This window comes from Phascolarctos cinereus, unplaced genomic scaffold, assembly GCF_003287225.1.
Source record: "Phascolarctos cinereus isolate Bilbo 61053 unplaced genomic scaffold, phaCin_HiC Scaffold_4;HRSCAF=312, whole genome shotgun sequence".
In the NCBI taxonomy this organism is placed as follows: Eukaryota; Metazoa; Chordata; class Mammalia; order Diprotodontia; family Phascolarctidae; genus Phascolarctos; species Phascolarctos cinereus.
Window position 1 is genome coordinate 50,700,380 of NW_027555847.1, and position 72,089 is coordinate 50,772,468.

Here is a 72,089-nt window from a genome sequence, read left to right on the forward strand (position 1 = left end):
ATCAGGAAGATCTGAGTTCAGATCTAGCCTCAGACACTTACAAGCTGTATGAACCTTGGCGAGTCATTTTACTTGTTTGCTTCAGCTTCTTCAACTGTAAAATGGGGGTAGCAATAGCATCTATCTCCCAGGATTGTCGACATGATCAAATGAGATAATATTTGTAGAAAGTGCTTATCACAGCGCCTGGCACATAGTAGGTGCTATATAAATGTTTATTCTTTCCCTCAAGCTGTGTGTCTGTATCCTCTATACCATGCTGCCCCTCAGATGTTAATGTACACTTACTCAGATGATCACTACCACAATAAAGATAAAGAGACAGTATGCTATGGTTGAGAGTGTGTTGGCTTTGGAGTTATGAGGCCCTGGATTCAATTCCTGCCCCTGATCCATACTGGCTGTTGGACCTTGGTAAGTCATTTACCTTTCAGTGACATCAGGAAACTCTCTAAGCCTATACATTGTAGGATAGTTGTATGTCTACATGAGTGGAAAGGGTGTCTTCATGGATAAAATGTTGGGTCTACATTACTATTGCTGGTTCTGTTGTTGCTGCTACTACTGCTACTACTACTACTACCACTATTACTACTACTATTATTGCTACCACTAATACTACTACTGCTACTACCACCACCACCACCACTAATACTACTACTACTAACTGCTACTACTATTGCTACTGCTACTACTACTACTACTACTACTACTACTACTACTACTACTACTACTACTACTATATACATGGATAAATTGGGATCTGCCTTCTGTCTTATTTAATCAACCATATTTTAACCTCTAGACGTGCTGCCCAGATCTTTCAATCCTCACATAACAGAAAGTAATGCCCTTTTGGAAAGGGAAAATTCAACTGGGCAAAATAAGACATGTAGCGAATAGCGATCTTCTAATAATTCCCTACATTTGTCATGTTCTGCTCAGCTCTTGTATATCATAACTAGGATGGACCATCTATTATGATGCTCTGTGAGCTCTGATTTCCAGGGACATGGATTTTCCATAGGAATTAGTGGTATGCATCAGCTCTTCATCAGAGTCAGGCACCTGTGGCAACAAAGGGCTGTGAAAGGGGTGAAGTGGAACATACAAATGAGCTCTTGCATAGACAGTTTAAATTCTAGAATAAATTTTTATTTTTTTTTCCTTCTTCCCAGAACAACATGCTGAGATAGTAATACAAATTTGAAGACTATTTAGCATTCCTACCTCAGGCCATCATTTTCAGCATGGCTTTGCGCTTAAAAAGACCAGGGCTCCCTGTTTCCCTATAAAAACATAATTAACATTCTCCACAGGGTGAGTTGTGCATATTACTTGCAGATTGATGCTTTCTGTCTTGTTAGCCTGCACACTTGGTTTGCAATAATACACCTACCGATGTTTTAAAAAGAAGAATGAACTCATGAACTAGTTGCAGCAGGCTGTCTTTCACCCTGTTATTTACCACTTTTTCTTTCTTTTTTTTTCATTCAGCTTATTTTCCCCCTGCCACACTCAGGAGTTCCAATACCATACTTCTCCAAGGCCTGGAAGATAGGGGAGCCTTTCAAGGTTTGATTCCTCAATTCATGAAGGTACAGCAGAGAAAATCTATCCATGGCAGAATTGATGAAGTCATACTGTTACTACCTGGCTCCATTCCCACCCAACACAATATAAATTCTTTCGAGCTCAAAAAGATCTGGAATGAGGCAGCTAGGTAGCACAGTGGATAGAGCACCAGCCCTGAAGTCAAGAGGACCTGAGTGCAAATCTGCCTCAGACACATAACACTGACTAGCTGTGTGACTCTGGTCACTTAACCCCAATTGCCTCACCAAAAAAAAAAAAATCTGGGAAAACTGATGATGAAATAAGCCTTCGTTTCTTGTTGGAAAGGTGGTGGCCTGTAAGTTGGTAATGTGACAGGCATTATGAGAAATGGCTGCTATGTTTATTTTTTCCCTATCATTTCTGTGTATATGACTCATAGATCTCTATATCTAGTCCAGTCTCTCCCTTGAGCTTCAGCCCCTCATCACCATCTGCCTCTTGTCTATTTTAAACTCTTCAGGGATATCAGAAACTCAATATGTCTAAAAGAGAATCTATTTGTAGCCTCTTTTTCTCCACTCCATGCAACCCACCCTTCACCCGAACTTCTTTATTTCTGTCAAAGACCCTACTGTTATTTCAGTCGTTTATTCTAACTATGACATTGTCTTCAACTCTTTGCAATTCATTCAAAGTACATATTCATTCAGTCACCAAATCTTGCAGTTTCTTCTTTCAAAATATCTCTCACTCGCCCTTTCTAACTACTGACACATCCATTTTAGTTCAGATTCTCATCATCTCTCACCTATATTATTGCAAGATTCCTAATTAGTGTCCCTGCCTTCTTTCCTCACTCCAATCTGTCCTCCACATAACTGCCTGTGATTTTCCTTAAGCTTAGACCTAACCATATCACTCTTCCAAACTCTCCAAAGCTCCTAGCTATCCATTGAAAACAAGACCTGGAAACTTCCCTGGGTATGACAGGAGGTCTTTTTGGAGAAACTGAGAAAGTTGGTCATGGCCTCTTGGGGCCTCTTGGGGTCATATAAAACCATTAAACTAGTTGGAACTGAGATATTTCAAATATCCAGCAGCAGAGAGGAGAGTTACCCCAAGAAGGAATCAGATCAAGGGAGCAGAACACTGCATCTTCAGCCATGCTTTTGTCTCTGCCCTTCAAGAAAGTGGAGGAGCTTTGGAGAATTTGGAGGGTTCTGGAATTCTCATTGGGATCTTATCAGTGTGCTTAGACTAGCTGATGGCAGTGGCTGAATCAGGAATCAAGGCAGATTGCATTTGATGAGGAAAGCAGATTCAAGAGTCTATGATGTGACTAATGTGGAAATATGCTTAATATGATTTGTACATGTATAGCCTATATCAGATTGCATGCTGTCTTGGGGAGAGGGGAGGGAAGGTAGAAAAAAAAATTTGGAACTCAAAAATTTTATAAAAGTGAATGTTGAAAACTATCTTTACATGTAATTGGGAAGGAATAAAATACTATTAAGGGAAGGGGAATAAATACACATTAATAATACCACATGACAGCCTGAAAAGTTGAAATAAAATTTCTGCAATGGCAGATTGCTATAGTCACTTAAAGATGACCTGAAATTTAAAAAAAAAAAATCTGTGATGGAGGCCAGAAGAAAAGCTACCCAACACCTAAGGGTAAAATTGTGGTGAATACAGCAAAAATATTTCCGGGGGGGCAGCTAGGTGGCTCAGTGGATAAAGCACTGGCCCTGAAGTTAGGAGGACCTGAGTTCTAATCTGGCCTCAGACCAAACCCTTGACACTTACTAGCTTTGTGACCCTGGGCAAGTCACTGAATCCCAATTACCTAAAATAGACAAATAAATAAATAAATAAATGTTTCCAGGAACTATATTACTCCTTTGACACATATTCTCTACTCTTAATCCCACTTTCCTTGGACTCTGTGTACTTGTGGAAGAATGTTTCAGACTTTTCAAAAGATGATTTGTAGTGATTGCTCTGAGCCTTAGTAAATACCCCTTTCCAAAAACCACTTATTCTGTCTGACTAGTTGATATTGACTATTAATCAATGAAGGAAGCATACCAGTGGGGGCTCATGAGATATAGAATTAAAAATATACCTCTCCTAGAGACCTTAGAGGGTATAACATCTATGCTGCTTTTACAAGCTTACTTGTCAATGTAAGCGGGAGCTGTAATTCAGACCCCCATAATTTATATGAACTACAAAAGACTTTTTAAAAGAAGAATCTAGACATAGAGAGGACAGTACCAAATTCTACAGGTCTCTGACGTTTTCCTCTCTTCCTTCCTCACTACTGTGGCAGATGAATGATGAAATGACTGAGGAAACAAAGGCTTGAGCTTCTGAGCATATTAATTTATTAAGCAATTCATGCCAATTGCACAACAAATCTGGACCAGACATCCCCAGCTTAGGACTGGACCCAAATATAGGATGAGGGGCACAGATTTTATGCATTAAAATAATTAATCAAATAAGACCAATTCATTAAAAGGAAACAATTAACCAGGATATAAAATTAAGTTATCTGATTTCTAATTAAAGAAATGATTAGGAGCTTTCCAAGTTGGGAGGGGGGGAGTAAACAGATGCAATTCCATGAAATCAGAAAAAGAGGTATAACACTCCCTCCAAGTACTTGTGCTCAAAGGAACATAAAAACAATAACTGATTGATTGGTATGGGGCCAGTTTTCAGATAATACAAATGGATAGCTTGAGATGTTAACTGAGAGAAAACTCCTTGCATCAATCTTCAGATCTGACAGGGTTTCTGGTCAGCATAACCTAGGTCCCCAGTTAAGGGTCTCTAGACAGCAGGTAGGGGTAGTCCAGCTTCCCAGCCACAGAGGGCTAGATTCAAACATTGTAATAATGTTTTCTAACAATTCCCACAATTGAATAAAGTTTTCTCACAGGACAGAAATTGGACTAGACCCATAATTGAATAGGAAGGGAATAGAACTAGCTCCAGAATTGAGTCACAAGATGAAGTCAGTGTGGTTCACTCAATTCCCACTACCACTTGCTGTTCCAATTTCCTTAATTCCCTCACTACCCTCTTCCTTAGTGTGTAAATAAGCTTTGCTCATACCAGTGTGTGCTAGTATCACACTTGGCCTTGGATAATGGACTAGTCACCAGGTAGACTCATAAACCAAAATAATAAGCTAATAATGTGGAAATTAGAAATTGAAATTTTTTAGGTCAGAGCTGAAAAGAAATAAAGTATCTGAGCAGCTGGGGTGAAAGTATAGTTATCAGAGGTCACAAAGATGCAGGTGCAAATTCTGAGTTCCAAACATTCAAAAAAGCCTAGTCAAGTTGCCAGCAATTAGAGCTCTGCATTGCAAAATTGATTCTCTGTCAAGCTCTGTCTCATAAGAGAAAACAGTGCAGTAGATGAAAGAGGATTCCAGCAAGAGGGGACAGTTGGGTTTATTGCATGGTAGGGCCCTTCCAGTTGTCTCCAGCGATTATAGAAGAGCACCTATTTACATCAACTCTTCACAGTTAGCAAAGAAACACAACTTCCTTTCTACTGCTTTTTAATAATCTTTCTATCTCTTATGTGTTGAGCTACCTAAAGTCAGGAACCATGTCATTTTTCATATTTGCATTTCACAGAGGAAGTGCTTAATAAATATTTGCTGCAAAAATAGCATAAGAATAATAAATGCTAAGGACAAATATCTGAAGAAAAATAAATGAAAGTGAATGAACAAAAAATTCTCATGTTGGCTTAGAAGGAATAAATAAAATAGTCTTATGAGCTGTTTTTCTGGGCTTAATATACATACTTTCCCTTCATGAACTTGACAGTCCAACCAAATCAACCTTTCTGTTGCCCATGTACATTTCATCTCTTACCTCAGATAATCCCCCATGGCCTGAAGGTAGATTGGCATTTTCGGGTTTAGGGTTTTGTTTTCGTTTTGTTTGTTTTTTTTTATTTCATTTCATTTTATTTTGAGATTGGATTTTTATTTTATTTTATTTTATTTTGCCCTTGACTGAAAATACAGTATCAACTCACCTGCCAAGCCGCAATGCTGTTTGGTTCAGAAGCTTTCACAAGCTCTGTATTTCCAGCCTGAGTTAGTTCACCCCTCTTTAGGCAGCCTGGTGGCCCAGCCCTCCCATATACCATCATATTAGTGGCAGACTCAGTGTGAACACCTAATCAACCAGCATTGCCCCTAATGCAACTCAGAACCTCTGAACTCAATTGATCCACCAGCCTTAGTCTCCCCCAATAGCAAAGATTGCTGGTATGAGCCACCATGCCTGATTAATGCATTCCTTTTCCACCTCCCCTTCCTGGACTGGCTAGTGTTCTTCAAAACTCAGTTTGGTTTGTGGTGGCAAAGTACTAGAAAGTGAGGGCATGCCCATCAATTGGGGAATGGCTAAAGAAGTTGTCCTATATTATTGTGATGGAATATTACTGTACTATAAGAAATAATGAGCTGGTTGACTTTAGGAAAACGTGGGAAGACTTGGATGAAATAATGAAGAGTGAAATGAGCAGAACCAAGAGAAAGTTGTGTACAGTGACACCAATATTTTTGGAAGAACTCTGTTGACTAAGTGATTTTGAATATTATAAATACTCAAATCAACTACAAAACATAAATGAAGGAAGATATCTACTTCCAGACTAAGAACTGATGACTAGAAGCAAATATAGTGTGTTTTACTTTTGTATGTATACATATCTGCATCAAATGTTGGCCTTCTGTAGCACAGGTTGGGAAGGGAGGAAGAAAAAATAAAATAAAAAGTGCATAGCAGAGAACAAAAGAAAACAGAAGAAAACACAAAAAGCAGGGCAGTTTTGAAAATGATGTGTAGCATTTATTACACAGTTTTTAGAATAATGAACTGTGAAATGGATATTGAATCCTCTTTTTGTGTTGAGCTATGTACGTAGAAATGATTTTTTTCTCTTTCTTTTTAAGTTCAAAATGCATATTTTTTAAAGAAAAAAGACATCTAGGAAGAGAAAAAAACTCAGTTAAGTCAACAGTTCCTACCTGATCTCTCCAGGTACTAGTACTTCTGCTGCCAAAATTAACATTTACTCATTTTACATACATTTTGCATGTGCTTTGCACATACATGCCATCTCTCCTGTTCGAATCTAAACTCTTTGAGAGCACTGACTATTTCATTTTTCTCTCTGTATCCCCAGCACTTAGAATAGTGCCTGACACCTAATAAGCACTTAATATATGTCTGCTGATTGATTGATTACAATACTTCAATGCAATAAAATAATTTACATTTAAATAGTTACTAAGTCAAAAAGAAAATAAATTATGATGAATCAAAGTTAAAACTGCCCATTTTAATTTTTGCTTTTAATAAAGGTTTTATTTTTGCTTTTATTCTTGCCAGTTTAGTTATTCATCAATAACACTATTCAAGACACTTTGTTTCCTAACTCTAGGTATTACTGGCTGTTCCTTATACCTGTAATGCTCTCCTTCCTTACCTCTGACTCCTAGCTTCCCTGGCTTCTTTTTAGTCCCAGCAAAAATCTTACTGTCAACATGAAGCCTTTCCTATTCCCACTTAATGTGACTTCTTTCCCCAGTGATTATTTCAATTTATTCTGTATCTAGCTTCTTTTGTACTTATTTGTTTGCATGCTGTCTCTACCATTAGACAATGAGCTCCTTGAGAACAGGGACTATTTCTTGCCTTTCTTTGTATCCCCAGTGCTTATCACAACACCTGGCAGACAGTAGGTACTAAATAAATATTTATTGACTGACTAATTTTTTTAAGTAAAGTTTGTTGAATTGATTTTAATTATATGCCCCCCCATGAGGGATTACAGGAAAAAATAGGAAATGATCTACTCAAGGACTTTAAAATTTCAATTGGTGGGGGAAAGTAACATATAAAACAACAGTGAACAATACAAAATAATATAAGAAAGTTATTATTTTAGTGATTGAGATTACATGCATTATAGAAGTTCAGAGGAGGAGATCTGCAAAAGTTATAGTGAATAAGTAAACTTTCATAGAAAAGATGAGATGATTTCATTCTTGTTTTTGTTTTTTTTTTTTGCTCTTTTAGGCAATTGGAGTTAAGTGACTTGCCCAGGGTCACACAGCTAGTTAAGTGTCAAGTATTTGGTCTGAGGCTGGATTTGAACTCAGGTCCTCCTGACTTCAGGGCCGGTGCTTTATCCACTGAGCCACCTAGCTGCCCCCATGATTTCATTCTTAATGACAGAATTTTTCTCTCTCTAAACTCAGAGAATCAAGCATGACCTTTTTTTTTTCAGTTTGCACCTCTGATTTCTTCCACGTATGGATTTCTGGGTATTGGAATTTCCTTCTTGGGTGTAGATGAGCAATACTTTTATAGATTATAGCCGCAGAACACTGACAGATTCAGTTCATGGTTGCACATCCAGAGCATATCAGAAACAGAACCTGAAATCAGGTATTCCTGATTCCATGACTGTTAAGGCTGCATCAACTCGATCACATTGTTTTTCAAGACATATTTAACCTAAAAGGAACATAATTTGTCTCACTGATGAAAAGAGGACAACAATATTAATATTTCATCATCACTACTCACTCTGAAGGAATTAATCGAATCACCCAGATCTTGTGCCCTTTACTCAGTGATGAGCATTCTCACACCTGATCATGTTTTCATACCCCAATGACCCATCGTCCAAAACGCACTCTATGCCCCTACCACTTGATTCCTCATTCTTGCCTCCTCAAGCCTTCCACCCAAAGCTCCATCCCAACTCTACCCCAGCCTTTCCATCGTGCTCTCTGAAATGATGTTCCATTGGCAAGAAATTTTCCTACATCGTACATCTACTCTCCTCCCACTCCGTCCATCTACAAACTCTCATTGAAACCTGGCTTTCCCCTGATGATACAGCTGCCCTGACCATCCTTTCCAGTACTGGCTGCATCTTCACCTGTCTTCTTTAGCTCACTGGAAAGGCAAGGGAGTTGGCATACACCTTGCTCCACATTGCCACTCCCATGTTCTCCCCTTTCTTCCATCACTTAGTAACCTCTCTTCCTTTGAGGTTCATGCTATTAATATCTGCCACCCAATAAAAGTCCTGGTAGCTGTTGACTACAGAACCCCCAGATCAATCCTATTCCTTCTTCATTAAGTGTGATACCTGATTTATAATTTTTTCTCTCTCCCACAACTCCTGCCTTCATACCAGAGGGTTTCAACATGTATATTGATTCTCCTTAAAATACCTTAACCACTGAATTCCTCACCCTTCTCACCTCCCATGAGCTCTTACCTCAGCCATACACAAAGATAGTCATACCCTTGCTTTCCATTATTCAAAAATGTGCCATCTCAGTGTTGAAGAATACTTAAATCCCTTTATCTGACAGTAATTTAATGGCTTTTCACTTCTCCTTCTACTTTCCCTTATATAACCTAATCTATATCAGCACCATGACCTCTAATCCCTTTATCCTACCAGAGGATTAATCCTTTGATATCTACCATACCATCTCTCCTGCACTAGCAACTGTCTCCTTTTCTCTTCATCTTGACTCCTTCATAAATCAATTCAATTCTATGCTGTCCTCCGGTCTTCAACCCCTACTCTCCTTATTACCACCAATTGTATCCAGCCAAACTTAGGCCTTGGATCACTCCCACCATTCATTCCCTTTGCATCTACATACATTCCGCTGCACAAAAGTGGAAATAATCATGCAATCATTCTGACCGGATCCATTACAAATTCATGTTACATAACCTCAACTGAACCCTCACTACTGCTAAGAAATCCTACTATACTTTCCTTATTAACTTACTGTCTCATGTTCTCAGCCACTCTTTTAAAGCTTTTTATGCCTCCTTGAACTTCCCACAGCTCTCTCCCTCCACCAACACACACACTTTCAGGCGAGAAACTTGCCTTATATTTTATGGGGGAAAAAATAAAGACTAAGTGGTGTGGATTACAATGACTGAAGAAACAAAAGATCAGGCTTCTGACTATAATGACTTATTAAGCAATGCATGCCAATTGCAGGACAAATTGGGACCTGGCCTTCTCAGCTTAACACTGGATACTGAATACAGGGGGGGAAAAGAGTTTTATGCATCAAAAGATAACAATAAGCAGGATACAAAATAGGATGCATAATTAAGTAATCTGATTTCTAATTGGAGGAAAGAGGAACTTTCCAAGTTGGGAGGAGACTGAACAAGTGAAATTCCTTGAAATCAGAAAAAAAAAGTGTCCCACTCCCCCAGGAGTCTTTATCGAAGAAATGAGGAAACCATAACTGGTCAACCAGTATGGCTTCACTTTTCAGATAAGACATATGGGTTGGTTGAGACTTATAATTTCAAGGAAATTCCTTACATCAATCTTTAGATATGACTGGGTTTCTGGTTAATATAACCTACGTCCTTAGTTAAGGGTCTCTAAGCAACAGGTCGAGGTGATCCAGCTTCCCAGCTCCACAGGGCTAGATTCACACAATGCAATAAAGTGTTCTCACAATTACCACAATTTAAAAAAAAGTTTTCTCACAAGGCAGAAATTGGACTAGATCCATAACTGAATAGAAGGGGAACTGAGCTAGATCCAGAGTTGATTTACAAGATGGAGCCACTAAATTCCCACAATTCCCTCAACTATTTATTGTAAGCTCCTTCTTTTCCCCTCTTCCTCATCTCCTATCAGGCAGATGTCTTCTATCTATTTTTCCTCCTTAACCCTTGTTGCACATGAAGAAATGATCTTCATCCTTACTAAGGTTAATCTCTCTACTTGTTCAAGTAAACCCATTCCATTCCATCTCATCCAATATGTTGCTCTCTCATCATTCCCACACTTCCACTTGTTCAATCTTTTCATCTCTACTGGCTCATTTCCTAGTGCCTACAAACATGCCTATAGCTCTACTAGCCAGAAAATAAAAATCCTCACTTGATCCTTCCATCACTGTTATAGAACTATTGCTCTGTATCTCTTCAATCCTTTGTAGCTATCCTACTCAAAAGGACCATCTACAATAGGTGTAACCACTTTCTCTCCACTAGCTCTCTTCTTAACCCTTTACATTCTGACTTCTTACCTTATTCCACCAAAACTGCTCTCTCCAAAATTACTAATAATCTCTTAATTGTTAAATCCAATGGTCTTCTCTCAATCCTAATTCTCCTTGACCTCCTGTGGCCTTTATACTGTGGCTCACTCTCTGCTCTTTGGTAATCTCTTCTGTCTAGATTTTTGGGACAACATTCTCTCCAGATTTTCTTTCTTTGTCTTTTTTGCTGAATCCTCCTCCAGATCACATCCTTTATCTCTAAGTATCCCTCCAGGTTCCATCAGGGACCTCTTCATTTATCCCTCTATACTGCTTTACTTGGTGATCTCAACAGCTCCCCTGGATTTAATTACCATCTCTATGCAAATGATTCTCAAATCTACCTTTCTTTCCCCATTCTCTTTTGACTTCAAGTCCCACATCTCCAACTGCCTTTCAGACATCTTGAACTGGATGCCCAGTTCAACTCAATATTTCCAAAACAAAACTTATTATCTTTCCCCCTAAACCCTACCTGTTTTACTATATTCTCTATTATTGTAGAAGGCATCACCGTCTTCCTGATCCCTGAGGCTCACAACCTAGGAGTCATCCTGGATTCCTCACTATTTCTCACACACACACACACACCACCCCCATATACAAGCTGTTGTCAAGCCCTGCTGATTTCACCTTTGTAACATCTTTCAAATTCACCACCTTCTCTATTCCAACACTGCCACCATTCTAGTACAGGCCTTCACCACTTCATGTCTGGACTATTCCAACAGCCTGCTGGTTGGTTGGCTTCGCTCAAGTCTCTCCCCACTTCAATCTATGTGGGGCCATCTTCAGTCATCCTGATCTATATCTGGCCACTGGACCCAGATGGCTCTGGAGGAGACGGTGAGCCTGGTGACTTTGCAAGGCCCTCTTTCACTTAAGTTCAATTCACTTGCAAGTCATGTCATCACCTTCCTGATAGTTCTCTTCAAGAACAAAGGACAAACTACAACAACAAAATGACTCTAATCCATGCTCCATTCAGCCACTAAAGTGACTTTTCTAAAGTGCAGATCCAATCAAGTCACCCCTCCCTACTCAAGAAACTTGAGAGGCTTCTTATTGCCTCCAGAAACAAATACAAAATGCTCTGTTTGACATTCAAAGCCCTAGTCCCTTCTTACCTTTCCACTCTTCTTATATCTTCTTATATCTTACTCGCCAACATAGAGTCTTCAATCTAGTAACACTGGCTTCCTGGCTGTCTGAGGAAAAAGACACTCCATCTCTCAACTTCAGGCATTCTTTGGCTGACCCTCACATCTGAAACATTCTCCCTCCTCTACTCTGACCTTCCTGGATTCTTTAATTTCAAACTAAAATTTTACCTTCTCCAGGAACCCTTCCTTAATCTCTCTTAATTTCAGTGCTTTCTTGCTTTTAATTAATTCCTATTTAGCTTTTACATAGCTTTCTTTGTATTTGTTTGTTTGCTTGTTGTCTCCCCCATTAGATTATCATCTCCTTGATGGTAGGTACTGTCTTTTGCCTCTCTTTGTATCTCCAACTCTTAGCACAGTGCCTGGGACATAGGGGGCACTTAATAAATGTTTACTGATAGATTAATAGATAGATACCCATTATTCTTAGAAGTTCAGCATAGCCTCATGAAGAAATAAAAGGAAGAGAAAAATGTGGTCTCTAATTATCATTACCTTTGTACTCTATTACTATTTTGTATTGTAATACTGCTGTATTAGTTTTGTTGCTTCAGTGGCTAGTATTGGATTTAGATTCAGGAATATCTGAGTTTAGATTCTGCCTCAGATCCATACTAGCTGTATGATCTTAGGCAAGTCACTTAATCCCTCTCAGCCTTAGATGTGCATAATTTGTAAGATGTATATAATAATAGCATCTACCTCACAGGATTGGTGCCAGGATCAAATGAGATAACATATGACCAGTGCTTTGAAAATCTAAAGCTATTTTTCTTATTAATGGTAAGACATCATTATGTGATTTTGTTTGCCTGTTTCCTTCCTCTTTAGTAGCAAAATACTGTATCACCAGCATCAATTTGTGAAAAGCACATCTACCCTAATGATATCAAGGATGGTACTGGGAAAATAGAATCACAAGACCTCACAATAAGAAGAGAACTCAGAAGCCAACTATTCCACTCCACTCTTGAGCAGTAATTCAATTTATATCATTCCTAACAAGTGGTCATCTAATCTTTTCTCAAAGACATCCCGTAAGAAGGAACGCATCACCTGCCAAGGGAGACTGGTCCAATTATTGCCCAATATTCTGTTTTAAAATCCAGAAAAATAAAAAAACACCAGTGGAATGTCAGTAAAACAAAGTGCCTGAAATCTACACAACAAAGAAAGTCACATTATTAAGAAACACATGCTATGTCTTTACCACATACAACCAGTGGTTATATACAAATCAACTTCAAAGAATTCATTTGTACTATAATGCATTTGGTCAAATCCCTTCAGGCAGTTCCATAATGTCAGTTTTCTATATTCCTGCTATGTAACAGAAATTATTGGCTCCATAAAAATGTAATGGCTGTATGATTTTAGTTAAAACTCAATTTACATTCTGCTTTTCAGTTCAATATTCTAGTTGATTGGGGCCCTTTGGGAATGACTTTCATCCCATATTACTGAGGCTCATTAAACAAAACCAGGAATTGTGCAAAATGGTTATACTTGCGCTTTATGTGTGTCTTAAACATTATTTACCTTTCTTTCCTACTGCATATCATCTAAAATATAATGGAAAGTGGGCAGAAGGAAGGTACATGAATATTTTGACAAGAGGTTTATTTTTTTAAAATATTTCAGAAATGAACTAGCTTAGTTTCTTGGAAGTAGTGACCAAGCCAGCGTCACAACACATTCCCAAATCACCTGAGTGCCATGTTTGAATTGATAGATTCAGAACGTGATAAGCATTCACTGAGGAAAGGCCTAACCAGGAAATGTGAAGGAGGACAAACAATTAGTCACTGAGTTCTCCAGGGTGGAAAAGCTAGAATTTAAGGTTGACCCTCTATGTCTAATTCCTTTATTTCTTTTTCAACCTGTTTGCCCTGGAATAAAGTAGAAAATTTACTTCTCTCCAAGGAAGAGAAATGAATTGGCCTCTTTTCAGGTGATATTGTTCACAAAAGGGTCATTCTAAAAGATAAACTTTACTCATCTGTGAAGTGATAACAATAATACTTACACTAGCCTCCTCCAGAACTGTTTTGAGGAAACAACTGCATTAGCTCAAAGAACAATATGAATGGTTGCTATTATGATTGTTCCTCTATTGCTTCATTATTCTACTTCTACTAATGATGATGCTATTATAGCACTTCAAGGAACTACACGAAATGCTTTACAAATGTTATCTCATTTGATGCTCACAAGAACCCCTGGGAGGTAGATGCTAATATCATTCCTATTTTACAGATGAGGAAACTAAGGCAAACAGAGGTTAAGTGAATTGTCCAGGGTCACATAACTGGAAAGTGTATGAGGCCAGATTCGAACTCATGTCTTCTTGACTCCAGGCCTACAGTGTTAGCCATTGTACCACCTAGCTGCTCCTAAAGCTAACCTTAAAGTTGTCATCTGATGCCTCAGCCCTGCATGGAGGTGGCCCTGAATTCTTGACACTAGCATGGTTTGGTGGGATAAAATAGTAGATCTAGAGGGAAAGAACTGAGTTCAAACCCCATCTGTCATTTACTGTTTGACTTTAGACAATTCGTTTAATCAGTCTGAATCTCAGTGATCTCATCCATGAAATGAAAGGGTTGAATTAAACAGCCTCTAAGGTCCCTGGCAGCTTTAAATCTCTAACTCCATGGGAAGGCTCAATAAACCTGCGGATAACTTTCTTCTGAGGACCTACCTAACTAACCTAGAGAGGCCTACTACTAGCTTGGCCACAAAGGGACAAACATTTATGCTGCAATCACTTCTGATGGCCATCTACTAATTCAAAGAGTGGTTGAGATCTGCATTGGTAGATGGAGTTACTACACTGAAAGAATCACAAAGTTTTCAAAATTTCCATTGTTGTTATTCTTGCTACTTTAGTCTTCTTATCTCTTCAATAAATTCAGATAGAAATGGTCCTGGGACAAGTCATTAACCTGTAATTGTTCTTTAAATTTATTTTCCTATGAATTGCGGCACAAATGAATAAAACAACATGTCTTATTTGATATTTTTTACACTTCAATAAAATCTATTCTCTGCAATATGACTTAAAGCATCCTCCAGGAAGAGACAGACAAATAGGCATGATATGCACTTGAGCCTGTTCCCATGTGATTTTGATTTCCTTTCTTAATCAGTCAGTTAGCACACATATTCAAAACTCACTATATCCCAGGCACTGTGCTAAGTGCTAGCACTACAAAGAAAGGAACAAATATGGTCCCTGACTTCAAGAAGCCCATATTCTACTAGGGGAGAAAACATACAAAAAATTGTTCATATGAGATATATACAGTATAATGAAAGTTAATCTTACATAGAAGGCACTAGCAGTGAGGAGGACTAAGAAAGTCACCTTAGACAAAGCTCCAACTCTATGTTTTGAAAGCTTTTCATTTCACATAGTTTAGAGATTAAAAGTATGTGTTATGGCAGCATCTGTTGAAAAAAAAACTTTGTTCTTGAATTTTGGAAATGTGTGTTATGTCCCATTGATTGTGAGAAACAGCAAATATATATATACACACATATATAATATATATACATATATGTATATATATTACATACATACAGATATATGTATATATGTTATATATACATATATGTATATATTATATACATATATGTGTATATATACATATATATGTGTATATTATATATACATGTATATGTGTATATATACATACACACACATATGTATGTATATATGTCATATGTATATATACAAATATATCCTTTTTATTTTTTTTTTAGTTCTCCACACCATTTTGAGTCTATATTGGTTGTATGGAGATTTGTCATCTGTCAGTCCATGAAAGATAATAAGTTGCTGAAGAATAATTGGTGGCGAGACTTCTTAATTTTAAATATCAGTAGTAGTAGTAGTAGTAGTCATCATCATCGTCATCATCGTAGTCATAGTCATAACAGTAGTAGTAGTAATTTATCCATATGCCATATGCATGCAAGGGAACTCCCCTATCCAATTAACTTCAGGATTACTAAATTCCTGCTATGCACTAATACTTGGCAGTGGTAATAAAAAGTCAAAAAAAAAGAAACAGTTCCTGAATTCAAGGAACTTATATCCTCCTGGAGAGAAAGTATATGTAAGCAAATAAGCAAATGCAAAATGTACACAAAATAAATGTAAAATAGTTTTTAAGAGCAGTGAGAACATTAGCGACGAGGCATATCAGGAAAGATTTCATATACGTGATGACATCTCACTTGTGCTTTTTTAAGTTATCAGCATTTTTATTCAAAGTTTTGAGTTCCAATTCTATCCCTTCTTCCCTCCCCCTTACTGCTCCCTCCCTGAGCTAGTAAGCAATCAGATATAGGCTACACATGTGGAATTGTGTAAAACATTTCCATATTAATCATTTTATGCAAGAACACTCAAATAAAAGAAAAAAAGAATGAAAAACAGCATGTATCAATCAATATCGTTATTTCTCTAGAGGTAGACTGTATGCTTCATCATTAATCCTTTGGGATTGTCTTAGATCATTGTATTGCTGAAAAAAGATAAGTTATTCATGGTTCTTCATCGAATAATATTGTTTTCACTGTGTACAATATTCTGGTTCTGTTCACTTTGCTGTTCATCAGTTCATGTAAGCTTTTCAAGTTTTTTTTTTTCTGAAATTAGCCTGCCTGTCATTTCTTACAACATGATAATATTCCATTATGATAACATACTGTAGCTTGTTTAGCCATTCCCCAAGATTATCACCATTCACAGCACCACTTCAAATATTTGCAATGCCTATACCATACAGTTCCAAAACCTGGTAATCTGATTGCCCAGCAAGCAACAGATTAGCAACATACAATTAGGAGATGATAGGCGTAGAGAAGAAAGTATGAAGTGAGAAGGAACAGCTTAATAACAGATAGAAAAAGGAATCCATAAAAAAATAGACATATGAACTCAAAGGGCACAAAAATGAAGATCATTTAGTGTAAGGGTATATAATCTTACACATATCTGTAATCCCATGGACATCTCAGTGTTAACTACCATTACAATCATTGGTATCTATAATTATAACACTGAATCATGAATAAATTAGTTTTAGCTTACTCTCTTTAATAAGTCAGGGAAATAAATATTGAAGAAAGAAAAAACTAAAAGTTTAAGATTTATCTAATATACTACATGAAATTATTTTCCTTTTAAAGAATATGTATTAATTTTAATTTATAGAATAAAACAAATATTTCTATAGCATAGTACAATAAAAATATGATTGCACATGAAACTGCAAAGTTACTATGTGTAACTTCCTATTCCTTTTAAATATACAATAAAGTTATCATGTAATTTTTTTTTCATTCTTCCCTCCCCACTCCCTGCCCTAGAAATGGCTACCATTAGACACACACACACACACACACACACACACACACATATGTATGTATGTATAAGTATGTAAAATTTTTCTACACATATTTTATTTATCAGTTCTTTCTCTGGATGCAGATAGTGTTTTTCTTCATATATCCTTCATAGTTAATTTAGGTATTTATAAATAGTACAAGGCCAGTTTGTCATTAGAGGTGATTCAACAAACAATAAATATTTTAAAATCACCTGCTAGGTATCAAATGCTGTACTAGGTGCTGGGGACACAAAGGAAAATATGAAATCATCCTGCCCTCAAGAAGCTTACATTCTGCTGATGGAGAAGTAGATTACTTAACTATCATGATATACTGTAGCAGGAAGAGACTTCCTTCCCCCAGTAGAAAGTAAGAACTTTGAAGTCAGGACACTTTGTTTTGTTTTGTTTTGATCTTTGCATCTTCAGATTATAGCATATGGTGGGTGTTTAATACATGCTTCTTGAACTGAATTTGATTGGATGAATAACATTTAATTCTGATCCAAAGAGTGCTTCTTTAACGGTTACTTGAGTCAAAGTAAGGAGCTTACAAATATGGTTCATGTTTCACAAAATGTCTTCATCAGTCTGCTCACTAAAACCATCAATACTCCTTCCAGACTTGACATCAAACAGATGAAAGGTAACATTCTTCTTATTCTTGAGTGAAAAGTTTTATTTGGAAAGTGCCAGACATTTTGACATTTAACATCCTTTCCTCAAATTTGAAAGTTTTTTTTTCTTTTTCCACTGAAGTAGAAGAATAGCCTGCCAACTGGTGAAGTTGAGGCATTTATCTCTAACTCGCATATACGACTTCATAAAAAATACAGACTAGTGCCCTTGATGGTATTTTATCCAATTTTTATTCATCTTCTTAAAACCCCCATGACTAAAGATGATGTATCTTCCTATCCATTTTTTTCTTTATAAAGAATGACTTGAGTGGCATATTCTCCATTATCCAGCATGAACAGAGAATTGGTAATAGAGAAGGGATTGGATGACACAATGTGTAAGGTCCCTTTTAGCTCTATAGCTATGAGCTGTTAATAACTGAAAATACATACTTAAAACAATACCGTTAAATTTTTTTGATGATTCAGAAGGCATTTTAATATTTTGTAGTGAGTCATCCTTATGATGGCAGAATTTGAACTAGTCATCTATTGAAATACTGAGGACATTTACTGATAGCTATTCTTCTCTCTTCCTCACTCTTCATCATTAAAATATCTTCTCTTGCTATATTCTCTAGTTTCAATTAAATAGGTAGCCCTTCTTGTAAAAACCCTTGATCCCATCTCATCCTGTTTTCTTAATTCCTAAAAGATTGTACCCATTAACATCAGTATTCTCTCTCTTATCTTCATATTCTCCCTGATTACTGGTTCCTTCCCTGTTTCCTACCAATATGCCTATGTTTCCTCCATCTTAAAAACAAATAACCTTCATTCAATCCTGCCATGCCTCCTACTGATTGTCCTACATCTCTCCTCTCCTTGTCAGGTGAACTCTTTGAGAAAACCATTTACTACAGTATCTTCTTATCTCCTTCTAAACTCTCTGCAATCTGGTGTCTGACCTCAATCAACTGAAAATGTCCTCTGAAAATTAACTAATAATTTCTAAATTGCCAAATCTATTGGTTTTTTCTCAATCTTTGTTCACCTTGACCTCTCTCCACCATTTGACACTCAGTCACCTCCTCCTGGATATTACATCCTCTCTAGAGTTTCATGATGATGCTCTCTCCTGGTTCTCCTACTCATCCTACTGCTCCTCAGGATCCTTTATTGATTCTTTATCCATGTCAAGATTACTGTTGTCCAGAAAGTCTCTGACCTGGACCTTCTTCTCTTCCCCTTGCACACTATCTAGTCTAATGAGTTCATCAGCTCCCACGGGTTCAATTTTCATTTCTATGCAATTGCTTTATATGTTCCTAGATAGACAGATATAGATACACACATGTGTATATGTATACATGAGTGTATATGTGTGCACACACATATACATATATACATACACAGGTGTGTGTATGTAGGTAGGTAGGTAGGTAGGTATATCCTTAACCTCTCTCTTGTGTTCTAGTCTTGCATCACCAATTGCCTCTCGGACATCTCAGACTACACATCTTATAATCGTTTTAAGTTCAACATGTCACAAACAGAACTCATTATCTTTCTTCTAAAACCCTTCCTTCTTTTTAACTTCCCTATTACTATTTAGGCCCCATCATTCTCCCATTCACCCAGGATCACTGTTTCAATAACATCTTTGACCCCTTCTTCTTAATCACCCTGTATATCCAATCCATTGTCATGGTGTGTCATCTGTAATTCTCTCATACATGTTCCTTTCTTTCCACTTATACTACAAGAACTCTAGTTCAAGCCCTCATTACCTGATGCTTGAACTATTGCAACAGTCTGCCATTAGACTATGAGCTCCTTAACAATATGACTTCATTATCGCCTTTCCTTTGTCTGTAATATTTAGCACAATATCTGGAAATTGGTAAGTCCTTAATAAATGCATGTTGACTGCATCAAATATCTTCCTTATCCATTCAATTCTGTACTCAGCTGCCAAAATAATTTTTCTGAAGTATAGGTTGTATGATGTCATCACCCCTCTCTGCTGCCAAGTTTGCTCCAAGGTTACCTCCATGATCAAATACAAACTCTTTTACTTAGCATTTAAAGTTCTTTATAACTTATTTAAAGCTCTTTATGACCTTTAACTTATTTCCTTCCTACCTTTCCATTCTTCTTAGACTTTACTGTTCCCTTTGTTCTTACCTTTGCCAAGCCTTCTATGATACAGCAATATTAGCCTATTTGCAGTTCCTTACATGATACTCCATCCCTGAACTCTGTCCATTTGCATTGGCTCTGCCCCATGTCTAGAATACTCTGGCCCCCATTTTCACATCTCAGATTCCCTCACTTACTTTAAACTTCACCTTGGGTTCTGCCTTCTTCAGGAGGTCTTTTCTGGTTTTCCCAGTTGCTAGTACCTTCCCTTATCCACCCATCTACTCTCTATATATCTATATCTTACATGTACCCAGTTATTTAAATGTTGTCTTTCCCCATTAGATTGTAAGTTCCTTGAGTGCAAGGATATATTTTACCTTCCTTTGTATCCCTAGTGCTTTACACAGTTCTTCACACATAGTAAGCCTTTAAGTAATTCTTGTTGACCAACTAACTCACTCTCTAGGCTTCAGTTTCCTTACTTGTAAAATGAGAGAATGTGTATGCTTAAAGCTATAAACCTTAACCTATGAATCACATGACATTCCTTATGCAAAATAGTAGACAATTTCTCTAAACACTAATTTTCAACCATGCCCCCACCTTCTCTTCACCAAGGTTGGTCTTCACCTGTCCCACCTGTCACTATATGCCAGATGTCTACCAGTTTCCTTGAGCCACTAAGTAACTCCAGAGAATTAGAAACAAGCAATCACCTCCCCAAGTTCTCTGTAGTGGTGAGAATTATGGAGGAGCTTTTCAAAGCAAACAATACCTTCTAATACATCAGCCAATCAAACAAGTATCTATTAAGTTCCTACTAGGTGCCCAGCACCAAGGCATGTATTGGAGATACAGCAATTAAATTAAGCTGAACCTGCCCTCAAGGAGCTTACATTCTATCAAAGGAAACAACATGTACCCATATAGACATATGCAAAATATATTTAAAATAAATACATGATGTTTAGGAGCTAGGCACTAGCAGTTGGAATGATCAAGAATGGCCTTATTTAGTGGGTGGAGCTTGGGCAGAACGTCGAAAAGAATGAAGGATTCTAAGAGGAGAAGTTAAGGAATGAGGTATTCCAGATGTGGAAGATATTTTAAATGCTAAGTGTGAGGAAGGTCACATCCCAAAACCAGTATCTGAATCTCCTGACATCCTACACACAGTAGATCCTCAGTAAATGATTGCTCAATGGTAAAAAAAAAAATTGAGTGAACATATATACAGGTGTGGGTAAAGGTTACCTCAAGGAGAGAAATGAAAGGAGATGATGAGAGACTCAAATCTTTGTTGAAAATGCAAAGCATTTTATAAGTTCTGAAAATATATAAACTAAAACCTGTCATTCATGCCACATGGAAGAATCTTTTGTACCACATATATCCAAATCTATTGCTCCTTTTTTTCCCACCAACTGTGAAATTAGTATTTGACAAAACCCCTGTTGGAGAAATATTATTTGTGAGAAACCTCATTTCTTGTAAAAATTATGAAGTTTGTAGGCATCAAGGAGCATTATCCTTTTTTTTTTTCCACAGGATACATGACATTGAAATCTTGGTAGAAAGGGAGCAACAGAAAGAATGATCATTTAACAAATATGTACTATATTGCATACACTGTGCTATGAAGTCAGAATGTAAATAAAAAAGTGGGCCAGCTTCTACCTTCAAAAAGCCTAAATTATAATAGGAAAAAGATAGCAGGAATAAGGGAATGGTGGCCAGGGAAGGATGCCTTTTTTTTTTCTAGAGAGTCAGAGCTCATAGTTGATATGACCTCTTCCAGAAACAATAGTAGTAGTGATAGGACTACTTTGCCTTGAACAGAATGTGGAAAACCGGGAGTAAGAGAGGGTCATCAATGACAGCAGGGCAAGATGGTCCAGTTAGATGCTTAGATGAGATGTGAAGTATAGGCTGTGCTGTTTCCAGCAGAGAATGAGGAAAAGGTGGATACATTTGGATGTCTCATCTTCCCAGAGGCCTCAGAACCTGAAGGGCCTTAATTTACATTGATATATTCTATTTCCTTTTCTCTGGATTATATGATTACAGAATTGGAACTTAAAACAACCTTAAACATCCATCTAGTCCCACCCTATCAATTCAAATAGGATTTGAATCCAAGTCCTTTGACTCCCAAACCTGCGTTCTCTCCACTTGTAGCCTCTACTTTGAGTCACGAAGCCCAGGCTTGAATCTTGCTAGCATCTCTTCCAAGACCATGAGTAAGACACTTGATCTCTCTTATTCCATTTCTTCAGCTATAAAGTGGGGTCTAAGTACATTTACCATTGTAAAGGGTTGGGTTGGGGGTCAAATACAGCTAGGATTTTCTGGAAATCAGAAGTAAGGAATAAAGTCCTGAGTGACCTCCCAGGAAAGTCTAGTCTAATGGTAACAGAGAAGTTAACTTATCCATCAATCAGCCATGTTGCATTTAGAAGTGAACTTGGTGAAGAGAATGCTATGTACAAACTACTTTCAATTCAAAACCATTCTCCCTGGAGACCAAAGTGGTATAGGGAAAAGTATGATCTGCAGGTGTGTGTGTAGGAGGTGGTGGGGTTGGTGTTTGTGTTTCTGTTCTTGATATAATCAAAGTAAATATTCCTTTGTGATAATTGATATTAATTGTCTAAATTGAAGTGATATGCTAACTGGCATGAGGAAAGCACACTAGAATGGGAGCTTGAGCCAATAGAATTATAGAAAACCACTCCAACATCCCTCAGGGGTGCCCCTAGAACACTGAGGAGTAGATGTAGCCATTCTTAATCTGAAGAGGGATTTCATAGTTTCACTACATCAATCCATCTCATATGGCAGCAGTGAGGAGGGCATCACATTTTCTTGTTATTGCTTCAGTCACGTTCAACTCTCTGAGGCCCTATTTGGGGTTTTGTAACACAGATACTGGAGTGGTTTGCCATATCCTTGTTTAATTCATTTTAGAGATGAGGAATTGAGACAAATAGGATTAAGTGACTTAACCAGGATCACACAGCTAGTAAATGTCTTAGTCTAGATTTGAACTCAGATCTTCATGACTCTAGGCCCAGCACTCTATCCACTAACTACCTAGCCGCCCTTGAAGCACAATAGAAATGTGAGCAAGTCTTGTACTTATATGAGTATCTTAATGTATCTATACATCTCATGACTCCCTGATATTATAAGAAGATGATATAAATTCTTTGACTCCTTCAGCGGACTATGAGGAGTCTGAGACTGGAGGGCCTCCATTCTCACCTGCCAGCTCAACTGCAATAAGGCTCTCTACTATAATTTCACCTGGGGGTTGGGGAGACCTGCTTCCAAAGCTATGACTAGCAGTTATTAAACATGGGGCATCACCAAGAACAGAGGGGACAAGCAGCACAAACCATGCCCTCAGAGCAATGTTTTAAGCTAGGAAGCTGCTAGACTGGGCTAGAGGGGAGGGAAACAAGATGAAACCAGTCTGTGGAGAATTTCACCTAGTAACTTCCTATTTTTTTTTGTATTTATTTAGCATTTTATTCTCCCAAGTTACATGTAAAAACAATTTTTAATACTTGTTTTAAAACTTTGAGTTCCAAATTCTCTCTCTTCCTCCCTCCCCATCCTGCCTCATGGAGAAGGCAAGCAATTCAATATAGGTTATACATGTGTAGTCATGCAAAACATATCTGTAAGAATCACATTTTAAAAGAAAACACACAAAAAAAACTTTAGAAAAATAAAGTAAAAAGTATGCTTCAATCTGCATTAAGACATCATCATTTCTTTTTCTGGGAATGCATAGCATTTTTCCTCATAAGTTCTTCAGAGTTGTCTTGGATCATTGTATTTGAGAATAGATAAGTCATTCACAGCTGATCATCTTACAATATTGCTGTGACTTTGTACACAGTACATTTCACTTTGCATCAGCCCATGCATGTCTTTCCAGGTTTTTCTCAGAGCATCCTGCTCATCATTTATTAGAGTACAATAGTATTCCATCGTAATCACATGCCACAACTTGTTCAGCCATTCTTCAATTGAAGGACACCACTTCAATTTCTAATTTTGTACCCCCAGAAAATAGGTACTATAAATACTTTTCTACATATAGGTCTTTTTTTCTTTTTTTGTTTTTTTTTCTCTTTAGGGATACAGACCCAGTAGTGGTATTGCCAAGTCAAAGGGTATGCATGATTTTATAACCCTTTTTTGCATAGTTCCAAATTGCTCTACAGAGTGGTTGAATCAGTACAAAACTCCACCAACAATGCATTAATATCTCATTTTTCCCACATCCCCTCCAACATTTGCATTTATTTTTTTTCTATTCTATTAGACAATCTAATAGGCATCTCACAATTGTTTTAATTTGCATTTCTCCCATCAATAGTGAGTTAGAATTTTTTATATGGCTATAGATAGTTTTGACTACTTCATCTGAAAGCTGATTGTATCTTTTGATCATTTATTGATTGGGGAATGGCTTTTATTTTTATAAACTTGATTCAGTTCAGTTCTCTATATGTTTGAGACTTTTATCAGAAGCGATTGATTTCATTTTTTTCACAGTTACTATTATTAACTGTATTTCCCTCCATCCTATTCCCCCATCCCCCTTTCTTCTTCCTTTTTTTTTTTGTTAGCTCATGTCATATTTACTTTAGTGATGACCAGTAGTGGTATTCTTACATTGTGGTGAACGTTTGTTAGAAATTCTAAGATTTTGAGAAAGATCATCTGATCCTTACAGCCCTGTGAGATCTCAGTGGGGATTTGAAGCCTTCATATTATGATGTCACTCTCTCACAGAATCTCCAAAGCTGTGAAATACCTACTCCTTGTTGTCATATAAAGCATTGCTAACAGAAACTAACATCCTTGCTATTGGAATGCACCTGTCTAAAAATCCAGCTGTGACCTGCAGGTATTAGGTTGCATCATATGTGAGGAACCTTTGAGTTACCTGGAGATATTTTATTAAATGTGTATTACTCCCCATGCCCTCTAGTTCAATTTATCTTCACCTTGATCAGCTCAGTTGTTGATTCTTCTTCATTTGGTTTATTGGAGGTTAACACCAGGAGCACTCTCAGTCACTTGAAGATGTTATTAAAAGCAGCACAAGACAATGGCCATTTCTGCAAGTCAGCTAGGTGATGGGATTTGGGTTTTAACATTTAGATTTTAGGTCAATCACTAACATCATAGCTCTTTAGGTTTTAGGCCTCAAGGCCCAATGTCTCAGACTCTCTCAGACCTTCATCCCATCTAAGAAAATGAAAATAACAAAAAAGAGGGGATAGAGCAGAGGAAAAAAACAACCCTGACTTTTCTACATTTTCCCCTGACATCTATGCAATGGCTTTGTGAGTAAAGACTGCAGATGGAGCAGCCTATGTGACTCACATTGCCTCAGCTTAGGAAGAGGGAGCCAAGGTGGGCTTCTCCTCATGAGATACAGGGATGGATCAACCATTGGTTTGAATCCATATTAGAGTGGATCTTGGGAGCAGAGAAGGTCATCATGCCATCAGTAGACAGGGAGCAGAAAATGGAGGCATGATCCACATTGGAAGGTAGACGGCATCTATGAAGGAACTCATGGGAAATATAATCGTGGTCATCCTGTCTTTCACTGTGCTTCCTATGAATTTCCACAAAGTCATCTACTACCTTCACAATCAAGTCTTCAGGAGAGAAGCATTTTACATCCAGGAAGACAATAAACTTGTCTCTGTTGGATCTTTCCTCAGAAATGCCTGATTCTAACACAGTTTGAAAGAGTGACTGCCAGTAATAAGGGCTGATGGTGGAAGAGAGGAAAGGCAGTAGGTCATATTCAAAAAGGCCTTCTCCAAAAAACTGGTCAAACAAGTGACTTGGATGTAAGGATCCAAGAGCACATTTGAACCAGGAGTGCTGGTTAGTTATGTCAATGTCCAGAGAAATCCAAAGAATTTCAATGTTGGGCTTATTTTGTTTTCCAAGAATGGTCCTCAACCAACCTGCAAGCAATTATTTTCACTCATTCCTCTGAGGTGGGAAAATTGGAACATTTCTTTGTTTACCATTGCCACTTCCAGGTTCTCCCTCTACCATCATCACTCAGTAACCTCTTCTCCTTTGAGGTTCACTCAGGGCCGTACCAGTAACAACAACTAAGTCTTGTGTGAAGCTGATAGGTGGCAAGGAAGACAACAAAATATGTAAAAAACAAAAGGAAAGCCACCCCCTTTTATTCTGTTCTCTCTCCCTTCACCCTGTCCCTCCTCAAGAGTATTTTGCTTCTGACCATCCCCTCCCCCAATCTGCCCTCCCTGTTATCACCACTACCACCCTTCTTATCTCCTTCCCCTTCTACTTTCCTTTAGGGTAAGATAGAGTTCTATACCTAATTGTGTGTGTATGTTATTTCCTCTTTGAGCCACTTCTGATGAGAGTAAGGTTACTCACTTCCCCTCACTGCCAGCTCTTCCCATCCACTATAAATCTTCTTGCCTCTTTTATGCCTCTCCCTTTCTCTTTTTCCCAGTACATTCCTCTCTCACTCTTAATTTTTAGATATCTTCCTTTCATATTCACCTCACACCTGTGTCCTCTGTCTGTATATACTCCTTCTAACTACCCTAATAATGAGAAAGTTCTTATCAGTTATGAGTATCATCTTCTCATGTAGGAATGTAAACAGCTTAACCTTATTAAGTCCTTTGTGATTTTCCTTTCCTGTTTACCTTTTCAAGCTTCTCTTGAGTCTTGTATTTGAAAGTCAATTTTTCTATTCAGCTCTAGTCTTTTCTTCAAGAATGCTTGAAAGTCTTCCATATCACTGAATGTTTATTTTTTTTCCCTTGAAGGATTATACTCAGCTTTGTTGAGTAGGTGATTCTCAGTTGTAATCCTAGCTCCTTTACCCTTAGGAATATCAAATTCCAAGCCCTTTGATACTTTAAGACAGAAGCTGCTGAATCTTGTGTTGTCCTGACTGTGGTTCCACATTACTTGAATTGTTTCTTTCTGCCTGCTTGCAATATTTTCTCCTTGACCTGTGACTCTGGAATTTGGCTATAATATTCCTGGCAGTTTTCATTTTGGGATCTCTTTCAGGAGGTAATAGGTTGATTCGTTCAATTTCTAGTTTACTCTCTGGTTCTACAATATCAGGGCAGATTTCATTGGTAATTTCTTGAAAGATGATGGTCTAGCCTCTTTGTCTGGTCATGGCTTTCAGGAAGTCCAAAAATTTTTAAATTATCGTTCCTGGGTCTATTTTCCAGGTCAGTTGTTTTTCAAATGAGATTTTTTTCGTTCTTTTGGTTTTGTTTTATTGCTTCTGGGTTTCTCATAAAGTCATTAGCTTCCATTTGCTCCATTCTAATTTTTAAGGAATTATTTTCTTCAGTGAGATTTTGGACCTCTTCCACTTGACCAATTCTGCTTTTTAAGGCATCCTCCTCATTGGCTTTTTGGACCTCTTTTACGTTTTGGCCTAGTCTGCTTTCTTCAGTATTTTTTGTGTCTCCTTGACCAAGCTGTTGACTCTTTTCTTATAATTTTCTTGTATCACTCTCATTTCTCTTCAAAATTTTTCTTCTACCTCTCTTACTTGATTTTCAAAATCTTTTTTGAGCTCTCCCATGGTCTGAGACCAATTCTTATTTTTCTTGGAAGCTTTGGATGTAGGAGCTTTGACTTTGCTATCTTCTGAGTGTGTGTTTTGTTCTTTCTTGTCACCAAAATAACTTTCTGTAGTCAGAGTTGTTTTTTTTTTCTGTTGTTTGCTCATTTTTCCAGCCTATTACTTGACTTTTAACTGTTTGTTAAAGTAGGGCTCTGCTTCCAGAGTACACTGTCTCAAGCTTCAGGGGTTTTGTACAGCAACTTCTAGTAACCGATACATTTTCAGTTCTTCCAGGGTGGTATGATCCAGGGATAGGTGTTTACTGTTTTCCTGGCCTGTGCTCTGGTCTGTGAGTGATCACAAGCACTCTTTTCTGCCCTAGAACTGTGAGGAGGGTCTCCCCTCCATTGTGGCTGAAAGCTCTGCTGTGCTAGTTCTCCTCCTCACCCTAGGACTCACACCCAGGACTGTGACCTGGATCTGAGAATGGGCAAAGTCCTTCCTCAGTGCTACCAAAAAGACCCCTGTAATCTGACCAGTTATTTCACCCTCTTGCCATCTGCGGGCTGATAGTTCCAAAAGTAGCCACTTCTGCTACCTCTGCAGATGCTGATTCAGTCGCTCCCAAGGCCTGCTTCTGGTTTCTGGGGGCAGGGACTGTGCTGGTGGGTTCTGTGCTGGATTACGCTCCACTGTCACCCAACAGACTTTTCCTGCTGACCTTCTAAGTAGTCTTTAGTGTCTGTGGGCTGAGAGGTCTGGAAATTGTCACTGCTGCTAGTGATTCAGTCACCCCAAGACCTGCTCTGGGTTTTCTGGGGCTGGGGATTCCCTGGTGCAGCCTGGGCTGGACTGTGTTCCTCTCTTACCCTGATATAACAGACTTTTCCTACCAGCCTTCTAAGTTGTCTTGGGCTGGAATTTTGTTTCAATCCATCTTTTTGTGGGTTCCACTGCTCTAGAATTTATTTAGAGTCATTTTTCTGTGTGTGTGTGTGTGTGTGTGTGTGTGTGTGTGTGAGGCATTTGGGGTTAAGTGACTTGCCCAGAATCACACACCTAGGGAGCATTATGTGTCTGAGGCCAGATTTGAACTCAGGTCCTCCTGACTCCAGGGCTGGTGCTCTATCTACTTTGCCACCTAGCTGCCCCTAGAGTCATTTTTAAAAAGGTATTTATTTGGAGGGGTTTGGGGGAGAGCTCAGATGAGTCCCTGCCTTTACCCTGCCATCTTGGCTCTACCTGTGTAACTTTCTATTTTACCTCATTTTGTTTTTTGCTAACTGGGTTACTTTGTTGTTTCTATACTACTAAAGGGTTTCAAATGGTTTCAGTAAGGCCTAAAGTTCAGCTGTATGAGACAAAGCCCTGGCTTTAACATTTTAGATATTCTTCAGCTTGTCCTCTTTCTCTACTCCTTCTTTTCTCCCCTTATTAAGGGCCTGGCTCCTGATATGTTAAGTGAAAAGATGAAAAGCCCATCGAAAATTCAGTGCAATTTACATTTTTAAGTAACAGGTACTTCCACTTGAGTAGGATATGGAGATGAACCAAAGTTTCATCTCAAATTAATTTAATTAGTTCAAGAGCATCTTTGTAAAGAGGAGCTAATCAGCACAGTCAATATACAAAAATTGAAAATAACCACACACACATCCTTCTTTAAGGGATTTCCTCCTTTCACACTTGTGTAGGGTTTTTTTATGGTTCTGTTTTTGGCTTTTTAAAGTAGACATTGCCATATGGTTCCTCACTTAGTATTCTATTTGTGGCCACTGCTCGTGACTTAATCCAAGATGTTACAGAAGGAAAGGGAAGATTAGATTTTGTATTTTCTATAGAATAGGAAAGCCTTTACACTTTAACCAAAAGGGTGGTATGTGAGGCTGCAGAATTCATTCTAGTAATATGGCAGGTGGGTTATGCCACTACGTCTAGGGCATCATGCTACAACTTGGGAAAACAATTTGTGAACTGATACTGTACCGTAATTTTACTTTTGAGCTGATTGTGTTGAACATTATGAATTTGAATGTTTGATCTTTGAGATTACTAGCAATAGAAATGTTATTGAACATTGTTCCTATCCCTTGATTTGATAATATTAACCTGAAAAATCAATCAATCATTAAATAAATATTTATTAAGCCTATTAAGCCTATGATTTGCAACTGGGTAGTCAATTCAAAACACCTCAAATCAAAGAATCACAGAATCTCAGAGGTGAAAGGCACTTCAGAAGGCATCTCTATCCATGAATAATGAGAAAAAAAGTCATTAAACTCTTCATGTTCTTTGATTCACCAATCCTTCAGCAGAGGGTATATACTCCTAGGATGTTAAGAACAGAAATAAAGACTTCATATATACCCAAATATTCATATTAGCCTTATATACAGAAACAAACAAAAAAAGTAGAAACAAAGGAAGCGTCCATGGATAGTAAAAGAGCTAAACAAATTATAGTATACAAATGTAATAGAATATTTTTGCACCTTAAGAATTGACAAATGGAAGGAAATCAGAGAAACATAGGAAGTTTTGTAGGAACTGATCTAAAGTAAAGAAAGTAGAGCCAGGGAACAAAATATGTGAGGACAACAGTAATGTAAATTTAAAAAAAAAAAACACCTACACTAAAGCTTCTGAATTTAGGCTGAAGAGCTAGCCAATTTTGGCTCTAGGGAAAAGATGATAAAAACAAATCACCACCTTCTTGATAAAGAGATATCAGATCACAGGTATAGAATATTACAGGATCACAGGTATAGAACATAGCACCAAAGTTGGCCACTGCATTGTTTGTTTTTTATTTTTTTTATGACAACAACAACAATGATGATGATGATGATATGTGACATTTATTTTGTGCTTTAGTTACATATATTTTCTAATCAGGTTAATTTGTTTTTTGTTATAAGGGAGGAGTTATATGTGAAACCATAACTTTTTAAAAAAATTTTTGTTTGTTTTAACATTAGAGACTGTACATATACCCTCGTTTGTAGGGAGAGGGGGAGTGAGAGAGACATTGGGTTACTAGATACAGGAGAAATAGAAAAACCTGAGCATCAATCAGTCACTCAATCATAATTCATTTATTAGGGGTTTGCTGTGTGTCAGGTACTTTGCTAGGTCCTGGGGATAAAAGGACAAAATAAATTTAATAATGCATATATTTTTTTCAAGAAGTTTATTTTCTTTCAAGAGAAACAAATAAACATATGAACAGATATAAAATAAATACAAAACAAAAACAAAGTAGTTAAATATAAGGTCAGTAGAGAAGGAAGACTCCAGCAGCTGAAGAAATTAATCAAGACTTCATGTAGAAACTGATGTTTTGTCCAAGTCTTGAAGAAAGTGAAGGACCTGGGACACAATGCAGGCTATATCCCAAATGGCTGTCCAATTGTGTAGATTTGAACATGTAACTCCCTTGTCTAATGGATTCTAACAGTTTGCTTTATAAACTTCTCTGTCTTTTGAGTCCCTTCATAACTCAACCCCAACCTACCTTTCCACCTTCATTATGCTTTTTAAAAAAATATTTTCTACCTCTATGGTATTTTAAATTCACTCACATACAGCAGTTAATCTCCCTTCCCAAAGCTTTTGTTCTGGCTATCCCTCATGCATGGATTATACCACTTCATCACTTGTATGTTCCAGTTATGGGGCATAATATAGATGATAAGCCAGCAAAAGAGATCAAGAAGGAGTTAGATGGATATAAAGGGAACTAGTAATGTGTAGTGTTACAAAAATCCAAGGAATTAAGAGTACACAAAGGGAGATGGTGTTTAGTGCAATGGAGATATCAAGAAGGATAAGGACCATTTATAGAAGATTTAATTTCACAATGAGATCTTTGGTAACTTAGGAAAGAGTATATTCAGTTGAGTGATGAGGACAGAAGCCAGATTTCAAATGGAAGAGTAGATGAGAGGAGAAGAATTAGAAACAGCAAGTGTATATAACAAAGTTTTCTAGGAGTTTGGTTAAAAATGGGTGGAGATGTAGGATGATAGCTTAATGGGGATTGTATAAGCATTTTTTTAAGGATCAGAGACTTAACTATGCTTGAAGGGAATAAGGAAAATATAGTAGCTAAGAAGAGATTGAAGATTAGAGAGACAGAGGAAATGATTGAAATAGAAATTTGCTGGACAAGATAGGAGATGATGGGATCAAGGGCACATGTAGAGGGGTTAACCTTGGTGAGGTTAAAGGTCACATTATTGTGACTATTTTGTTACCAAAAACTGGAGAAAAGGAAGAGAGTGAGGAATAATGTCAAATGGTTTTGAGATAAAGAGGGAGCTCTCTGCAAATGCCTATGAATGGGATGATCTGGTGACTTCCAGTATGATTAAATCCAATCCAAATAGAACATATTTATCACATACTATGTGTAAGTAAGTCACAGTTTTACAATAACAAAAACAAATAGTGCCTGTCCTCAAGAAGCTTACATTCTCCTATAGGGATACAACATGTAAATAGCTTAGTACACATTTATTTCATAACGAAGAGATCACTAACAACTAGTAGAATCAAGAAAAGCCCCTTGAAGTAAAGAGCACCTGAGTCCAAATGAATTTTGTGAGGGGATACGAAGGTCATTCTCAGGGTAAAAAGGAAAGAGGAAGAGTGAGATGGAAATCCCATTCAAGGAGAACAAACAAAATTTGGAACTTGAAATATGAAAGCAAATCCTTCTCTACCTCCTGAATTTCCCAAATCTTTTCTAAACAGATATACACTTTACTCCATTTCTAAAACCTTATGGCCTTTGCTTTGAAATAACTGCATGTATAGAGAGTGACTCAGAGAATCACACTGTTGGATGTCATTTACCACTGAATTAGTCATCAGTGTCCTCAAAGTATACCTGTGAGGTCATACGCTATATTAGGAAGCCTTAATGTTCATTGGAATTACAATAAGGCTGACCAGATAGAGGACTGGTAGTGGGAACTGGGGAATGCCAAAGGTAGAGATACTCAATGGTCATAGAAGTCCATTCTGGGAATGGAATGACCAGTAATGTCCCCACTCCCACCAACGTCTACTAGACATACCCAGAACTGATAAAAATCTTATGTGAAAACCATGGCACAGAGCCAGGATGATTCAAAGTATAAACCAGCAAGCAGCAATACATTTCTTATAGGATTACTGTCAGGATGAGATTAAGTAATGGTAAAAATAATAGCAATCACATATGTCATTCAGTCACGTTATTCTTCAAAGCCCTCAGTAGCTCTTTGTTGTTTACTGAGTAGAGTCCAAGTTCTTAAATATTTTTGAGTTAAATTGAATTACATTGGTTTCAGGATCCTTCAAAATCCAGAATATTCTGAGATTTCCATCTTTATTTTATATGTGCATGGGTACATTGTATATATGTACTGCCTGTTTTTTTTTTTAAGGCCATGTGCTTTTCTGGTGTCTTTAGATTATTTGATAGCTTTGTGGAGTACAGGTGTGGGAGAAGAAGGCCGGAGCCTAGAGGCAAGGAAATTAGGAGGTTTATTATAATAGTCCCACCAAGAGGGGCTAAGGAACTGAACAACATGTGAGTAGAGAGAAGAAAAGAGTTGTAATCAATATTGCAGGAGAAAAATCAAGAAGACTTAGAACCAATTGCGTATGAGCTTTATGGAATCATTAGATAGCTGGGTGGCACCATGGATAGAGCACTGGGCTTGGAACCAGGAAGACTCTTCTTCATGAGTTCAAATCCAGCCTTAGACACATAGTAACTCTATCACCCTAGGCAAGTAACCTTTTTTTGCTTCAGTTCTTCATCTGTAAAATAAGCTGGAGAAGGAAATGGCAAACCACTTTAGTATCCTTCCAAGAAAATCCCAAATGGAGTCATGAAGAGTCAGTACATGCCTGAAGTGACTCAACAACCAATAATAATAGGAGTGATCAAGGATGGTTGCAGGGTTGTGAACCTGGATGAAAGATGATGCTATCCTCAAAAGAAACAGGAAAGTTTGAAGGAGCAATGGTTTTATTTCTTTGTTTTCTCTTTTTTTTCCCCTAGGGAAAGACAATGAGATCTGTTTCAGGCATGCCGAGCTAGAGATGTTGATGGGATGTCCAGGGGGAAATGTCCAGCAGGCAGTTGGTGAGGTAGAGCTGGAGGTCAGGAGTGAGAATTAAGCTGGATCAGAGAGTTGTCTGAATAGAGATGCTAAATGAATCCATTAGAGCTGATGATATCAGCTAGGGTTCTAGAGAGAGGGAAAAGGGTCCAGAGCATTGAATCCAGTAACAACCTGCTACTACACCAGAGGGAAAAAATGAAAGGAAAGGAGAAGAGCAAGAAAAAAAGTGGCACCAATGAGCCAAATTGACCAGAGCCCCCAAGAAGCCAACTGGAAAGATAAGAAGAATGCCAGGTCATCACCAAGTGCTGTTGCTCCTGTCACCAACCAGAAGGGAGAGGAAAGGAAAGGTAAAAGTACAGCCAGCAAGCTGATCTCTCATCACCAACTAGAAGGAAAGAGAACAAGAAATGGACAATATAAGCATCACAAAATTCCTGGCCAGCACTAAAGCCTTGTCTCCTTCCTGTGGTCATCCTATTACATCCTCCCTAAAAATGGCCCCCTTGGAAGAAGCCAAAGTTGTAGCTCAGCAACTCTTCCTCCATCAGGTAAAACATTCCATTTACTTCCAAGGATGGAGCAATAACTCCAATTTTAGCTTAACACAGTACCTAGTGTGAATTGTGCTTCATAAATGTTTATTGACTGACTGTCAGTGAAGAAATTAATTAATATATATGAAAAAATTGGACTTGGTTCGTGAAGAGTCAGTCACCTGTCACAATCCAATCCCCATACTCAATGGATGCTACTTTTATGAAACAAGAGATAAAGAAGTTGGATTATTCATTTATAAAGCAGCCTCCTTAGTCCATGATCTACTGTACTGGCCTGAACTATGTGTAGGAAGGATGGACCTCTAATTGTCTGTCTCGTATTTGTAACCTGGATTCAATACATACTCAGATCACCAAAAATGGAGACACCCATGTAGGAGATGGCAGACACTTACCTACCGTGTGTATGAGCAGAGACTCTTTCCCATTGACTATGTAGCTAGAATAGACTGTATCTTTAAAACTTATAGATTTGGACAGTCTCTGTGTGTGTGTGTGTGTGTGTGTGTGTGTGTGTGTGTGTGTCTCTATGTCTTTCTCTCTCTCTTCATCTCTCTGCCTGTCTCTGCCTCTCTTTGTCTCTCTGTATCTCCTCTCTTCTCTATCTCTTCAGCAGAGTTGAAGGGAACAAAAATCTTGTTTAACCCATAAAATGGGTACCATAAACTGAGCTGTGTAGAAGAAACATCCACCACCCTTCCTATGGCTTCCACAATTGGGCTTAGGGCTTTAGTCTGTTCTATGTGTCCTTTTCAGTTTTAGACACAGGTGGAATAGTCCCTAGCCTCAAGAATTTGAGCTATGGTGACCTTGGAGGCAGGATTCCAGGTAAATTTTCCTTTCAGTCCTACAGGGAAGACCTGAGAAGCAAGTTTCTATAATACAAGCCCAGGACAGGGGGCAAATTTTGGCTTTGGAATGTGATGAGACTATGCTACATAGGAAATAAATGAAGCTGTAGACTTAATCTCCTCTCAGACTAAGGTGGTATAAAGCAGGATTATGCCTCCCCCAAAGGTTGGGGTAGGGCATGTTTGTAAATTTGTTTTTGCCATAGCTTTGAGGCAAAGCTACTTTGATTATAAAGTAGAACTAACACTTAGTCTTAGGAACTGGTGTAACAATATTAGTAGGTGCTTGAACCAATGGCAGAGATACTAGACACTCCCAAGCTCTCTTAAGGGTACTGTAGAGCCCTGGAGGAGGAGTGAAATGAAACATAGCTGGCCCTCAAACAGTGGGAGCCAGGGGAATTCCTGTTACATATTTCTTCTCTCCTCCCCCCTCTCCATATACATTTTAGTTGCTTGGTTGGTTAACTTGTCCTCTAGCTAAAATTAAAGAGAATATTCATTTACATAATCACCACAGGTTGTGTCTTCAGGCTCAATCTTCTGGACAACAGGAAACTTGCCTGCTTCTTTCAAGAGACTGGAGCTAGAGAGGCATATAACTTGGTCACAGGTGAGAACTCTTCCAAACTAAAAATTATTATCAGATTATTTTTGAACTCATTTCTTCCAAAAACACTTCCCTCTTCCCAACTTTCCTGTTACAAGGGCACCACCAATATCTCTGTGACTAGGGCTCTCAAGCTTGGTGTCATTCTCTGCTGTGTAGGGGTGTCAAATTCATGGCCACTGGGCCACATGTAGTCTCCTGGGAAAAAAAACAGTATGGCCCAAACCAGATTAAAATTTAATTGTGAAATGTTTAACAAAAATAAAAATGCAATAAAAGATGTGATATCCTCTTGTAGTTTTTTAAGTCAATATGTAGTCCACAGGGAACCACTTCTATTTGAGTTTGATGTCACTGCTCTAATCCTTCCCTCTAAATCTTGATATTTTTCCATGTCTATTATACATAAATATATGTATGCATACATATATGTGCATGTGCATATATAAATGTATGTATGTGTATATATAGGTACGGACTATTTGTTGTTGTTCAGTTGTTTCAGGTATGTGCAACTCTTCATGACCACATTTGGGGTTTTCTTCACAGAGATACTGAAGTGGTTTACCATTTCCTTCTCCAGATCATGTTACAGATAAGGAAACTGAGACAAACAGGGTTAAGTGACTTGCCAAGAGTCTGATAGTTGGTAAATGTCTCAAGCCAGATTTGAACTCAGGTCTTCTAGAGTCCAGGCCCTGGTGTTCAATACACTGCAGTATCTAACTGCCCCATGTTACATCTATATATACTATTACACACACACACACACACACACACACACACATGCAGGTGTGTATATAAATATACATGCAAATAACTAAGGATATATATTAGTTATTTGCATTTTGTTTCCCCAATAGAATATAAGCTCTGTGAGAGCAGGGATCAGGTTTTTGCCATTCTTTGTATCACCAATGATTAGTACAGTGCCTGACCTATAATAAATATTTATTAAACATCTGTTGACTGGTTGATAGATGAGAAATGATCTAATTTGGTTACACAGATTAGAAATGTTTCAACCTGTTTACAAATATTAAGAACATGCTAAATTGCATATATTTGGGAGGGTGGGGAATGAAAATAGTCAACAATAATTTATTATTATGTTCTAGTCAATGGGGATAGGAGGAAAGACAAAATATTGTCCCTGCCCTCAAGGAGCTCATAATCCAATGGGGAGATAAAATTCAAATTATTATATATAAACACCTACATACATACAAGCACACATATGTTTATACTGTAAACAATCTCAGGGGTAGGAGGTGGTAGCCTAAGGGTTGGAGGAGAACCAGAAAAGGCCTCCTACAGAAAGCTGGATTTAAGTTTAGTCTTGAGAAAAGCCATAGAAACCCAGAGAAGGAAGTCAGGAAGAGGAGCATTCCAAGCCTGGGGTAAGCCAAGATTAAGAACCTGGAGATGGAATACCATGAGTTCAGTAGAGGATGGAAAGCTGACCGAAGTCAAGAAAACCTGTGTTGAGGTCCCTCCTCTCACATGTAGAATCATAGAATTTTGGAGTTGAAAAGAACCTCAGTGTCTAACTTCTCCTGAAAAACAAAACCTCCACCCAACAATTTATCAGAGAAGTGCTCACTTGGCATCTTCTTTAAGTCTTCCAAGGAGGAAGAAGTTGCCCCCTCTACAAGCTTCCCATACCATGTTTGGATAATTCTTCTTGTTAGTGATTTTTATTTTTTCCCTAATGTCAAACCTAAAGTCTCCTCTTTGCAACTTCCATCCATTATTCCTGACTGTGTGACAGTCTTTAAGCCACTTCATCCAAGAAACTTCTAAGGCAATAAATCACAGAGAATGTATCAATATTCTTTGTTAGAGGGAATGACTTCATCGGAAGTTCTCCATACCAATGAAATTTCAGGTCCTATAAAATGTAATTGGAAGGTCTTGCTTAGAAATTGAGGCAACTGGGTGACTCAGAGAATAGTGGGCTAGCTACACCTAGAATCAGGAAGACCTGGATTCAAAACCTGTTTCAGAAACTTATTGGCTGTGTGACTCTGAGTAAGCCACTTAAACTTTGTCTGCCTCAGTTTCCTCTTCTTAAAATGAGAATAATAATAGCACCTACCTCTCAAGGTTTCTGTGAGGATAAGGAGAAATAATATTTGTAAGACACTTTGTAAATAGCTATATAAATGGTAGCTCTTATTGCCCCATTATTTTCTATTTTTGCTTTGAAGTCTGTGTAAGTGCATAGAGCTCAGCATGCCACTACAGTCCTCTTCAAATGTCTCCTCCTCATAGTCCCCATCCAAGTGACCTTGCATATTCCAAACCTATGACAACAGAGTGAAAGCTTTGCTCATATCAAGTTAGCCAGTCTTCAGGCACCAGCCTAATGGTGAGCTGTATGTATATCAGTCATCTGAGGACCAGCCTAGTCCCTGTCCCAGAGTTTCATCACAGTAGGAGGAGCTGTCCAGCAGCAGCAACATCAGTAATCTAAAATCACATGGCAAACCATGGAGACATTCTAATGTATGTCAGTGGAGGGAGTCCAATATCCAACCAAATCAAAGGATTCCCTTGTGATTAATGGGAGCATGTGTAGTTCATCTCAAGTTTGTGTCCTTGTTTTGGTGCAAAGACTTTAAAAGTAAATGAACAGGTGGCATGTATATAGTGTTTCACATGAGAGGCAAAAAAGTGATATAGTAGATGTAATTCTGCACCTGGAACCCAGAAAGGTTGTTTGATCAAGGTCACAGAGATATTAATTTTCAGAGTAAGGATTTGAACCTGATTACAGATTCAGCAGCCTTTACACTGTACTGTGGTCTTGTATGAATCCTTGCATGGAGGGGTTGATATTATCAAAAATTTATCCTGGATTACCATCTTCTATTAACCTGATAAGTAAATCACAGCAAATCATCACCGAGGAATTTCCCTCTGGTCTGTGTTTGATTCCTTGTTCTCCAACCAGCCACTACAACAGCTTCATCTTTGCTTTCTTTGCAGTTGTCTCTCTCATGTCTTCTTCACATTTTGAAGGCTGAGCTGTCCCCAATGCAATGGGTTGCTCCACATCTGTTCTCCCAGTGTCACATGGAAAGAAACAATCACACCCCCTATTCTGAGCCATTTTATCTGAAATAGACTTTCCTATTTTTTGCTGCCATTTAACTAAAAATGACCAAAGCTATTTCAGGCTCAGAAACAAAGACTCATCATCACACAGTGTTCTGGGAAGTTGTTTTTAGGCACTCAATCTCCACCTATCTTTGACCTGTACTATTTTGACCTTGATGTGTCAAGTACTATATTTGACAGGGCTTTGAAAAGCGGCTGGGGACTAGAGCCTCTATTTTTTTCCTTTCAATTTTTCAGGACTTGCAATTTTCTTGCCTTTTTTGTTAGCCCCATTAAACATCAATGTGCCCATCATCCTTTCAAATCACAGAAGAGTAAAAGAGCAACACAGAATTTAACATAGCTTGCCTTGCTCACATTTTATGACCAGTTTTAGCAGTTAGTGACCCTGGGACATTAGACACTAAATCAACTTGGGTTCAAACAAGGAACTAGAGAATAATAGCTTCTATTATGTAGTTCTTTTACATAATATCTTCTCTGATAGTCACAGCAATCCAGAGAAAAAGATTAAAAAAGTATTCATATACATACTTATTTGCAGATAAGGAAACGGGGAACAGAGATTAAGTACCAATGGACATGAAGTTTAAACATGGAAGAATTGAACTGTTGTGGGCAAGGATACTATGACAGAGGCACAGCTTAAGACAACTTTCCTCAGGTGGACTGACCTTGATACAATGACCAACCTACCAATTGGGCATAGGTTTCTCTGATCCAACAAAATTTCCATGTGATCTGACTCGGGAGTCACTGAGAATACCTTGATAGTAGGTGGAGGGAAGCCATGCTCACTTGTACCTCTGCTTATTTAAAAGAGATTGCTTTCCAAAACATTCAGATTCTGGATTTTCCATACCATCAAATAACCCCTTCCAGGATATGGCCTTGGCCCCAGGTCTTCTTACTTCAAGTCAAGTATTTTTTCTATTATACCACACTGTTTCATATTAAAGGTCAATAACCATCATGATACACCCAGAAAATGAAATACATTTTGTGACTGCAGAATTACTTAATGATATGGTAACATATGGCTTTCACAAATACTTCCTTTGAGTCCCCCAAAAAACTTTAAAATAGTATCTTACTATTGAAATCATGTGGAATCATAAAGATCATGTATAAATTAATATGATCCACTATATTAATATGTACTTTTCTTTATAGAGAGAACCAAATGCAATGGCATATAGATTTTTTGCAAACATTGGAGTGGTATATAAATATTATTGCTATTGTTATTAATTATCCTACATAAGGTGATAATGATGCATTTTATAGTGTATGTTTAATAACTGTTATTATTTAATTAAACTGGAAAAAAAGCAATTCCTCATTGGAGCTAGGTTTGAATGAATTTATTCCTAGTCTCTCAACTAATCTCCCTCATGACCATGGGTTGTGCATTTCAAGACAACTATTCATTTATTCAACATTTACTGTGTGCATACTGTGTGCCAGGTCAATGTTCAGTCATAGTACAGAATATTGTTCCTTGTGGAGTTTACTGGTCCATAACATGTTAGACCATTGAAAGTGGCCATGAACTAAAAGTGTAGAAGTGCCCTGGCTTCAGCCCAGAAAGATGTTTCATAAAAGGCATTTCATAAAATTATCAATGTTGTAGAAACATTACTGGCCTGGGAGCTTGGTGAACTCTGTTATGTCTCTGATCAATAACTATCTGGGAGACCTTAGGTAAGCCACTAATACCTTCTGAGTTTTAGTTCCCTCCATTGTAAAAAGAGGAAGTTGTACAAGATGATTGTAGAGGCCTTTTTTGGTTCAAATCTGTAATTTGTCTAGATATGTGTCAAGTCCATTTCCATAGTTATAATTCAATTGTTAGAGCCCACCACTGGATCGTAGCCACTTTAACAGTGATGCAATGTGTCAGGAAACTTCCAAAAAGTAGGACATTGTCACTCTCTGTCTCTAGAAGTCACTGCCATTTTAACTAATCTTTTCATTGAAGGATGGCCAATAATACTGACATTTGACCAAGCTGGAGAATGTGTCTAACAATCTACCCTCCTAACAAAAGACAAACAAATAGACTGACAGATTAGCTTCAAATACTTTCTTCACCCTCCTCCCTCCATCCCATCAGATTCCTTGAAATTTTATGGACAATGGACATGTTAACAGGACTGAGTATGTGTCCACAGGACTGACTGCTATAAGGCATACAATGAAGAAAAAGGGTGTCAATTCTATAGACTGATAAACACAGATAATGAAAGCAGCTATTTCAGGCCAGTAATTCTACTTCTTTGGTTCACATGCACAGAAGGTTCAATACCCAGGAACAACATATTTTCAATAATATCAATATATTGCTTTTTCAATAAGACCTACTCTCTCACTGGACCATTCACACACTTTCATCCATCATTTTTCTAGATGGAATCACAAATTTCCTTTCTATATTATTAAATCATCTCTGGTTTCCATCACTTTATTCTCTGAGAGCCCCCTCCTCTAGTAACATCCAAAAGTCATTACACCCTTTCACGCATTCCATCTTCCAGCAAAGAAGATATTAGCTCAGTTGGTATGTCCCAGCAGTTTCCCTTTCCCATGAAATATAGACAGACATGCCCACCAGTGATATGCATATGAATATGTTTAAGGCACTTATGTGCATCAGTCATAACCCAAAACAAATTTGTTCTGACACTAGCATTTATCAGCACACCACTCTGGCTTTCCTGACAGAGTTTTTCATCCTTTTGCTTCCCAGGGTTCCTAGAAATTGGCAGCTGTGGGATGATAGGGGGCTTCAAACTTTCCAGTTTGAGCCCACTTTCTGACTGTGTACCTCACCTCTCTTAAATCATTTCTTCTCTTACTGCTTCCCAGTTCTAGCACGAAGTGAGAGCTACATTACAACTTACAATACTGTGTCACTTTCTACCCTTTCCAAACACACTGGTTTCACTTTGACTGATAACCCCCAACTCACCAGCTGTGATAGTAGAATAGAATATTCCTTGCTTCTCATTGCCAAACCCACGATGTTCTCTCTCTCTCTCTCTCTCTCTCTCTCTCTCTCTCTCTCTCTCTCTCTCTCCCTCCCTCCCTCCTTCCCTCCCTCCCTCCCTCCACATAGTTACTAAGCAACATCTCTTCTTTTTGAAGTCACCTTATCCAAATCCATCACCCAATCCAGATCCTAGTGGCCATCATTTACCAGTCCCCAAGAAATTTTCTTTCCTTCTTCAATGAGTTTTGATTTTGGTTCAAACTCTTTATCTTTGCCTTTAAAATAACATTAGGAGATTTCAACATATGTAATGAGTCTCCCTCAACTACTCTAAATTCCTAATTTCTCAATCTACTCAATTCCTTTAGCTTACTTTTCCCTGACGTCTCAGCTACGTGTAAATATGATCAAATCCTTCATCTTGCCATCACCCAAATGTAATCCACATCCATGTTGATAAACTTTAAAATTCCTTTATCTAAGATTATAATCTTTTGTCACTCCATCTTTCCTTATGTTCTTTGATCTCAGAATGGGCTCCTTCCCCTCCCCCACTCTTTCCCAGCACATCATATTTTTATTGGCCACATTATCCTTCCCGTTATGGTTGTTATTATGGTTGTTTTTGTTGTTGTTCTTCGAAATTCACTTGAATCCTGCCTCCTAGAAAGATGTGATTGGGTGGGTGAGGGATTTGTTTCAGGTTAGGAGACCAAAGGCTCCTGTGGTCAAAGAAACATAAAATGTAAATGCTGGGAATGACCTCAGAAAAAAACCCTAGCACTTTTCAGAGGAGAAAACCCAGAAGTAAACAGATGAAGTAGTCTGCCCAAGGTCACAGAGCTAGTTAGGCCTGGAGTCAGGATTTGATCCTGCCTCTCCTGACTTCCAGTTCATAATCCTTTCTATACTACACTCTTTCAGTAAAGACTGGAATAAAGAGGAAATGGAGAGCAAGCATTCCCAAGGCTTCTCTGTTGCTCTACTGAATCTCTAACTTGTCCTTACCCTAGTACATAACAACAGGGGCGATCATCCTGACCAAATCTCTTTCCAGTATCCTCAAGCCTCTGTAATCAGAGGCTTCCTATGCTGGACTGCTGTACAAATGATTCCTTATGGCTTCTCCTTGGATTTCATGATCACTACTTGGTCTTGTGCTCTTCTGAGATGTTTGTTAGAAAAATTGAGAGTAATCTGGTCTCTACTACTTCCCCCTACTTTACCATATTTACTAGTCTCAAATAATATTATGTCAATAAATTTATTTCAATTAATATTTCTTATGTTTCAAGGCATGGAACTATCAAATAAATGTATGAATGAAGTACAACTAATAACTCTGAGGTAGAAATGAGTTTTCATGAGTTTCAAAGGCAGACAGATGGTATAATACATAAAATGTCAAATGTGAGTTCCGAAAGGCTAATTCAAATCCCACCTTCAAGATTGGTTACTTGTGTTATTCTGGGTAATTCAAAACTCCATCAGCCTCAGTTTCCACATAGATAGATAGATAGATAGATAGATAGATAGATAGATAGATAGATAGATAGATAGATAGATTTTTACATATAGGTATATATAGATATACAAACATTGATATATTTATATAGAGATATTGGTATGTCATGTATAACATATATGTAGTCATGTGTATAATACATAACATACATAAAATGATGTGTTAGAACATATTTATATATTTATGCACATTATGTTGATATATAATATCATCTACCTCACAGGGTTGCTGTAAGGATCAAATGAACTAATACATATGAGGGAGGTACTTTGCAAACTTTAAAGTGCAATATAAATGTTAGCTATTATAACTGCAACTAATATTATTGCAATGAATAGCTTTGGAACTAGGCTCATTAGTCTGGTGACCTTGCAAAATCATCCCAATTAAATGCACTACTGGAAGAGAGAAGGGTACCATGTAACTCAAAACAATTGAGGAACTAAAGACAACCTATCAAGTGGATAATTATTTACTGAGCCACTATTCAAGGGCCGGATGCTGTGTGTAGCACAAGGCCTGCTAGAGCTGAAGTCACAGAATCAGGAAATAAGAATATAATTGAATCTCAGAGTTAAAATTTACCTCACAGGATATTGGCATCAACCCAAAATTGAACAAGAAAACATCCTCGAAAAGTCCCCAAAAGTAGTCCTCTCACTTCATCCTGAAGACCTGAGATGTGGGGTATGGAGTAAGAGTCAAGAATCACTACTGCCTGAGTCATCCTTAAATGTTGAGATGGCTGTTATTATTAGGTAGCTTTTCCTTAAAATGAGCCAAAATATGATTTTCTTTAACTTCTCCTTTTGGTAAATTTTGTCTTCTAGAGTTAAACAGAAAAAGCTTATTGTCTCTTCCATATAGCAGTCCTTCAATCACCTATAGATACCTCTTGTGTTCTCCTTATGTGTTCCCTACTCTAGGTTAAAAGATCCAATTCTTTCATAACTGGACAGAGTACATGGACTTGCACATAATAAGCATTAATAAATGATTATTCACTGTTGTTTACTGACTGGAAGTGGTTTTAGAAATAAGCCATTAAACCCCCAGCCTATCAATAAGAAAGATTTTGAGAGAAGTGACTACCCAAGGTGACATAGGTCATAAATGGCAGAAACTGGGAGACAATGTGATACCTTCAAAGGTGCCCTAACTCTAGGGTCTGGGGACGTTGGTTCAAACCTTACCCCTGATGTTTTACTACTTGGGAGATCTTGGGAAAATCACTTGACCTTGTTGCTTATCAGTTCCCTTATCTGGAAAATGAGAAATTAGAACCAGATGGGATCTGAAGCCTCTTCAAGCTCCACTTTAAATCTATGTTCCTAGGATGCTAAGAATTCTGTTCCTCTGACTCATCCAAGTCAATCCAATCCAATTCGCAAGACACTGAGGACAAAAGCACAAAGATGAAAATCCATTTTTCATGAGGAAGAAATTAAGGCCCAGAGAGAACTATCTCTCTAAGGTCATACAGTTTGTAATTGGAAGAGCTAGCCTAAATCCTTTGATTCTAAGTTCATTGTTTTTTCCCATTACACCTCCATGGTATGATTGGTTAAAGACAAATGTTAGGCAGCCAGTCATCTGAGCTGTATCTTTAGTCATTTCTAACCTTTCCAGCAGTAGAGGAGAAAAGGTGAGATCTGAAATAGAAGGCGGAATAGCCCACACCCTCCTCCTCCTAACATAAGCTATTGTTTTCACCTAGCTACTTTTCTCTCCTCTTATTCCTTTTGTACCTTTCCAGGCACACTTCTAAATGTACTAAATGAGTGACCAGACAATAATTTCTGTGCACTTTACCATTCTGCAAACAAGCCCCTTAAGTGAATCTAGTCATCTGTGATTTTTGTTTCCATGCTGTGTTGGCATAATACAAAAGGGCTGAAGTTGAAAGGAGGGAGTGGTTTCTACTCCTAGGTAAGCCTTAAGTCAATAAAGTGAAGGAGGAGATCTCACTGCAGGTTTCTAACAGTCTCCATCAAAATTGGACTCTTGTTTCTAACTGATCGTAGCTCAGAACCTAGTTGGTTGTTAACAGGCTTGAATTTCAACAGGAGGGATTTTGTTTAGGCATAAAGAATTTCCTCATTAAAGCAAGAAATGAGATGGAACTTGAAAAAACATTAAGGAAAATAGAAAAACGCTCTTTGAGTTTATCAGGCACAGAAGACATCAGCATCCATCTCAGGCAGTCTGAGATTTTATGTTAATCCTTTGTCTACTTTACATATTTCCAATATTTCTGGTAGGCCTGACCCCACAGTTCACTGAACAGGAATATCTCTTATGGAAGCCAGTGGACTTACTCGTCTCTCTCTTTATTTTCAGCTACTTCCCCTGCTCTGCTGCTCTCCTTTTCATGATTCTCTCCTTGTTGACTTGGGACAACAGACTTAGAACATCTGCAATGGCCTACGTCCCTTTCTTTTGTCATTTAGCCCTACCTTTAGAGCTGTCCTGAAAGCCTGATGCTTCTATAAGGTGTTCCCTCTTTCAGTGAGAAAGAATTTTTATTACACTTATCTACAACCATGCAACAATAATAACTAAAATATGTTATAATATATGAATATTACATATGTTCTATAAGATAGAATATATCATATATAGTCTATAAAATGGAATCTATGTACATACTTTGTAAAACAGAATCTACCACATAGAGTCTATAAAATGGAATCTATCTTACTTTATAAAATGGAATCTATATATATAATTTAAAAATGGAATCTATCACATATAGTCTATAAAATGGAATCTATCATATATAGCCTATAAAATGGAATCTATCATATATAATCTAGAAGATGCAATGTATTTGAGCTTCATAACAATCCTATTAGTTATTTTTTGAGAGAGTGGCAAATGTTATTCCCATTCCATACATGAAGAGACTGAGATATTTATTCAACAAGTAATAATTAAGTGCTTGTTATTTGTTGTGTGAGGCATTATGCTAGCTATGGAGAATACCATGATAAATACAAAAGTCTCTGCCCTCTGTCCTCACATTCTATTCGGTAGACATGACATATACATAGAAAAGTAATTATTAAATATATGCACAGTTAATACAAAATAATTTCAGGGGAGAGGGCATCGTCAACTATTAGTGGATCAGGATACGTTTCTCTTAGCATCTACTACTTGAACTGAACTTTGAAGGAAACTAAGGCTAGAGATGAGGAAGGAGTATATGCAAGGCAAAGCATGTGAAAGCATGGAGTAGGAATCTGGAATGTCATGAATGGGAGAGAGTAAATAGGATAATTTGGTTAGAATATAATTCTAACCAGAATAACCAAATTCTGAAGGGCTTTAAAAAGACGGGCAGGGTTTACATTTTCTCTTAGTGGCAAGAGGGTGCCACTGGAGCTTTTTGAAGAGGGGAGTGATATGGTCCAGGGTGGGCTGAAGAAGATAAAATAAAGGCCACATAGATAGCTAATGATGGAGCTCATGCTCAAAGTTTAGTCTTCTGGCATCAAAGTCACACGCATTACATTATGCCAGGCTGCTCTGCTTCTTATTAAGGATGCAAGCTTTGTAGCAGCCCCAAGGAGTTTGCATTGTACATATTCCCAATTAGTCCAAAAAACTGAGATTTCATAAAGTCTCTAAGTTCAGTGTATCATGAATAGGCCTATGAAGGAAAATGGGGACGTGAGACTGACCTAGTAATGACATAAACCTCTCTGTTGGTAGATCTTACCTGCTGCTAAGGATAATTATGTGATGCTTTCTTAGGCAAACCCTATTCTCAAGGTTCACATTTATACAGCCAGCATATTCACCTGAGAAATAGAAATGTCATTGGAACAACTTAAAGACTTAAAGATTTATGAAAGGACTGAATGGCAGGAACAGAAGTCTCAGACCCATTTTGCTATTTTCCATGACAGTAGAAAAGTCTTTGTTCCGATATACTTAATCATACAAAACAATTGGCCTTTTGTAAAATATAGAACAGAGAAATAAGCCAACCCTTCCCAGACTGCAACATTCTGGAGGACTCTTGTTTTGTAATATATGACAAACGATAGAGTGTGGCCAGATTGTTTTAGAAAGCAAATGCATGGGGGCAGCTAGGTGGTGAAGTGGATAGAGCTCCAGCCTTGGAGTCAGGAGGACCTGAGCTCAAATCTGGCCTCAGGTGCATAATGCTTATTAGCTGTGTGGCCTTAGGCAAGTCACTTAACCCCATTGCCTAGCAAAATTTAAAAAAAAGTACTGATAGAAAGCAAATCCATAAACTCTAAGCCCTGTACACTATTGCTTCCTAATCTGACTAGGCATCCTATTTGCTTCTGATAATATTTCTTAATTGTTTCATTTCCTGAAAGGATTGGATCTTCCAATTGTTGCCATCTTAATGGATTAAAATAATATATTTCTTTTCACCAGCAGAGACTGTTGTAATAATGCAGGATTCACATAATATTAGAAGTTGTTCAGAATTCATTTTATTCGGTTTGTTTACTCCTCTGGAATTAAGGGAAGTCAATAAACTGAATAGTTAACAGTATTTCTGTTTTCCATAAAGAAGCAAAAAATTGTAGTTCTGGGATCAGTATTTAGATAAATCAGTTAGTTATTCTCTTTGGCCTATTGGGGGAAATACTGTTCATCTCACCCAGTATTTATTTTCTTCCACTGGTGTCCTCTGGGTAAAAGAAAAATAAATTAAGGACACAAACATATATAGAAATAAAACCACTATTTCTTTTGTGAATATACTTCAAAATAATTTGTGGAGTTTATGTGAAGGTAGATAGTCACTCCAAGAACTGCTGTGAGAATAGCAAATGAGAATAATAGTGTTAGAATGGGTAAAAGTTACTAAAGTTTGTTTCTTGAGAACTGATACCATGTCAAATATCTCTATTTTTCACAATACCACAACACCTAGCTCACTGTATATAGCTGATGCTTAGTAAATGTGAGTTTAATTTTTCCTAGTATTTCATACAAAGTAGGTATTTTTTTTAATCAGATCTTTAAAGGCTGGGAGTTTAGCAGGTAAAGAGTCATGTTAAGAAAGAAATATTAGAAAAATATAGTGACAGGGTAATGTAAAATTTTTTTGACTGTGATTATTTTCTTTCAAAAGGTGTTTAGATTATGAAAGGAAAAAGAAAGTTCTCTCAAGGAAAAATAAAGCAAATCAGCAGAGGAATCTGAGGACATTCCTATAATTAGTAGAAACAACCACAAGCAATATTGTAATTTATCAGGAGACTTAAAACTATGGAAAAGAAAAAGTTTGCAAGGATTTTGAACACTAAAGAAACTGAAAGTTTCAGAGCTAAAAATGGATTCAGGGTTCACTGTAATGAGAGACTGATTCATCATTAATTAAATGCACTCAGTTTCACTAAAAACAGAATTAAATTAAGCAGTAATTGTGATTATTTAAAAGTTAATAAACAAAGCTACAACACCTTATTGCTCCTATGTGTTTCTATTTCTTGAAATCTTGCTCTAAATTTCATAATAGTAATACTTTATTTTCAACAAACAATATAAATTAATTATTGCTTGTTTTGTTCTATAACTATAATTGCATTTTATTTAAAATCATATAAATATTTATACTATATCACCCTCATTTTTCTGAAAAAGAAACTGAGGCCCAGATTGATGAAGTGAGTTGTTCAACCTCACACTTGAATACAGAACTTTTGATTCTAAGAGTCAAAGACTCTTTCCACTATATCGAACTGCCTTGATATGTGATATTCAGTCATTCAACAACAGCATTTATTAATTGCCTATCCAAGGAACTGTGCTAGATCCTTGAGGATTAATGCATACTGCTGTTACTCAAGAAAACATAAAATGTAGTAAAATAGATGAGACAAGTACAGAAATAAATGATGCAAATTTGAATCTGATTAGTGAATCTGGAAGGATAAGGAGACTATATAGCTTTTTTGACATAGGTCTTATAACTGAAAACTAAAAGAGTGACCATCAATTAGGGAATGGCTAGCTAAATTATCGTATATGAAGGTAAATGGTGAAAGGAATGCTTTCAGAGAAACATGGGAATTAAATGAGCAGAACCAGAAGAACCTTTATATGCTGATAACAATGGATAGATAGATAATAGATAGATAGATAGATAGATAGATAGATAGATAGATAGATAGATAGATAGATTATTTGGACATGGCTAATATGAGTATTTGTTTTGCTCAACTATCAATATTTATTACACTGATTGTGTTTGATTTTTTTCATTGGGGAGGGAGGCGACTAGTGGGAGAAAAATAGATTTTAATTGAAAAAATATTTTAAAAGATAGGCAAAAGTTGAATTTTTGAAGATTTTGAACATCAAGATATAAGAGCCAGTTTTTATTTATCAGACAAAGGAGAATCATTTGAATAATGGAAGAATTTAATCATGCCTATGAACCAGGAAAAAGAATTTCACTGGTATCTAAGCTGTCTTGCAGAAGAGGTTGAAAGTGTGGAGATTTTTATGGAAGTATCCATAATAGCCCTAGAGAGAAGTATTGAAGGCTCAACTAAATAGGGACAGTTGGGATTATAAGGGTATGAATTTGAGAGATATTACAGAGGTAAAAATGTCAGGAGTTGGTGACTGGGTATACAGGATGAAAGACAGGAAGGACTAAAGGGTGACTCCAGTGTTTGACCTTGAGTTACAAGGAAAATAGCAGTGACACTGAAAAAGAGAAGTCAGAAAGAGTAACAGGGGTCTGTAGAGAAATGGTAAATTCAATTTTAGACATCTTGGACCCAAAGTACATCTAGGACAATGATGAGAGTTCCAGGAATCAGTAGGAAATGTTAACCTGGATCTCGAGAAAGAACTAAGAATGATGGTATAAAAACCTAGGGACCATGTACTCCTTTTTAGTACACATTCTCATTCACGAAACAGATGTTAATGAATCTCAGAATGCATGATAACGCTATGGGTGAAGGTGTAATAGTGTACGTTTAAAAAGGCTAAAAACAGGTTCTTGGGGAATCCTTATGTTAATAGAGTGAAAGGATGAAGAGAAGCAAACCAATGAGAAAGAAAGTCAAAGAGAGAATGCCACTCTAGAAGCGGAGGGAGTGGAGAATTCCAGAGTGACCATTCATGTCAACTGCTACATAGAGATAAAAGAGGAAAAGAAATGAAAAAAGATCGTTGCTGATCTGAGAAAAGAGTTTCAGTGAAGAGACTAGGATAGAAGTCAAATTACAAAGGTCTGAGGAGAAACTGAGAGGAAAGAAAGCAGACTACTCATTCAAATTTTACCCTGAAAGGCATGAAATGGTAGCTAGAGGAGCAGGGTGGTTGAGAAGCAAATGCAGAGTTATTTGGAGCAGAGGATGCCAACGGTTGTTTGTAGGAAAAGAAAAGAGCCAATGGATGAAGAGAAACCAGCAATGAAAAGAGAAAGAGAGAGAGAGAGAGAGAGAGAGAGAGAGAGAGAGAGAGAGAGAGAGAGAGAGAAGTGGATCAATTCCTTGAAGGAGCCAAAAGAAAATAGAATCAAGTAATTAGATGAAGCTGTTAGTTTTGGCCAAAAGAAGAATCATCTCTTCCTTGCAGACAGGAAGGAAGGAGGAAATGATGACTAAAGACATCAACCAATGTTATAGTAAGAGGAAGGAAATCATGAAAGAAATTTCAAAAGATCTAAATAATAATATTGATGCTCTCAATAAAGGAAGGAGGCTCATCTAGCAGAAAATATCAGATACACTCATTTTGGGCATACTACACTTCAGAATCAGTATTTTTGCAAAGGACTTCCAATATCTAACTTGCAAATTACACTGAATATACCACAAGTACACAGGAAAGGCAGATTGATGAAGTGAAAAGAACAGTGGATTTCAGGTTAGAGGACCTGTTACAACCTAATATCAAAACTGTTAAGTCATATCCCCTCTCTGGGCCTCAATTTCCTCATATGAAAAATTAGATAACTTCTAAGTTTCCCTCCAACCCTATATCTGATGAACCCTAATAGAGACTCTATGCAATAATGGAGCAGCACCATGGGGCAATGGAAAGAGCATTGACCTTGGAGTTAGAAAGCTGAGATTAGAATCTCAGTTCTAACCCCTCTAATTGAGCTTCAGTTTTCTCTTTTGGAGGCAGCATGGTAGCATAGAGCAATGAACACTAGTCTTGGAGACTTGGAGACAGAAATACTTGCAATAGAATCTTGCCTCAGACACTTAGTAGCTGTGCAGCCCAGAGTAACTCACTTCACTTCTCAGCCTGTTTCCATATGTCTATAATAGGCATAATAACCTCACAGTTTTGGATATAACTGCTAAAAATAATTATTATTATGGTGATAATGACTATCTATAAATCCATAACAATAATTGTATAACCTACTTCATAAGTTTATTATGCAAAAATATGGTTAAAACTCTGGTATATAAATGTATAACATTAACGTTTTTAAAAGGTAGGCTGCCTAGGACTTGTTCATGATTCCTAGGGATGGGAGAGATGGATATGGCTGGGAGTTTGATAAGTGTAGAAGATTTTGGGTCATAAGACACAGTACCTTGTGGAATGTATAATTACCAAAGGTAAATTTAGAAAAGGAGCACTTGGGTAAAAGATTCAAAGAAATAATTGGTTATATAGGCAAGCATTTTACCTTTCATTCAATATAGATGTAGATTATATATAGATATGAATAAGGATGTAGATACAGATATGGCCAAGTGGTTCAGTGGATAAAGTAATGGATCAGGTACTTAGCTGCCTATACATTTACATATACATATACATATATATACATATACATATACATATACATATACATATACATATACATATACATATACACATACACATACATATACATATACATGTGTCATCTATATCTAATTTATAACTATTTAATATTAGCACCTACCTCCCATAGTCGTAGAGGATCAAATGATGCAATCATTATTACAGTGCCTGGCCCATATTAAGAGCTTTCTAAATGTTAGCTATTATTACAATTTATTGTTGCTCAGTTATTTCAGTCATGTCTAACTCTTCGTGACCCCATTTAGGGCTTTCTTAGCAAAGGTACTAGAGCAATGTGCCATTTCTTTCTCTAGCTCATTTTATGGATGAGGAAACTGAGGCAAACAGGGTCATATAGCTGGTAAGTGTCTGTGACCAGATTTGAACTCAGGTCATCCTGACTCCAGGCCCTGCACTCTGTACTGTACCACCTGGCTGCCCCATATTATGGTAATTAACAGTCTCAATTATTCCTGGTCGAGGCAGGGAATAGTAGCATGCATGGGTGATCTGAAATAATGGATAAACCCAAAATAACTGCAGTGCTCCTTTGTACCATGTGATTTGTTTCCAGAACTGATCTGTGTTTTGCTAGGAAAACGAGTCTGCACGTGCTGAGTAGAGCCCGCTTGTCTGCACTCACTCCGCTCCTTGAAGGATGCAGCCTTGTTGATATTGCTCGTACTCAACATGGCATGTCCTGCCTTAGTGTCTTTGCATAGACTGTGCCCCTGGCCTGGGATGTACCCCCTCACCGACTGTGATTCTCAGAATCACAAATTCCACTTAAAGCTATTTTCCTATGCCACTCTTACAAGAAGCCATCCTTGGCACTGTAGCTCCTCATGCCTCCCAACTCCCAAACATCCCCCCAGGTACCTTGTAATTATTGTGAATGTACCTAATGTGTGCCTGTTATCCCCTCCAGAGGGACATAAGCTTTTTTACAAGAGAAACCATTTTGCTTTCGTTTTTGTGTCTTTAGCACCTGGCCCCATACCTCATGTATTACAGTAGGTGCTTAATTAATGCCTGTCAAATTGTATTGAGTATCTTTTCAATGACTGGCCATGCATGGGGAGTTGATGCCATTTGACAGGACATTTTCTATTAATTTTTGCTGTTTCCAAAGGCCTTCCGGGTGAGAAATATTTCCCTAATAAATCCTTGTATTATCTCTTAATGTGCTTGCCATAACGATTTGGTTTTCATATTATCTTACTTGTCCTTGTCATGGCAGTTCTAATAAGCAGACATGAAGGGTTGAGGGCAAAGCAACCCTTGTGTTTAATTTCTGCAGGACAATTGTTTTTCATTCATTCCAGTTTTGCCCTTTGAATAGTATCCACTGGCATTCTCTATTTGCTCACCGCTAATCATAAAACCATAGCCCTAGGGGGGAACTGAAGAGGATAATAAAAATCCATTAATTGAGCCGAAGTGAAAAGGTTCAATCTGCTGGAATAAACAGGACATCTTCAGGAAACCATAATAGCAGACATGCTGAATAATCTCACTACAGCAGAGCCAAGTTTTCAGCCAGATTTGCCTGCCTGGAAGTATCCAGGCTGAATTCCATTCCCACAAATGAAAACAATGAAGAATAAGCTATGGTCTGCTCCTCCTCCCTCCCCAACAAATCAATAAATAATAATTAATAAGGTTTTCTAGCCTTCTTATAACATACTCAGATCTGAAGGATGATGCTCTAATAATTCTCAATCATTTCAAATGAAAGAAACAAAACTGAGACTATGCTCTTTAAACGTATTTGATCTCTCACAGAGCAAATAGTTCCCTAAGGCCTTTTCTGTCAGCCATGCAGAAAGGACCACACCTCCAGAATTAGGACTGTGATCATGCACACCATCTCTTTACTCAACAAACTTGAGTGGCTCCCTATTACCTCTAGGATAAAATAGAAATGCATCTTCCTGGTGTTTAAAGACCCTCTCCCCCTTTCCTTTTCATGTCCATGCTGCCCCCAATCCCTCCACACTCTTTACACTCCAACCAGACTGAACTATTCCTATTCCCCACACTGGAAGCTCTCACTCCAACTCTACTCCATGAATTCTAGGGTCTATCCATAGTGGTCTCCATGTTGTTCCATCTCCCCTCATCTTTGTATGAGCCGTCTCTCATGCTTGGAATATACTCCCTCCTCATCTCCTTTTCTTAGAATCTCTGCCTTCTTTCAAGACTCCATCTTCTGCAAGAGGTCTCTTTTGGGTCCTTCCTCCCCCAGACTCCCCCTTCCCACCCAACCCCACCAGCTGCTAGAGGCTTCTCCTCTGAGGTAAGCTTCTATCTCTTCTCTAAATATCTTATATATTTTTCTATCCATGTCCATGGTAATTCTCCCCCATTAGAAAGTAATGGAAAATAACTTTTTTTTCTTTTTCTTTGTATCCTTAAAACTTTTGGACACAGTGAGCACTTAAATGCTTGTTGACTGACTGATTGACTGAAACTCAACAAGATTAAATGACTTGCTCAGAGTCACACAAGGAAGTGAGAGGCAGGTTCAGGATTCATACCTAGTATTTCTGACTCTAAATCAATCAACAAGCATTTATTGGATGTCTTATATGATCCAGGTAATGAGGGAGATGCTAGAGATTCAAATAAAAAGATGAAAAGTCCCTGTCTTGAAAGATTTTCTATTTTATTGAGATAGACAATATGCACACTTATAATTGTATACAAGATGTCTGCAAAATTGTAAAATAAATATGAGACAATGGGAGTTGAGAGGCTCTGAAGTTTCAAATAGGAGACACTTAATCTAGTTCAAACCCTTAATTTTATCAGTGAATAAACTGGGCCCAAGAGAGGCCTAAGTAATTTGAGAGTGCTGGAATTCAGAAGAACCTGGCTCTAATCTCCCAGTATCCTTCTGTCTTTTCTGGTCCATGCCTCCTTCTATTGCTTCTTTATTGGCTGTTCTCCATGTCTAGAATGCTCTCCATCATCTCTGCCTACAAGCTACTCTGGCTTCTTTCAAGGCTGCCCTTGAATCCCACTTCCTTCAGAAGGCCTTTCCCTGTCCCTCTTGCAGTGAATTACCTTTCTCTCTTGATTACCTCCAATTAATTCTGTCTGTATCTTATTTGTATGCAGTATTTGCATGTGGTCTCTGAAGAGGTACAGGACTTTTCGGGGTGCTGCTGGGAACCCTTTGAGATCTAGGCACCAGGCCCTGCCTGAATGAATTCAACTCAAATCTTCTTCCATCCAGAGGAAAAGTTTATTGTTAAGCTTTTCAGTGGGCAAGGATTCTTAAGGATCCTGCAATCTTAGAGTGGTACAGTTAAAGTTTATATAAGATAAAATACAATAAAACATGTGCCAAATATGCTAACTAGGTAATTCAGGGCGGGATTAGGGAGTGGTTAAGGAGCGGTCAATTCTTAAAAGAACATGCACTTCTTGTACCTACTGCGCAGACATTTTACCCAGAGTTCACTAGAAAAAGCCCATAAGGGGGGCCACATGGAGATGAGGTTTTAGGCCTGCTATGTCATTAAGTTAACTAGAGTTCAGAGGTAACTGAGAGTTGTCCAGTCTGCCACAAATCAATGTCTTGTTTGACAAGATAGATGTAGGGAGTATACATATGTCTTAAGTCTAGAACACAGTTAATGAGGAGCCCAGGATGTAGATAATGAGGTAGGGTGATAGTATAGTCCAGTGGGTATGAATGTCTTTATGACCCAGTGCAAAGCCAGTTCAAACTAATAATTCCTTCAGGTGCTGTTTGTAACTGCACCAGGGAAAAAGATAAGGGTCTTGCTGGGGCCCACTCATGAGTAATTGCTAGTCATAGGGTCCTTGGGCTGGGGAGAAACTGTCAGGGATAGTGTTTCTGAAGCTAGGGAGAAATTGGGGTCCAAGCACAAGCACCCAAACACAAGCACCCAAGCACGCCATCAGCCTCCATTAGAATGAGGGTAGGGACCATGTTTTACCTTTCTTTATGTCGCCGATGCTTAACCCAGTGTTTGGCACATAGTAAGCACTTAATAAATGCTCGCTGACTGACCAGTCCAAGCTCTCATCACCTCCTCACTGAATCATTGCAAGAACCTTCTAGCTTATCTCTCTGCTCCCACTCTGCAGTCTACGCTGGAAGATGCTTACAGATTATCCTTTCCAAGACACTACTTTTAGAAAATGATTCCCTTGCTGCTCTTAAATAGATAGTGGCTCCTTCTTGCCCAGTGTAACAAATACAAACTTCTATTAGATGCCTTACTTACTTCGGTCCTGCCCTGTCCACACGCATGAAATCAGGGATCCTATACCAGTTAGCAGACTAATTTCCCAGAGTTTCCCCAACATGATTCCTGTGTCACAGGCCAGACTCATCAGTGTTCCTCAATCATTCATTCTGACCCCTGTGCCTTTGCTGTTCTCCCCTGCCATGCCCTTCCTTCTCCCCACCTATGAAAACTCAGCCCACTCATTAAATCCCAATCAAACTCTGTCTCCTTCATGGAGCCCTTTGCTGCTCTCACCCCTTTCATTTCTCCCTTCTCTGAATTTCAGTTGCAAGGAGAATCTAAATGAAGGGTTCTTTATGCGTCATGGACCCTTGAGAAGTCTGGTGAAGCCTCTGTATTCTAGTCTCAGAACAATGTTTTTAAATACAAAGAATAGCCAAGGAAAATAATCATATTAAAATAAAGTTATCACAATATTTTTAAAGAAAAACAATAAAATGCACCTTTAAGCCCCATGTACACAAATATCTAGCCATGTCCCCCAATAAAACATCTGAAACCATAATTTCTATTATTGCTTCAAATGTCTGCCACAGAGACTCAATCAATAAACTAATGATGTGCTTCTCTACACAGAGACAATGTTTCCCAAATGTGAAGCTGGCTGCATGATCTTAATGAGGACTGCTTAGACACCTTGTTTGAAAGGCACAATCAGAACCATCAAAATACAATGGCTTCTCATGTGTGGCTTCAGGAAACATCAAGATAAATAATAAAAATTAAATAAGCAGCTTGCATGTTCTACCCCCAAGGCACTCCGGATCACAAAAATGCATGGGGTGCTTAAAGACTTTACACTCTATATGTGTAAAAATAAATGTCACTATATCAATGAAAAGATAACAACATAAGCATATCTCACCATTAATTGATTTTATGAAAATGTGTTGTTGTTTTTTAACAAAATGTTGATGCACTAATTTCTTCCTCTGGTGCCCCATCATGGCATTAAGGTAATTTTGACTTGTAGTAGACATTGGCAGAAAATCATTAGTTCTGGCAATATTCTTTCAGTCTTGAAAAAAATTTTAGCCTCTATCAAGACACTTCTTGGATATCTATTGTCCATGGGCCAATGTAACTAGCAACCTAACTTGAAAGAGGATCACCATTAGGCTGGCCATAAAGTGATGATTTTTTTTAAACCACATTTTAAAAAATGATTCCCAAAGCTGTAAAAGAGGTACAAAATGCTGGATGATCACTTATCAGCAATGTTGCACAAGGCATTCATGGTCAGACATGGGTCCAACTAGATGGCCTCTAAAGTCTCAGTTAGCTTTGAAGTTTTGTGATTTTTTGAGATGAAAGTATTTGCCAGAGCACGGATTCAGAGGTAATGTCAGTAGTGGACAGAAAGTCAAATATACAGGGAATTCTGGAAACTGACTAGACTAGAAATCCTGAAACTCTGATCTTTTATTTTTCAAGTTTTGGTGTACCCTGGGGATAAGCCCGTGTGATCGTGCCAAGCCTCCTCTGACACAGCTGCCCCCATTGAGCTAAGGTCTATTTGCAATTGTAACACTCAATGGATACTCATTCCATGTCATCAAAGAAACTCTAGGGTACTCACCCATTCATGTATTGAAAGAGCCAGGACTTATCAAAATTGTGAAGGGGAAATTTATCTTTAGCTTTGGGAAAATCCCTTCTTTCTGGATTTAGTTTTTCTCATTTGTAAAACAAGAAACCTGCTTTAGCACTACAGAACGTTTTTTGACTCTCTACCTTCTTGTTCTAGACTCATTTCTTGGTAGAGTCGCAGTGTGCCACAGTGGTTAGGGTGCTAGATTGAGAGAGAAGGACTTTGGCTAATTCTCTTCTTTCATATTTAGAAGCTGTGAGGCCACGGTCAAGTCAGTTAACCTCTCTCTACTACTGTTTTCTCATGGTACTCTCTGAAATTACCTTTCCTAGCAGTATGCATCTTGGATGTCCCTAGCTATTTAAGTGTTGTCTCCTCAGTTAGAATGTGACCTCCTTGAGAGTAGGGGCTGTTTTTGCCTTTCTTTTTGTCTCCAGTGCTTGGAACAGTGTCTGCCTCATAATGAATACCTACTAAATGTCTGTTGACCATCTGACTCCAAAATTGGAGGCTAAAGATAATAATACCTGTGGTATATGCTGTATGGCCTTGTTAGGAGGTTCAAATGAGACAGCATATGTAAGCATTTTGCAAATCTGAAAGTGCTATATAAAGATCAGCAATTTCCGCAGGACCCTTTTGCTTCCCCCATCATTTCCTGTCATACATCTCCCTTTTAGTCAAATTTCTTCCCATTCTTTTTCAAAGTTCCTCATAGAAAATAAAGAAAATATTTAATAGAATTTATATATGATACAATTTCAAGAGGGAGAGAGGGTTACAAATTTCAAGTACTCTTTCCTCGCCATTATGGTCAAATTCCCTGACCAAGAGTCCAACTCAGAATTTGAAACATACTGTCCCATACACTAGTGGTTAGGCCTGGCTGTGGAACCCACTCTTTGGAATATTTGCATTTTGAAAGAAGACTGAAATGACAGGACAAAGTTTAATTTAATTGAATTAATCTCTTATGGTGCAATTTCAGAAAATAACATTATTTCAGACCATTATTTTTAAAGAAAATTACTTTCTCCAAATCCCTCAAAATAAAACATGGATAAAGCTGTCCCAGTGAACTTACGTTACACTGAATCATAGGTCCAATCCATGTTTGTTTCATGTAATGACAATAAAAACTTCCTATAGCAGATTATGTGTTAGAATTCCAGACTCAGAAAATGACTGAATATTCAAGTACAGAGGGTCATCTACTTTAACTGGTACCTGAGCAGAAATCCTCTCTGCAGAATCCCCAACAAAAACAAATTCATCTTTGGATGGAGGACTTCCTATTAAGGAGAAACCATGATCCTGCAAGATACTTCATTGCCTATTCTATTTTTCCATTGTGCTAGTAATTTGGTGGTTTGCTTTTGTCTATTTGTATAACAAGCTTAATTTTGCTTCTTTTTGATATCTGGTCACTCTTCCTAGTTCTACCCTCTGAAGCAAAGCAACATAAATCTAATCCCTTTTTCAGATGATACCCCATCAAGGCAACAATTCTGTTCTCTCTAAACATCCTTTATAAATGCAGTGTTTCTTCAATATCCATATGGCGTGGATATTTTAGGGGGGGAGTGGGCAAGGAGCAAGGAGATTGGATCCCCCTTTCTTGCCCAGGAGGTTAGTGCAGTGGCCAAACATAAACCAGATGTAATTGCTCTGCTCCATTTCTGACCAGGCCCCTTTTGCCCTTCCATAGGTTGCTTGGTGGCCCTCTTCTCCAGAGGGCTTGCCATATTGGATTTAGTAAGGATACCTGATCAGCATCTTGGACCTTCCACGTTTAAAAGATCAGTAAGCCTCAGCTTCCCTAGCAGCAGGAATCATAGGTATGGGTGACCACAGTTGGCATATGGCATGCTGTTGAGGTGGCTCACCACCAAAGTTCCCTACTTTGGACACTCATCATCTTGTCAATGTCCTTCCTAAAACACAGGGGCTAGAACTGAACATCTTACTCCAGGGATGGTCTGAGCAAGAACAGAACTCAAGAGGATCAATGTCTCCTTCATTCTGCATGCTATGACTCTGTTAACGCAGGCAAAAATTGAATAAGCATTTCAAATGTCTCTCAAATTCTTCTGCAGGTTTCTTTTTACCATACCAAGTTGACCACATCATCTCCAGCTATGCTGTCAGTGGAATGTATGGAAGGTGAAAATCAATAAGGGAGATTCTCAGTCACAAATATGCAAAGTACCAAGATGCAGAGAATAGTTACTTAGTTTCATTTTATTCTCCCTTCCCCGTTAACTCATAATGAACTGATAAGCCATTAAAACTTCCAGCTCTATTTTACATATATTGTTGTTCGGGTCTAGATGTGTTTTCACCACCTTGTGCAATTGACTGTAAGTCCAAGTATAAGACTTTATGCTTATCCTTATTATATGTAATCTTTAATTTAGCCCATTGTCCTAGTTTCTCTCTCTCTCTCTCTCTCTCTCTCCCTCCCTCCCTCCCCCCTCTCTCTCTCTCTCCACATATACATATCACACAATACCCGCATAGACTTGTATACATAAAAACAACACCAAGTCAAGCAATCCACGGCATAATGATAGAATGAGAACTTGGATTTAGGAAGATCTGAGGTAGGCCCTTGCCCAATTACTTGCTATGTGTGTATACACACACACACATATATCAGATATAGTTATTTTTCCTAGCTTGATATATTTTCAAATTTTATTAGCATATCATTTATGCCTTTATCCATGACACTGTTTAAAATATAATAATAGGTAGTATTTCTATAGAGATTTTAGGTTTGTGAAGTGGTTTACATATATAATTTTGTTTGATATTCACAACAATTCTGTAAGGTAGGTGCTATTATCATCTTCATTTTGCTGATGAAGAAGCTAAAGATGGGAAAGGTTAGGTGACTTGACCAGGGTCTCATAGCTAAGAATTATCAGATGCGGGATTAGAACTCATGTTTCCCAACCTTAACTCTGGTAATCTACCCACTATGTCTAAGACAGATCCCTGGGGTACTCTACTATAGACTTCCCTCCAAGTTCACTACCCTTCAAGTCTGATCATTCTATCCATTCAGAATCTACCCAAGTCCTCATCTGTCCATCAAATGCACAAAGAGAGCAAAAGGGATTCTATTAAATACTTAGCTGAAATCCTGGTAAATTATTTCTGGTGCATGTTTTGATCTGCTGACCAATTCTAGTAACTCTGACAAACAAGGAATTGGGACTTATGTGGGTGAATTATGGGAAGGAAGAAATGTTTTCCCTTCCTGCATCCAGGAAGTTACAACCAGCAGGGGAGAAGTGAGCTCATTAAGAAAGAACAAAGAAGGCAATAACAGAAATCGTATTACCTACCATTATCATTTCCTCTTACAATAAGGGGTAGAAAACTACCCTATAAAAGTCAGTGTAATGCCATCTGTGCTGTTTCTCTGGCTTCTAGAAATAGTTTAATTGATAGGATAGCAGGAAACAAGATGAAACTTGATTCTAATTCCACTCTGTTCCACCTCAAAAGTCTCATCCATGCATGGACCATGCTTTGTATCTAATTTGAAAATTAAAATGTCTCTCCTTTTCATATTGGATTTGATTGGATTAATATAGCAAACATTTGATGCCTTGCACCAGTTACCTCCCTACACAGTGGACATATTGTCTTGGTGACAAGTAAATAGCCTGAATATTATCTCTAAGCATATTCCTTTGGTTCTTAATATGATTAGATGGGACCTTCGGGTTGTGAGATTCTGATAGAGTTCTGTTAACTGATTTTGTCAGCAGTTCCACGAAGATTCCGTTTTTATAAGAGAAAGAGCATATGTTTGTGAAGGCCTGGTGGACAGCGCTACATGTGGAAAGAAATTAACAATATGACAACAATCCTATAAAACTAAATACAGCATTGTTTTATAGCATCTCATTCCACAATTCCATTGAAACTGACAGGCCCAGGATCAATACTCTATCAGGGGAGATTGTCTGCTCATCCTGAGATGGCCCTGGCAGCATTCCACCCCTCGATAACAATACACCACTATTGACCCAGGAACAGAGAGGTGCCTGCCTCCCACATTGCCACGTTCCTCTCCAGTAATCTGGACCATCCTGACAGTCACACACTGGCCCAGCAAGAAAGATTTTTTATCAGTTTATTATACCGCCAGGGTGAAAATCTTCTGATAATGCTTTCAGTGCTTAAAAATATGGGCCAAGTAATTCAAAACAAGTTTCAAGATGCTTCAATCGGCTCATTTTTGGTGGAGTGCTTATGTCAATTTGCAGCCGTGCTGCAGAGAAATTGAATATTTTGAGACTTAATTTAAAATGTTCATCTCAAGAGGTTTGAGACTTCGCTTTCAGGAACAATTGATGTCTTTTTCTTCCCTACAGGCCATTTTCTATTCACCATGCCAAAGGCAGGAATGCCACCCAAAGGGTATGAGACACCATTAGGCTGAGAATTTTTCAGAGAAATCAGCAGACAGGAGAAATAATGAAGGGGGAGAAGTGAGCTCTGCATTCTGGTGATTTCTGCCCCCTGCCAGAGCAACAGGCAAAATTTCTGCAGCATATGTGCCTACCCACCAGTGCCCATTCTTGGTTTGTGGGCTTCTGTTATGTTTTCTTCCTCTTATAGCACTTCCTTATTTGTCTTTTGCAAATATAGCTCAGTGCCACCTGGAGGCAGAAAAACAAAGTCTCTGAGAAGTCTAACCTCTTTAAAATTGGACTGGGGGTCTCATGGCTCACTGATCCCCTCTATTCATTTTACAAATGACTAAATGGAGGACCAGGGAAGGAAATGCCTTCTTGCGTTAGGATCAGAACTTGTATCTACTTGTCCAGGGTTCATTCCACTAAGCTAGTGTCCATGGCAACTCTAGTAATACTGGGAGTGGAAGATAGGGAAGGGGGAAAGTAGGAGAAAAGAAAGGGAGTAAATCTTCACACCCTCAGCTGCAGTGTGTAGAAAGCTATATTCAGCCATTTCATTTTTGTCTCCATTCTCTATTCACAGATCCCAACACTGTACCCTAATCTTCCTATTTCAGAGTTGCAGGAGAGAGAGAGAGAGACCAATAGAAGAGCATGGGATGATAAACAGAATCATTGGATCAAGAGCTGGAAGGGACCTTGGGTATGACTGAGCTCATTTTCCATTCAGAAGAACTGAGACTTAGAAAAGGGAAAAAAAGTATGATAAGAGAGAAAGGCTCCTTGCTTTGAAGACATAGGACCTGGGTTCAAATCACTCTTCTGATGCATACTACTGATTTGACTCTAAATAAGTCATTTAACATTCCTGAGTTTCATTTCTCTCATCTGTAAAATGAAAAAAGATGGATTAGACAACATCTAAAATCCATTCTAGCTCTATTAAAATGACATATCCAGAGTTATTCAGATACTAAGAAGCACAACTGGGATTCAAACTTAAGAATTCTGACTCTAAATCCAAGACGGGAAAACATTGTCTCTGTAGACTCAGATGACATACTGGAAAGGCTATTGGCCTTGGAGTCAGAAAACCCTGGGTTCAAGTAATATTTCCAATGGTAATAGTTGATTCTTAATATCCCATGTGATCCCTTTCAGCCTCAGTCCTCTTATCTGTAAAATGGAGATGATAATACTCAGATTACTAATTCAAAGGTTTATTGGCAGGGTCAAATGGGATAATAAGAAAGAAAGAACTACAAAAATGTAAGCTGTTATTTATTTGGTTAAGAAAGGTCAGGAAACAGAAACATATTTCAATATTAAGAGAAAAGCAATAAACAGACAACTCCAGAAAGACATAATATCTAACCAAGGCTCATCAGTAATTATATCTCTAAGCCTGTTAAATGGTATAATAAGAATTCTGAGCTTCTAAAATCTTACCACCTTTCATCCAAATTCTGGGTATTCTTTTTAGGGAAGAGAGATTTATATAGAAAGAGATTTATATAGTCATCAGTGACAGCCCAAAGTCATGTACACAGTTGGGGAACGCCAGAAATATAGCTCCGGGGTTCCTTGCCGACAGTCTCTTGATCTCTTCTCAGCCTATGTGGGGACACTAAGGGGGTAAGATCTGAAGTTAGAATTCTTGCTCATCAAGGTTTGGTGCCTTTATTATTCACCAAGGCCCAACTTTTATGTAACCATTTGGAAAGTGAGCCTTAGAAAGACAGGTTCATCAAAACACAATTCTTCAGGTCAATGTCAGCTACCTCAGGGGATTTTTTGCTCCCTGGCTGGTCAGAAAGACAAAAGGATTTATACAGAAAAATACAACCCCTTAAAGGAATAAGGTTTCCTCTACTGTCTGTGTGAGCCTAACCCATTGGTCCAGGAAATGCTTCCATACCCTGCAAGTCCTGGGGTATTTAACCTCCCACTTCCCTTTTCCAGCGTCTAGGGAGCATCCAACCCAAGGGATAGACATAGTTATGGGTAAGGCTGGGACAGAATGAAGAAGAGAATAAGAAGAAAGTGGAAGAGATCACAGGATCATGGATTTAGGCCTGGATGGGAGGGGCCTTCAAGGTCAGCTAACTCAATTCCCTCATTTCATATGTGAGGAAACTGAGGCCCAGAGAACTCAAGTGATTTGTCCAAAGTCCTATAGCTAGTAAGTAGAACAGCTGGATTAAAAACCTAGGTCTCCTGACACCAAACCCAGTATTTTTTTTCACCCCATTGTTAATAACAGGGCAACTGAGAAGAACAGACAGAAAAGATAGTCGCTAGGTCAAGCAAAGCAATCTACGGCATAGCAGGAGAGTGAGGACTTGAATTCAGGATGATCTGAGTTGGGCCCTTGCCTCACTCACTTGCTATGGTCCTGAACAAGTCACTTGGGGGGTTGTTTGTTTTTAAAAACAAATTTTAAGGTTATCTTTTAGTTTTACATTGCCTTGGCATCCCCTTCAATTCTTTCCTTTTTCCTTGAAAGACGTGCCTTATAGCACCCTCTTTCTTATAATTTAAAAAAAAAAAGAAATCTTCCATCTTATTGTGAACTTTGTGTTTGCTAGTAGGGAGGACACTAGACATTACCATCCATATCCTGTATCAAGTTTCCTGGGGCTGTGAACCAAGAGAGTAAGAAAACTTTCCAAGTTTTCCAAACTTGGGCCCTTATGTTGTAAGGGTCTTTGAGATGTGTGTTATGATTTGAGCTGTGCCTAGAGGTCTAACCTTCCTTCAGTAAACTATCCCCCCAACAAACTATCCTTAATCCCTGAAAGGCCACTATCATTTGAGTTAACACATGTTCAAGTATTAACACTTCTGGGAGAGGAAGTCCATTTGCTCATTTCCTAAACAAGTGTGATTTCTTGGAGAAAAGACAATATCCTGTAAATGATTTTTGAGTAGCAAAAAAGAGAAATAGCTCCATAATGGAAAGCTTGTTTGCCAAAAGCAAGACTAAAAGGAACACTGAACTGTTCCCTCTGGCCCTACTCTGGAAAAGGTTAGGTCCTTTCAAGAAATTAATTTGATAATGTTTGGAAAGTGGTAAGGATTCAAAGTAGGGTTCAGAATCTCAGTGCAAACAAGCCAAGATCAAGAACTGGGCAGGTGAGTAGTAGAGCTGGGAAGAATAGGATAGGCTCATAGAGCTAGAAATGACCTTTGAGGTCCTTGAGGCCAACTCCCTTATTTTGCAGATTAGGAAACCAAGGAAAAGAGTGGCTAAGTGACTCATCCAGGATCACACAACTCACAAGCATCTAAGGCAGAATTGGAACCCAGGTCTTCCTGCCTCCAAGTCCAATGGTCTATTGACCAGGTTACACTGCAGATGAACTCCAAACAAGGCATCACAACAAGGTCCAAGAGGAGGCAAATGAAAGGTGAAGGCTGGAGTTCAGAATATGTTAAGACTCTATTTATTTCATTTCATTTCTGAGTATGTAAAAGGCTGTCAAGTTAGAGAGTGTTACTTCATGTATAAAAATTGGTATGATAATATGTTCTGTATTTGTTGTTGCTCAGTTGTTTTCAGTCATGTCTGATTCTTTGTGACTCCATTTGGGGTTTTCTTGGCAAAGATACTGGAGTGGTTTGCCATTTCCTTCCTCAGCTCATTTTAAAGATAAGGAAACTGAGGCAAATTGGGTTAAATGACTTGCCTAGGATCACAAATCTAGTAAGTAACAGAGGTTGGATTTGAACTCAGGTCTTCCTGACTCCAGGCCTAGTGCTGTATCCACTGCACCACCCAGCTGCCCTATGTACTTCACTGGGTCACTGTAAAGACCAAGTGAGATTATGTGTTCAGAATTTATTCACATAATTTTCTTCTACCCTATTTTAGCAGATATTTTCTCACTAAAAATGGATAGAAAATTTTAAACTGCAAAAATTACTCTAAACTGTCACTATGGAAGTATCCAGTCTCCCTCCTGACACTCCAATGAAGCTTTTGAAGACTGAAGAGAAAAGGCATAAAATCACATACTTTAAAGTCAAAATTTGGAAAACAAAGAACACAGTTAAATTTGGACAATATGTGAATCAGAATATCTTCAAATCCAGACATTTGGACTCTGAACCTTTTTGCCCATTCACAAGAGGAAATATATTCAATTCTAGGTACCAGCATGGCCTTAGACAGTCTTTACTAACCTCAGCTAACCATGACTGAAGCCAAAGTGGAGACCCTTAGACTTTTTAGTCCTCTTTCTTAGCTGAAAGACTTCAAAGCAAACATCAAACAAAATAAATTAAAACTGTGTTTTCCCCTAACCAGGAACTGCCATCTTCTCATGACATCTATATAAGGTAACCAATATGATTTTAGCTGCAATGTTCTCATTGTGGGACCCATCTAAGCTATATCAGGGTTAAGAACCTTGAGAGAAGGCAAACAAGGTTACAGGGAAGATGCAGCATTCCGGTGGCTATCTCAAATCATTAATTGTCCCCAGATTTCAGGAGAGTGGTTCGGATGTTTTCCTGTCTCTGATAATTGAAATAGATATGACTAGCAAGCTAACTATAGGGGTTATATATCAGAGCATAGAGTGGTATTGAATAAATAAAGTAGAAAGGAGAGGGAGAGGGAGAGAGAAAGAGAGAGAGAGAGAGAGAGAGAGAGAGAGAGAGAGAGAGAGAGAGAGAGGAAAGAAGAAGAGGAAGAAGAAGAAGAAGAAGAAGAAGAAGAAGAAGAAGAAGAAGAAGAAAGAAGAAGAAGAAGAAGAAGGAGGAGGAGGAGGAGGAGGAGGAGGAGGAGGAGGAGAAGGAGGAGGAGGAGGAGGAGGAGGAGGAAGAGAAAATAATCAGAAAGACAACACAGAGAGAGACACACACTGAAAGATAGAGAGAGATGGATATAGAGACAGAGATAATGGAGTATACAGGAACTACTGAGTATACCTGTGCATAGGTCCAGTAAGAATCACCAGCAAGGCAGTGGAGACATTTGCCTCTTCCTCAGTTATTTTGATAAAGCTAGAACACAGTCTGGGGAAAGAAACTCAAGAACATCAAGTTTGTCCAGGAAAAATTTGGGATGTTTTCCTGTCAGTCCTTTGGGAGAAGTAAAAGGTAAGAGCAGGGTATATAGTCAAGCTGCCTGGGAACTGGAGGGTCGGTCACCATGCATAGGAAAACATCCTTTCACTTCTATTATAGGTCATGGAATGGTGCTTGCTATTGATATAAATCCAGAGACCATTTATCACAATAGTGATCTAAGGACTGGGCTCTGGGTTGGAGTTGACAGGAACAGAAATGCTCAGGAGGAATCAGGCTGAAATATCCAGTCCCCAGAATACAGCCATTTGATGCTAGACTAGGTCTCTATTTTCCCAGTGAAGGACCAGGACATTTATCAGATTGGTGCAGGCAATGTATCCTCTCCCCTTAAAAGACCTAAGCAATATTTTCCTAGAAAGGACTCAGAAAGATGGGGTCCAAATGAACACTATAAATGCCTGTAATATCAAATGTCTGAATTCATGTGCAGCAGCGGAGAGAAACTACCATGGCCTAAGATCAGACTGAGAAGAGATGAGAGTAATGAAAAAGCCTGATAGTCCCTGAGGTGGAAGCACTGGGGGAGAGCATGATTGAGAAGATTATACCAAAGAAATGGGCTGAGACCGGCCACTGGGACAAGTCTGAGGCTGCTTGTTGGTAGCGGTCAACCATTGAGAGAATGAGGACTGAGGGACAAAAGGCAAGAAAAATCATCAGACTAGAGAGAAGGAACAACTCTGCACTAAAAATAAAAGAGCACGTGCAGACTGGGTTGTGGAATCAATGGGAGGCAGGCAGCTCTAGGATGAAAAGAAGTAGCTACAGAAAAACAAATGAAGAAAATTAAAGTGAGGGTGAGGTGGGGGGGGGAGCAGGAGTAAAAGTAAGGGGTGAGAGAGAGACCAAGAAACTCAAGAAAAGAAGGTAGCTGAGGCTTAAGTGAAAGAGGTACATGCAGAGGGAAGAAACCAGGACAGGACTGGATCCCAGGAAAGAACCAACTGAATGGTTGGGGAAAGTGAAGAAACTCCCATTAGAATCTCTTCTAATTTTTTTTTTCTGTGGAGATATGCAGAAGGGGAACCAGTTTCCTCTCTGTGTCTCCCCTGATGTCCTGGATGGCCTGCTGTCCTAGGAAGACACAGAGAAGGAGAAGAAAGAAATAGTGTTATTAGGAATGAGAATCCCTGGGAAAGGCAGAAAGAGGTAGAGAAGCTAAAACCATTGGGCAGCTGTCTGAAATCATTAATTCCTTAATTCTCTCTGCAAGCCACAAAAAAGCATCACTGAATGACAATGCATAACCTGGCCTCTAGAAGTGTGTGTGTGTGTGTGTGTGTGTGTGTGTGTGTGTGTGTGTGTGTGTGTGTGTGAGAGAGAGAGAGAGAGAGAGAGAGAGAGAGAGAGACAGACAGACAGACAGACAGACAGACAGACGGAGAGACAGAGACAGATGACAGAAACTGAGAGAGACCAAAACAGAGATAGAAAACGAGACAAAGACAGAGAAAGACTGAGACAGAGGCAGAGACAGAGAGAGAATGAGAGAGAGAGAAGAGAGGATAAACAAGAAGCAAAGAGAAGAGAAGAGGAGAGGAGAGGAGAGCAGAGGAGAGGAGAGGAGAGGAGAGGAGAGGAGAGGAGAGGAGAGGAGAGGAGAGGAGAGGAGAGGAGAGGAGAGGAGAGCAGAGGAGAGGAGAGGAGAGGAGAGGAGAGGAGAGGAGAGGAGAGGAGAGGAGAGGAGAGGAGAGGAGAGGAGAGGAGAGAAGAGAACAGTGTGTTTATCATTCACTAAGCAGGAATATGGGAAGAGTATATGTGAAGGGAATTAAAGCTGGATTCTGAAAAATTGCATCCCTTTCCTCCTGGATTTGCCTTCTGATGGCTTCTGAGAGAGAACAGATCTCAATATGAAAAGGGAAGTTTTGACAGGTAGGTAGTAGAGTAGATAGACTGCTAGGCCTGGAATCAGGAAAATCTAAGTTCGAGTCCAGTCCAGACATTTCCTAGTTGTGTAACCCTGAGAAAGTTACTTAATCCCTGTTTGTCTCAGTTTCCTCATCTGTAAAATGAGACATAATAAATAGTACCTATCTCCCAGGCTTGTTATGAGGATCACATGAGATAATTATAAAGCACGCAGAGCAATGCCAGGCACATAGTAAGCACCACACAAATGTTAGCTATTCTTACTATTACAACAGCTTGGGTTCCTTGGTCAGGCTGAGGAGCAAATGAGTTCCCAGACACTACTTTCAAGGACTTTTTTTTTCCTGTTTCTCCTTTAAAGGTTTATTTAAATATGTCTTGCTGCAGGTGAGCAGCTATTTGTGAATCTCTGTGAATGCACTGGACCTGGCATGGATGTAGTTTTCTCTTTTTTTCCTTCCTGGGTTAAATGAGGTGGCCCTCCAAATTAACAGTGCATCTAATTGGGCACAGCAGGAACCAAGACTTTTGTCTATGCCTGTCCTGTTCCTGCTTAGCAGAGACTAGCCAACAGGGGGGCCAAAGTCATTACCAATGCAGAGGAAATGAAAATGAAAATCCCTTCACATTTCTGTTTTGCATTTTCAAATGAGGGTCTCTGAAACACAGAAATAAAGACACCTGCATTCCACTATCTTTTGCTTTTTCTCTGGCTATGTCTTGAAATCATAGAATCATAGTATAATGGAAAGAACTCTGCCTTTAAAGTCAGAGGGCCTAAGTTCAAATCTTGTCTCTGAGGTGACCTTGGGCAAGTCACTTATTAGCTTCTCATCTGTAAAAGGAGGAGTTTGTATTAGATGGCCACCAAAGTCCTTTCCAGGTACAAAATCTGAGTCTATGATCCGATAAATCGGGATACTCCGGAAGTCTTTCTTTAGTAATCATCTGACTCAACCTCTGTTCCCTCATTTTACAGACTAGGAAACTGAGAGTCAGAGGTTAAGTGGCTTAGCAAAGTTACAAAGCTTGGGCAGAGTTGGTTCTAAGTCTCAGCTCTCTTTGCTTCTATTCCAGTGGACTTTCCACTTGACTAGAGGATCTCACCAAATATGGAATTCTTGGCTCTGTGACTTACCACTTGTTTTTGACCCTGGACATGTCTTTGTGAAATGAAGGGGCTGGGAGAGATGGTCTCCAAGTTTCCTGCCAGCTCCAAATCCCATAATCCTGACAGGTACATGGATAAGAATGAAATAAAGCAGAAAGTTTTTGTTGTTTGACCTTCCTTCTCAAAAAGGACCTTCACCTCAGGAAGATGATGCCATGACTTGCAAGTGAATTGGATGTAAGTGAGGGAGGGCTGTGCAAGGTCACCAGCCTCACTTTCTCCCCTGGTGCCGTCTGGATCCAGTGGTAAGATATAGATCAGGATGACAGATTCAGACAAAAGGGGCTAGGAAAATCGGAAGAAGGAGAAATCATTGCTTATCTTGACATGCAAGTAAACAAAAGTTCTTTTGATCATTATCTTTACTGGACAATCATTACAATCCCAAGAACCAAGAAGGACAAATGTCTGCTTTATGGAGCTGAGTTTTTTGTTTTTTTTTCTGTCTCACTCCAATACAACCTAGTGGTTTCCAAGGCTGTGATTACAAATAACCCCTACTACAATGATTTTAGGCTCCTAGTCATGGTAGGTTGGGATCAGATAATGAATCAATCAATAGACATTTATTATGTGCCTACTATGTACCACGCACTGTGCTAAGTGCTGGGGCTACAAAAAGAGGCAAAAGGCAGTCCTTGCCACAAGGAGTTTGCAATCTAATTGGGAAGACAACACGCAAACAAATACATACAAAGCAAGTTATAAATAGGAAGTAATTAAAAGATGGAAAGAATTGGAATTAAGAGGGATTAGGGAAAGCTTCCTGAAAAAGGAGGGATTTTAGTTGGATCTTACAGGAAGCCAGGGAGGTCAGTAGTCACAGTAGAGGAGAGAGAGGACAGACAGAGAAAATGGCTGGAGCCCAGAGATGGAGTGTCTTGATCCTTGAAAGAGACAGGAGTCCAACGTCACTGGATCAAAGAGTACATGTTCAGGGGTAAGGTGTAAGAACACTGGAAAATAGGAGGCGGGTAGATTATGAAGGGCTCTGAATGCCAAACAGAACATTTTGCATTTACTCCTGGAGGCAGCAGGAAGCCCCTCTTAGATCTGATGTTACAGTGGTAGTGGTAGCTTGCATTTGACCCTGACATTCATATGCTGGAAATATTCTCTACTTTTGAGGCTCTTCTTCTGATTAGGGGGCTCCTCCCAGTACAGGAGGGTATCTAGTTCAGAATTATTTTCCTACTCTCCAGGCTGCACTCTGGACATTTTCCATCTCTCTGTTTTTTCAGGCCCTCACCACCCCTCCCCCACATGCACAGACCTACCACTGTCAGCTGCCTTTTGTGAGTTGCCTTCACCCCATTAGAACGTAAGCTCCTTGAAGGCAAGGACTCTTATTTATTCTTTCTGATTATATTTTTATCCCTGGTGCTTAGCATTATG

The 72,089-nt window shown here is 38.4% G+C and overlaps 1 pseudogene; it reads right to left on the reverse strand.

Moving 5' to 3' along the window:
- Positions 1-25,458: 25,458 nt before the first annotated feature.
- On the reverse strand, positions 25,459-52,933 carry LOC110199081 (alpha-crystallin A chain pseudogene; annotated as a pseudogene).
- Positions 52,934-72,089: the final 19,156 nt, after the last annotated feature.